General features: G+C 34.5%; 3 protein-coding genes and 1 non-coding gene across 5 annotated transcripts; all 4 read right to left on the reverse strand.

The window, feature by feature from the left end:
• Nucleotides 1-2,738: 2,738 nt before the first annotated feature.
• Nucleotides 2,739-2,845, reverse strand: LOC141723006 (small nucleolar RNA R71). The gene has a single exon (XR_012576001.1). It is a non-coding gene; the product is annotated as a small nucleolar RNA R71 (small nucleolar RNA).
• A 9,519-nt stretch (nt 2,846-12,364) lies between these two features.
• LOC141719401 (uncharacterized) lies at nt 12,365-13,339 on the reverse strand. Its single transcript, XM_074521780.1, has 2 exons — nt 12,590-13,339; nt 12,365-12,508 (listed from the first exon to the last, which is right to left on the reverse strand). Exons 1-2 carry the CDS (start codon nt 13,337-13,339, stop codon nt 12,365-12,367), a joined length of 894 nt encoding a protein of 297 aa, XP_074377881.1.
• Nucleotides 13,340-32,791: 19,452 nt separating this feature from the next.
• Nucleotides 32,792-35,447, reverse strand: LOC141720670 (heptahelical transmembrane protein 1-like). Of its 2 annotated transcripts, XM_074523213.1 has the most exons (4): nt 35,099-35,447; nt 34,595-34,687; nt 34,124-34,145; nt 32,792-33,815 (listed from the first exon to the last, which is right to left on the reverse strand). In XM_074523213.1, the coding sequence occupies exons 1-4, from the start codon at nt 35,404-35,406 to the stop codon at nt 33,201-33,203; spliced, it is 1,038 nt and encodes a 345-aa protein (XP_074379314.1). In that variant the 5' UTR covers nt 35,407-35,447; the 3' UTR covers nt 32,792-33,200. The 2 variants fall into 2 exon arrangements, with proteins under 2 accessions (XP_074379314.1, XP_074379315.1); XM_074523214.1 differs by lacking the exon at nt 34,595-34,687.
• A 2,000-nt stretch (nt 35,448-37,447) lies between these two features.
• Nucleotides 37,448-46,441, reverse strand: LOC141720671 (putative sucrose-phosphate synthase 1). Its single transcript, XM_074523215.1, has 13 exons — nt 46,057-46,441; nt 45,590-45,679; nt 44,855-45,084; nt 44,518-44,581; nt 43,709-44,407; nt 41,721-41,837; nt 40,996-41,127; nt 40,740-40,916; nt 40,282-40,335; nt 40,096-40,158; nt 39,054-39,992; nt 38,746-38,873; nt 37,448-38,315 (listed from the first exon to the last, which is right to left on the reverse strand). The coding sequence occupies exons 1-13, from the start codon at nt 46,234-46,236 to the stop codon at nt 38,036-38,038; spliced, it is 3,153 nt and encodes a 1,050-aa protein (XP_074379316.1). The 5' UTR covers nt 46,237-46,441; the 3' UTR covers nt 37,448-38,035.
• Nucleotides 46,442-71,466: the final 25,025 nt, after the last annotated feature.

A 71,466-nucleotide genomic window follows, 5' to 3' on the forward strand; every position in this document is an offset into this window, starting at 1 on the left:
GTCTTTGGCGATTCTTTTGATGAATGCTTGAAAAATCTTGGACATGTTCTCAAAAGGTGTGTTGAGACCAATCTGGTTCTCAATTGGGAGAAGTGTCACTTTATGGTGCGTCAGGGCATTATTCTCGGGTACAAGGTTTCTAGTAAAGGTCTAGAGGTGGTTAGTGTCGTTTTATTGTCCATTTAATCTCGAGATTCTATGTTGAGCTAGCGACGTAAAAGAAGCGCTTCTTGGGAGGCAACCCAAGTATTATGTAAATTAGTAGGTAGAAGAAGCAAGAAGAAAGGAGAAAAACATAAAAAAATCAGAAAAAGAAAAAAAAATTCAGGGCCAACTACAGAAGTTGGGTGCGCCCGCGCTGACCAAGTGCACAGCCGCGCCATTTTTCCAGTAATCAAGCGCGCATGCTCTATCCTAGCACACGGCCGCGCCGGTTTTCCAGAGAGTGAGCGCGCCCACGCTGTCCTAGCGCGTGGCCGCGCCGGGTCCTTGATCGAAAAAAAATGGAAGTTTTAATAGAAAATCGGGATTTTTAACCAAAAATCAATTCCAACCCGATTTTTACTCTTTCACATCCCATAATTCCCTCTCCTAATCAATTCCATTATTCCCACGATTCTCATAATCAATTCCCACTTCTATTCCTTATAGAAATCACACCTCTCCACCTATAAATACATACACTTACACACAACTTCTCCACCAATTCACCAATTCTTATGTGAGGCCCATGTTTTCTACTCCCTTTTGCAAATACTTGTATTGTTTTATTGTGAATAAAAGCATAAATCCATACAAAACTCTGATATAAGAATTGAAGTGTTATAAGTTATTTTGAGTTTAGCTTTTATTCTATTGATAAACTTGCGATTGTCTTGATGAGTAGTGAGTCATCATTGTCGATCTAGTTGTGATAGTACATCTGTAAGAAATTGCACACACGCACGTTTGTAGTTTGTAGGTTGATTTGTGAGATTTGGTTTATCTTTATGCGAATAATTGTATTTGCTGAGGTGTTGCTTGTTGATTGGTTTAGTTACTCTATGGGGATCATTGCATTCATATTAGTTGCATTCATGCATTTTTATTTCTTGTTCTTTGAGTCTGTTTATGCTTGAGGACAAGCATCGATTCAAGTTTGGGGGTATGTTTAGTGGCATTTATGACACTTTATAATGCTCTAATAAGCTTTGAACTGATGCCTTTGTACTCAAGTTATTAAGTGTTTCAACGTGTTTTCAAGTATTTTTGCATTTCTGGCATTATCTAGGTAAGCAGGTGCATTAACATTATTTTGGTGCTAATTTGGTGTCAATATAAAAACTCGTTAAAAGCTGTCTCGAAGCTTCAAGTAAAATAAAGAAGTCAGTTTTGGCAGAAGCCCAGCGCGCCCGTGCTGATCAAGCGCGCCCGCGCTTATCAAGCGCGCGCCCGCGCCGAAGTACAGAATGCCAGTGCGCCCACGCTGATCAAGCGCGCGGCCGCGCCGCGTTCGTGATGCAGAATTCTGATTCTATTCTAATTCGAATTGGGAGAATTTTATGCTGCATGCGGCTGCTATATAAACAACTCTAGGTCATTTTTAATAAGCAATCAAGCTAGAGACATATCAAGGGAGCGTAAGAAGACCGTTTTAGCACGATTCAACGAAGACGAAGAAGATCTTGTTTTTACTTGTGAACCTTTGTTTTAAGTTGTATTTGGATGCTAGTTTTCTTATTTGTGAACCTTAATCTTGTTTTGTACTTGGTTTTATTTATTCGTTATAAAGACTACGTTTTATATACCATGCTTTCATCGGAACCCACGTTGATGATGAGTCCGATTATGGGCTAATCGTTATCGTGGGGTTCTAGCGGATTTATTTATGGATTTTTTTAGTTAAATTGTTTGATGCCTTAGTATGTGGTGATTGTATGATATCCTAGTATTGGTTGTGCGTATTCATCTTATGAGCGTCGCGAACTTAGAAGATAGTGTGTTAATTCTTAATGAAGCGAAAGTGAATTTAAGGATTTAGAACTTTCCATGCTAGCATAGGTTCATGTATTCGATATGCATGATTCGTAGGTAATTTTTACCATCTTACTTGCCCTGTGTAATCAAGATAGATAACTTGTGCTTAAACCGTTATGTTGTCAAATTCTATAGACATATAGGGTCTCAATACAATTGGTGTCTATTCAGCTTCTATCTCTTTTGTGGATGTCTGGTAGTATGGTACTCGTGTAATGAAATTTGACGTTTATCAGTTTCGTGTTGTCTGATTAGTGTCATCACCATTGCATGCTAAGGTTAAGAACAATAAGGCTATTGAATGATGTATTTAATGAAGTTAGAATCTCATGTTTATCATATATATTAATTCAACTAATCTTATTCTCGTAGTTATAATCATTAGTTTAATTTTTAGTTTTAAACAACCTCAATTTGTTATCGTCTTAGCATTGGATAATAACCATACATTATTGCTTAAACGCATGAATTAATTAGTTAACCAATACAGTCTATGTGGGAACGAACTAGAAAAGATTCTATACTACTTGCGAACTCATATACTTGCGTGTATTATTAGCGCGTGTTTAGCGACTTACATTATCAAGTTGCGACTCTTCCCATTCTCGTTGAGGAATAAAGCAAAGTGTTGGTTACATTCTCTACCACCAGGGTCTATCACCAAATGGGAGGAATTTGCTCAAAAGTTTCTCACTAAATTCTTCCCTATGGCGAAGACTGCTGCAATCAGGAATGCTCTTACTTAGTTTGCACAACAAACTGGAGAATCTCTGTGTGAGGCTTGGGATCGATACAAGGAGATGCTAAGGAAGTGCCCACATCATGGCATACCTGATTGAATGATTATAAACTGTTTCTACAATGGTTTAGGCGCATAATCTAGACTTATGCTCAATGCAGCGTCTGGTGGAGCCTTATAGGCTAAAAGCTATAATTAAGCTTATGAGTTGATTGAGCTCATGGAAGCTAATGAATACTAGAATCCTACGCAAATAATGTTGCAAGGCAAGGTCACAGAAATTCTGGAAGTGGATACAGCTACTGTTATAGCTGCTCAACTTCATGCTTTGATGATGAAAGTGGACTCTTTGGCTATTTATGAAGTTAATCAAATCACTAGTGTTTATGAGCTTTGTGCGGGGGCACATGAAACTGAGCAGTGCGCTATTTCTAACGAATCAACTCAATTTGTGAGCAACTTTCAGATATCACCGCAACAAGCTCCAACCACTTATCATCCAAACAACCGCAATCATCCTAACTTCAGCTGGAGTAACAATCAGAATGCGGTGCAACAATCTTATCAGCCATACACAACAAAGCAGTATAACCCTCCTGGTTTTCAGCAACCGCAATATGCCCCTAGACTATAACTTCAACTTCAGCAGTTACCGCAAGCTAATGAAAAATCCAAATTGGAGGAGTCGAGGCTCATGTGCAAGAGCCAAGCTGTGTCTATCAAGACCTTGGAGAATCAGATTGGGCAAATTGCTAATGCATTACTGAATCGTCAACCTGACATGCTTTCGATCGATACTGAAGTGCCAGGCAAGAAGGAAGCTAAGGAGTATGTTAAGGCAATTACAATGAGGTCTGGTAAGGTTGCAAATCCTGAAAAAGCTAAGACTCCAGAATCTGAAGTTGAGACTGAAGAAGAAAAAATATAGAAGGAAATAGAAGTGGAACCACGGAAGACTACTGTTGAGCACACTCCTCCTGAGGGTAATACAGGGGAGAAACAGATCTATCCTCCACCTCTTTTTCCTAAGAGGCTGTAGAAGAAAAAGCTGGATAAGCAATTTGAGAAGTTTCTAGAGGTGTTCAAGAGATTTCACATCAACATGCCTTTCGCAGAAGCTCTTGAACAAATGCCTAGTTATGTGAAGTTTATGAAAGGTATTCTCTCTAGGAAGGTGAAGCTTGATGACTTAGAGACCGTTACTCTCACGAAGGAATGCAGTGTTATGCTGCAACAGAAATTGCCTCTGAAGCTTAAAGATCCTGGAAGCTTCACTATTCCTAGCACAATTGGAAAGCTGTCATTTAACAAGTGTTTATGTGACTTGGGAGCTAGCATCAATCTAATGCCTTTTCAATCTTCAAGAAGTTGGACTTGCCTGATCCAAAGCCCACTTATATGACTTTGAAGTTGGCCGACCTTTCTATTATATATCCGCGAGGTATTGTGGAGGATGTATTGGTCAAGGTGGATAAACTCATTTTCCCTGCTGATTTTGTAATTCTTAATTTCGAGGAGGATAAGAAGATTCCCATAATCTTGGGAAGACCTTTCTTGGCTACTGGTCGAACCTTGATAGATCTGCAGAAAGGTGAGCTCACCATGCGAGTGATGGATCAGGATGTAACTTTTAATGTGTTCAATGCCATGAAATTCCCTACAGAAAATGAGGAGTGCTTTAAGGTGGAGATGGTCGATTTCGTGGTTAATTCTGAACTCGATCGATTGCTAAGGTCTGATGCCTTAGAAAAGGCCATGTTGGGGAATTCTAATAGTGAAGATGATGAAGGTGAAGAGCAGTTACAATTTCTGAGTGCTTCTCCCTGGAAGAGGAAGATGTATATTTCTTTTGAATCTCTTGAAATAGAGGAGCTGAACAAAGCTCCTAAGTGCCTCAAGCCATCTATTGAGGAAGCTCCTACTTTTGAGCTTAAGCCTTTACCTTAACATTTGAGGTATGTGTTTTTAGGTGATGCATCTACTTTTCCTGTGATTATTGCATCTGACCTTACAGGAAGCGATGATGAAAAACTCTTAAGAATTCTGAGAGAATTCAAATTGGCAATTGGATGGACGATAGCAGATATCAAGGGAATCAGCCCTTCTTATTGTATGCATAAAATTCTGCTAGAGGAAGGTAGCAAGCCTACTGTTGAGAAACAAAGAAGGTTAAATCCGATCATGAAAGAGGTTGTGAAGAAGGAAATTATGAAGTGGCTGGATGCAGGGATCATCTATCCTATTTATGACGGTTCTTGGGTGAGTCCAGTTCAGTGTGTACCAAAGAAATGAGGTATCACAGTCATTGCTAATGAGAAGAAAGGAGGTATCACAGTCCATTTTAGACTCAATGTGCCATTTATTGATCAGATGCTTAATAGATTGGCTGGGCATGAGTACTACTGTCTTCTGGATAGCTACTCGGGCTATAATCAAATTTCCATTGCTCCAGAAGTTCAAGAAAAGACTACATTCACATGTCCTTTTTGTACTTTTCCATTTCGAAGAGTTTCTTTTGGGTTATGTGGAGCACCGACCACATTTCAGAGATGCATGATGGCTATCTTCTCTGATATGATTGGTCAGAATATGGAGGTGTTCATGGACGATTTCTCTGTGTTTGGTGATTCATTTGATGAGTGCTTGAAAAATCTAGGAGACATTCTCAAGAGGTGTATTGAGACAAATTTTGTTCTCAATTGGGAGAAATGTCACTTTATGGTGCGACAGGGCATTATTCTTGGGCACAAGGTCTCTATTAAGGGTCTTGAGATGGACAAAGCCAAAGTGGGGGTTATCGAAAATCTTCCCCCACCAATTTCTGTTAATGGAGTTCGTAATTTTCTTGGTCATGCGGGATTCTACAGGCGGTTCATCAAGGACTTCTCAAAATTTCTAAACCTTTGTGCAATCTTTTGGAGAAGGATGTCCCGTTTAAGTTTGATGACGAGTGTGTGGCTGCTTTTGAGTTCTTAAAGAAGAGTTTAATCACGACACCTGTCATAACTGCACCTTATTGGAGTGAACTGTTTGAGATGATGTGAGATGCAAGTGACTATGCAGTTGGAGCAGTTCTTGGGCAGAGAAAGAACAACATATTTCATGTGGTCTACTATGTTAGTAGGACCCTAAATGGTGCTCAGCTGAATTATAATACAACGGAGAAAGAACTTTTGGCTATTGTCTATGGTTTTGAGAAATTTAGATCTTATCTGCTAGGGACGAAGGTGACAGTTTTCACTGATCACACTGCAATTCGATATCTCATCTCAAAGAAGGACTCGAACTCTAGATAGATCAGATGGGATCTTTTGCTTCAAGAATTTGAGTTAGAGATCAAGGACAGGAAAGGTACCGAGAATCAAGTCGTTGATCATCTGTCTTGTTTAGAGGATCCAATTGTAACTTCACTGGATAAATCATTAATAAATGAGTCTTTTCCTGATGAGCAGCTGTTTGGAGTGCAAGATGAAGAACCGTGGTTTGCAGATATTATAAACTACCTTGTGAGTAATATCATGCCTCCCGACTTATCATACGCTCAACAAAAGAAGTTCCTGCATGAAGTGAACTGGTATATGTGGGATGAGCCATTTCTCTTTCGACAAGGAGCATACCAAATCATCAGGAGATGTATTCCTTACAGCGAAATGTGGGGGATCTTGCGAGATTGCCACTCAACGGCTTATAGAGGACATTATGGTGGAGAAAAGACAGCAGCTTGTATTCTTCAAGCATGTTTCTTTTGGCCAACCTTGTTTAAAGATGCTCATCAGTTCATTTTGAAATGTGATCGATGTCAACGTGTGGGTAATATGTCCAAGTGGGATGAGATACCTCTTAATGTGCTTATCGAGGTTGAAGTTTTCAATGTTTGGAGAATTGACTTCATGGGGCCATTTGTCTCATCTTGTAACAATCAGTATATCTTGTTGGCGGTTGATTATAGGTCAAAATGGGTTGAAGTTAAGGCGTTGCCAACGAACGATGCGAACGTAGTGCTTAATTTTCTTCACAAGCAGATATTCACAAGATTTGGAACTCCAAGAGTCATAATTAGTGATGAGGGGTCGCATTTCTATAATCGTAAGTTCACTGCTATGATGCAAAGATATAATGTGAATTATCGCATTGCTACGACTTATCATCCTCAGACGAATGGTCAAGATGAGGTATCTAACAGAGAGATCAAGCACATTTTAGAGAAAGTTGTGTATCCATCGAGAAAAGATTGGTCTTTGCAGCTTGATGAAGCTGTTTGGGCATATAGATTAGCATACAAGACTCCGCTAGGAATGTCACCATATCAGTTGGTTTATGGTAAGAGTTGTCATTTGTCGGTAGAGCTCGAACATAAAGCGTATTGGGCTTTGAAGAAGTTGAATTGGACTTGGATGCAGCTGGAAAGAAGAGGATGCTTCAATTGAATGAAATCGACGAGTTTCGACTTCAAGCATATGAAAACAACAAAATATATAAGGAGTAAGTCAAGAGGTGGCACGATAGGGGTCTAGTGCTCAAATCATTTGTGCAGGGGCAACAAGTTCTTTTGTTCAACTCTCGTCTCCGTCTTTTTCCTGGAAAGTTGAAGTTAAGGTGGTCAGGGCTGTTTGTTGTCAAAACTGTGTTTCCACATGGAGCTGTGGAGATTTTTGAGAATGATTCAGGCCAAGCATTCAAGGTAAATGGTCAGAGGTTGAAGCATTACTATGGTGACACGGCACACCGCGAGGTGGTTAGTGTCATTTTATTGTCTGTTTGATCTCGTATTTCTATGTCAAGCTAACGACGTAAAGCAAGCGCTTCTTGGGAGGTAACCAAAGTTTGTTGTACTTTAGTAGATAGAGGAAGAAGAAAGAAAGGAGAAAAACACAAAAAAATAAAAAAATTCGGGGCCAAGTACAGTGGCACGGTGCGCCCGCGCTGAGGAAGTGGGGTGGCCGCGCTGAAATTCCAGAGACACGGCGTGCCCGCGCTGCCTAGCGGAGCGGCCGCGCTGAAATAACAGAAGCACGGCGCCCCCGCACCGAGGTAGCGCGTGGCCGCGCTGCCCCCTGAATTCTGGAAAAAAAATAGCTAGGAATAAAGAGAAAATCGGGGACTTCTTTTAAAAATCAATTCCTACCCGAATTTTACTCTTCCACATCCTAAATTTCCCTCTCCAAATCAAACCCATTATTCCCAATATTCCCATAATCAATTCCCACTTCTATTCCATATCTAATTCTCTTCTTACCTCCTATGTATACATACACTTATACACCAACTTCTCCACCACTTCTCAAATTCTCAAACACAATTCTCTCTCAAACACTTATCTTTTATTCTCTCTTATTCAATCCCAATGGCACCCAAGAGACAAAAAACTCAAATTAGCAGCAGCACCACTGATTTTTCGAGTGCAGGTGGTGTCAGGCCAAGATTTTCGACTCTCGAGGATGAAGCGGAGTATACGAGGCTTCTCTCGAATCCTATAGCAAAGGAGCTAGGTTTTCTGCCATCGGAGAAGGATGATAAGTTGTTGGAGATGATCTTGGAGATGGGTTGGGTTGCTTTTTGCGAGGCACCCGATGTTGTGCCCATGAGTGTTGTTCATGAGTTTTATGTTAATGTCAAGGCGGAGAAGAATGGTTTCACTGTGGTTAGGGGATGACGGTTGAGTACAGTACGGATGCGATAAGGAGGGTGATTGAGCAGCCCGCGAGGAAGCCCGGTCATGACACCTGGAACGAGAAGACTCCGTAGAAGTTTGATTTGGATTTGATAATTGCTACTCTGTGTGAACCTGATACTCATTGGAAGTTCAAAAGGGGCACGACTGATTATTCCACGTTCCCTGCTTCGAGCATAAACAGGTTTGCTCGTGCATGGAATGCGTTTATTTGTCCTAACATCATGCTATCTTCTCATGTGCATGATATGACTGTGGAGCATGCACAGCTGTTGTGGGGGATTCTTCAGGGTGATTATGTAGACCTTGGGATGGTGATTTACCAGGGTATTCTGAGATTTTTACGAGGGAGTACTACGGGTTCTATACCATATGCGTCCGTTGTGACGAAGCTGTGTGTGGCAGTTGGTGTTTATTGGCCAGCACACGAGCAGCTCCAGATTCCGGGTGCTCCGATTGACAGTACCGCGTTGGCTACGATGCAAGAGTGGGATGGAGGCAAGCCTAATTTGAAGGGCTTGGGTATTTTTTTGACCATCTGCCTGGTGGGAGGCCAGCTGCTGGGGCAGCTCAGTCGAGCAGAACGACATGGAGATCTCAGTTGGGTGAAGAGACTGGTCCATCACAGCAAGAGCAGGAGGAAGCAGGAGCTAATGTTGGAGTTGTATGAGCATGACGCAGTATAGGCGTCTAGCGAGGAGGATGGATGCGATGCATGACATCCATAGTCGGTTTGCACGTGATCTCACACATGCATTAGGGACTGCTTTCAGAGCCACATGTGTTGACATCCAGTGGCCACTTTTTGGTGAGGACTCCGTGTATCCACCTCCAGACACGCCTGACACTCCACCCATTGGGGGTGAGGATCCTGATTCCGAGTAGGTATGACTGATTCCTTACTATTACCTTCACCGAGGACAGTAAAAAATTTAAGTTTGGGGTAGTAGTTGAAGGAATATGTTTTGTGTAAGTCGCATATAGTTTGCATATTCATGATAGTTTAGTACATATAGTTGCATATTTTGCCATGTAGTTTTATTTTTATTTTTATAGTTTTTATGATAGTTTGTTCATATTGTTCATGCATTTGCATAATAACATGATCCCTTAGATGATTTTTCCGATTGACTTGTGATATTGATGCTAGTGTAGTGATGTCGTATGTAGTGATGTTAAGTCTTGTCAAATTGATTTGCATGCTAGAGACAATTGTATTTTACTAAGTCTTATAGGTTGCTTGAGTGCTAGATCATGATCATGGTTTGTTTGTTTGTCGAGGTTTAATCGCTTGTTTATATTTAGAATTTAGGATATTCTCTTAATAATAAAATAGCATGGATTTTTAAAAATTGGAGAAAATTGGATTTCATTTCTAGTTGTTGTGGCTAGGTGTCAAATGGCTAGTAGTCGGCTCATATTTATATCTAGGGTTGAATGAGATGGAGCGAAATGCACTCGTTCAGAAATTTGTGAAAAAAAAACAAAAACAAAATAAGTGTTATGTATAATTGATCACGAATGGGCTCTTTAGTACTCGAGTTATTAAGTTCTTAGGGGACTTTGAGCCTAGTGACCTAAGTCTTTTATAGTCTGGGATCCGCTAACCTAATGCTCGTTACATGGGTACTATTGTATAAGTCTTTTGTGGACCTCACTCATTGCACGATCAAATAAGCATACTTGTGTTGTTTTGTTATGAATAAAAGCGTGAATCCATATAAAACTCCAATATAATAATTGAAGTGTTATAAGTTATTTTGAGTCTAACTTTTATTTTATTTATAACCTTGTGATTGCTTTGATGAGTAGTGAGTCATGATTATTGATCTAGTTGTGAAAGTATACTTGTAAGCAGTTGCACACACGCACATATTTGGTTTGTAGGTTGATTTGTGGGGTTTGATTGATCTTTATGTGAATAACTGTATTTGTTGAGGTGTTGCTTGTTAATTGGTTTAGTTATTCTATGGGGATTGTTCTATTCATTTAGTTGCATTCATGCATTTTTATTTCTTATTCTTTGAGTTTGTTTATGCTTGAGGACAAGCATCGATTCAAGTTTGGGGTATGTTGAGTAGTATTTATGACACTTTATGACGCTCCATTAAGCTTTGAATTGGTGTTTTTGTACTCAAGTTATTGGTGTTTTAATGTGTTTTCTAGTATTTTTACATTTCAGGCATTAATCCGGGATTCATGTGAATTAGCATTGATTTGATGCTAATATGGTGTTAGGATGGTGTCCAAGGAATAAAGCTCGCGAAGACCAACTCATTGCAACAAGAAAAGAAGGAAAATGGGATTTTCTCCAGGAGGCCAGCGAGCCCGCGCTGTCATAGCGCGCGCCCGCGCTGTCATAGCGCGCGCCCGCGCCCGAAGTGCAGAGACACAGCGCGCCCGCGCTAATCAAGCGCGCGCCCGCGCTAATCAAGCGCACGCCCGCGCTAATCAAGCGCGCGCCCGTGCTAATCAAGTACGCGCCGGGTCGGGATTTTAGAATCCCGATTCTTGTGGACTTTTGATTGGAGGACTTCTACTTTGCATGGGCTACTATATATACCTAAATAAATGTCATTTTTCATAAGGAAACGTATCAGGGCACAAGGAGAAGGCGTAAGAAGACCGTTTTTAGCACAATTCAATGAAGGCGAAGAAGATCTAGTTTTTATTTGTGATTATTTGTTCTAAGTTGTAACTTTGGATGCTAGTTTTCTTATTCGTGAACCTATACTCTTGTTTCATACTTTGTTTATTATTTGTTTATAAAGACTACGTTTATTATACCATGCTTTCATCGGTACCCACGTTGATGATGAGCCCGATTATGGGCTAATCGGTATTATGGGGTTCTAGCGGATTTATTTATGGATTTCTTTAGTTGATTTGTTTCGATGCCTTAGTGTGTGGTGATTGCATGATATCCTAGTATTGGTTGTGCTTATTCGTCTTATAAGCGTCGCACACTTATAAGATAGTGTGTTAATTTTTAATAAAACAAAAGTGAATTCAAGAGTTTAGAAATTGTCATGCTAGCATAGGTCCATGTGTTATTGTTATGCATGATTCATAGGTAATTTTAACCATCTTACTTGCCCTATGTAATCACGATAGATAACTTGTGCATTAAGCCGTTATGTTCTCAAATTCTATAGACATATAGGGTCTCAATATAATTGGTATCTATTCAGCTTCTATCTCTTTTGTGGATGTCTGATAGTATGGTATTCGTGCAATGAAAGTTGGCGTTTATCAGTTTTGTGTTATCTGATTAGTGTCATCACTATTACATGCTAAGGTTAAGAACGAAAAGGCTATTGAATGAAGTATTTAATGAAGTTAGAATCTCATGTTTGTGTCATATATTATTCAATTCTCTTTAATCTCTTAGTTTATGTTCTCTAGTATAATTCTCAATAGTTAATCATAGTATAATCAAAACTCAATTTGTTATTCGTCTTAGCATTGAATAATAGCCATATCATTGTTGCATAAGTGCATAAATCACAAAGTTAATTCAACCAGTCTCTGTGGGAACGAACTAGAAATAATTCTATATTACTTGCGATAGCGTATACTTGCATGAATTATTAGCGCGTGCTTAGCGACTAACACTATACGCCGGGAAATCATTAATCGTCCATAACAAAGTCGCCCTTAAAGTGAAAAAAGATTTTGTAGGCATCGTATACATTCGGTTCACCTTCTTCCTAAAGCTTTTTCAAATCATCAACTAACGGTTGTAAGAACACATCAAGGTTGTTACTTGGTTCATGGGGACTAGAGACCAATATAGTTAACATCATAAATTTCCTCTTCACACATAACCACAGAGGAAGATTACATGTTACCAATACTACCAGCCAACAGAAATACCGATTGGTCAGCCCATTGTTATGTGGGTTAATACCATCAGCCGACAAAGCTAGTTGAAGATTTCATGGCTCACTTTCGAAGGCAGGCCACCTGTAATCGATATTCCGCGAAGAAGGAGAGTCGGCAGGGTGGCCCATCTGGCGATCACGAATTCTTTGGTTGGAATTCCACGTCAACAACTCAGCTATCGCAGAAGATTTAAACATCTGTTTAAATATTAGAATAATCAGAAGGTACCACATAACTTTTTTCGGGATTTTATACCTTTCTCTACCATCCTTACCCACCTTCCAGTGAGATAGCTTGCACTTTGGACACTCCGAAGCAGTCTCATTTACACTCATGTATAGAACACATTCATTGGAACACACGTGGAATTTTGTATAATCGAGGCCTAAATTCGAAAGAGTTTTCTTTGCTTCATATGCGTTATGAGATAATGCATTATCCTGAGGTAGAAATGAGTCAACTGTAGAGAGAAGATCACTGAATGCGCTATCACTAACACCAAATCTCGCTTTCCAGTTATATAATTTCAACACCAAATCTAATTTTGTGCAGTCGCTTCCCTCGAATAAAGGTTGTTGAGCATCGGTCACAAACCTCTTAAAATCATGTGAGTCTTTATCGTAGTCATCACCCCCTGAATTACCCCCTGGATTACGAAATGTTGCTTCCCAAACCACAACAGCTTGTGAAGCACCAGCATCCATCGCTTCCGATGCAGGTTCTAAGGCTACTTTAAATGCATCTGCATTCTGCTCCTCTTCATGAGGGGGCAGTGTGCTACCAACAGATGACCTACCAGCCTTGGATCTGTGCCAAATCCAATCAATATACCCGAGACTGAAACTATTTTCGTACATATGACCCCTTATTACTTTGACCGGAAATTTCTTAAAATTAACACATTTACAGCATGGGAAAGGTATTTTTTTAGGATTTTTATAATTTTCTTCAGCGTAAATCAAAAACTTTGCAATCCTGACTTCATACTCCAATGAATCCCTCTCTTTTGGAATCCAATATTTCTCCATATTCGTAGGATAACCTATTTCCTACCTAATTTTCATATCAAATATTTAAAAAACTAGCAACGTACAATTACAAAAGCATGGTCATATACATAATGTAACTATATAATATATATTATGAAAAAATATAATCTATATTACAATATAAATGTACTAGTCATGTTATATTCTCTAATTGATTTATAAACTGTATATTATACTAAAAATAATGATTATATGTTAGTACTCATTAGTAATATATATGTATTACTATATATGATTATCGGCAAAACAATGATGCACTAAGACCATTCATGTGCATCTCAACATCTCTACCTAGAATCGCTGAATATATAGATTCTTAATAAGTAATTAAGAATCCATGAATATATAATCTTAACAAAATATTAATAGTCAATGCATAACATATAGTTTCTGACATATGACTCCAATAGTAAACTAATCTATATTAATTATTGACTTACAAACTTACTTATCCAATTAATCCCTATAAGGTACGCTCACCTATCCGATTAATCACTGTAAGGTACGCTCACCGCCTAGCATTTTTTAGAACAATGTTTGCAATAAGTAGATCAGTGGTAATGGGGGCATTAATATTATAATCAAGGAACCTAATAATGGTGAACTGGTGCTGCAAAGTTCAAAGTGGAAACTATAAAGTAGTAAAGTAGAACTAACATGAGAAGCAAGCTAGCACTGAAACATTAGATTAATTAACAAAACGTTAATCTTAAAATCATACAACTATTTTTTTCACTTTTATGAGTGCTAATACTAATTAGTAATGAACAACACTAACGACTGCAATTACATATCAAATTCCTCAGATTAACAATTAAAACCAATACTAATTACCCAATTATCCAATTAAAAATAATTAAAATATTGAAAAATTACCCAATGTAGAACACTACTGAAAAGATGGACAAACTGTATTTACCTGAACTTGTTTTTGATGAAGCAAGTCTTTTGTTGGTTAGAGGAACATCTATCTTGTATTCACTTGTAAATTTCGTTTGGAATCTGGAAAATGTTAAATATAATCCAGAACTTTTCTGCTATTTACTTTGCATTACTGTTTATATCTTTTTCTTATTTGTTAGTTGAGTTATCCTCTAGGTATTTGTTGTTATTGTCTAACAAACAAATAGGGGGAGTTTGAAAGGCATATGTCATAGCCTATTTGTTTATTCGAGGATTTAACTCAACTCAAATAAGGATGTAACAAGTAAATAGTGGTTCTATCGTCAGAGAGATCTCTTATAGTAACATATGTCAAAGGATTAAGTAACATTGTTCCTCTACAGACTTGATGACTTAATTCACTGGAAGAAGCTCAAGAAATTGATCAAGCCTCAGTGATATAAATCAAGATTGTGGATTTAATCAAGTGACAGAGATCTCGTCAGGGTATCAATTAATTACAAGGATTTAGTCTGAAGAAAATCAAGAGTATCAAGGTCAAGGCATGAAGAAATGTCACGGAAGTTAGTCACTCATGAACCAGACAGTACATCGAGTGTCAACATTGAAGTGGTGGAATTGATTCATAATTGACAGTGATTTTCAGAAGAATGGTTGATGTTCAAGAGTAGTATTAATTCTCTATTAATTAATTAAGTCGTTTAATTTAATTAAGAAAATAAATTATATCTGCAAAGATTAATTTATTGATTAATTGAATTAATTGATTAATTAATTCTGAATTAATATTATATATTTTCAGAATTGATTTTTAATTAATATTCTATATTAATTCAGCAAGACTTTCTTTTGTATTAGCCAGACAATCGGTATGACAATCAATAGTCATACCGAAAGTCATGCCAGTTCATTTGATTGTCTTGCCAGTTCATTTAGATTGTCTTGCCGAAAGTCCTATCAGTTCAATTGATAGTCCTACCGAAAGTCTTACCAGTTCAAAGGATTGTCATGCTGAGCTAAATGGATTGTCTTGCCAATTAAAATCACAGGATTCAATATAAAACACAGCAGCTGTTTTTTCAAGAGGAGCAGAGCATTGAATATATCATTCAGCAGAACACAGAACAAAAGAAACCTGCAGAGAAATTATTGCAAATTCACAGATCATTTATTTCTAGTATTTATTGTTAAATCCAATCCACTAGAAATACTTTTCTTGTTCTTGTGTAACTATCTAGCGGATCGAAATCCCTAAAACTTAATCTCAAATCGCTTTTAGCATTTGATCTTTTTATTGCAAAAATAGAAAAAGTTCATGTCGAATTTATTCTAGATTTGTGATAATTGATTTGAGATTAATCCCTTGTAAACGATACCATTATTGTAACACCTTTCAAGTTTAATAATAATTTTATTTAACTTGAATTTTGTTTCACCTTTTTTATTCCGCATTTTATTCGATTAAACGGTACTGTTTGTATTCAACCCCTCTTCTACAAACATATTGAGACCTAACAATTGGTATCAGAGCCTTCTGATTAACGAACAAATCAAGATCCTAGACTTTTGTGTTTCTTTCACTCCTTGAATTTTTATTTACTCAAAAAATCATAATGACTACACAAAAAGTTGGAACCGTTAAAATTCCACTATTCGATAAAGAAAATTATGTTATGTGGAAGAAGAAGATGCTATTGTTTTTACAAGTTGCAAATTCCAAATATCTGGAAGTGTTAAAGAAGGGTCCTAAAATTCCGATGGTTATTGAATCAGAGGTAATAGAAAATGATGTGGTGATTACCAAAGCAAGAACTTATGTGAAAGATCCTGAGGATTTTTCTCCTGCTGAAAAAGAAGAAGCCTCCCTGGATGCTAGCCTTCAATTAATTTTAGTAGATTCCCTTGATCCCTTGATGAATAGACATGTGATGAACTATAAAGATTCCAAACATATCTGGGAAACTATTGAGGTTATTAATGAAGGCACAGAGGAAGTTAGGGAGAACAAGTTAGAAATCCTAACATCTGAGTATGAATACTTTAAATCCAATCCAGGAGAAGGAATCACTGAAGTGTTTGAGAGGTACAATGCATTGATCAACAACCTGAATATTAATGGTAAATACTATTCCATCAGGGAGGTCAACAAAAAATTCCTTTTAACACTGCCAACTCATCTCGAACATAGAATCACTGCCATAAGAGAAGCAACAGATCTGAGTGAGATTTCTTTGGAAGGGCTCTATGGTGTGTTAAAGACTTATGAGTTGGAGCAGATTCAGCAGAAGGAAGTTTACGGGAAAGGAAGAGTGGTCAGCACGTCTACTGCTCTAGTAGCTGATGAACAACAACAACAACAACAATATCAACAACAATCTCAACAGTCAGAAAGAATGGTACAGTCTTCCAAGGTTGAATAAAATGTGATAGTAGCAGAATTTGATCCTCCTACTATAAATCAATCAGGAGATGATTTTTATTCCTTGGAAGAACTGGAGCAATTGGAGGATGAGTCAATGGCCCTGATTATCAAGAGATTCTCAAATGTCAGATTCAAAAGGAATCCCAAGTTCAAGTACAAGTCCAACTACAACAGATTCCAGAAAGGTGGATCTTCATCCTCTAACACCAGCAGTGGTGGGTACAAAACAGGGATGGTTGATCGAAGCACCATTCGATGCTTCAACTGCAATGAGTTGGGACACTTTGCCACAGAATGCAGGAAGCCAAAACAAGTTAGGAAGAACTCTTACGATTCTAATCAGAAGAGTAAATCTGAAAGGGCTTACCTGGCAAAGGGAAGAAGCTGGGATGATACTGACAATGAAGATGAAGAAGTTGGGAATCTTGCTCTCATGGCTAGTGATACAAACACCTCATCGTCAAGAAAAGAGGTAAAATTTACTGATGCTGAATTAGTTTATCATCTAGGAGGTTCCTTAGATTGTGCTCGTCGTGATAATGAATTATTAAATCAACAAATCAAAGACCTTGAGAAAGAGGTCAATGAATTAAGACTTGTGCACATTAATCAAGATAAATTAAAAGAACAAGTATCTTTTCTAGAGAATAGAGTTGACTGTTATAGACAACTCGAAACTATTATCAAAGACAAGATCACCGGTCTTGAGGCTAAGGTTAAAGCTTACTTTAATTCTTGTTCGAAGTCCAAAGAGTTTTACAATAAGCAAGCTGTTAATCAAACATCTGGAATAGGTTATGATTACAATGTTGCTATTGGAAAATTAGGCATAAACTCCCCTCCTCATGTATGTGCTAAAGGCAGGGAAGTACCACATGTGCTTAAGGGTGTTGATGAACCCCTCTATAAAGAATCAATTGCTGAACCATTTGATGAGACCTCATTAATTATTCAAGAAGAAATCCGTGCTGAAGATCATGCTAATGAGAAAGCTGTCTCCAAGTCAAGTGTGTCAAAGTTGTGAAAGCAACTGAGACTAACTCAGACACACATGAGTTGGATAACACAAATGCCATGTCTACCATGCATAAGTTGCCTATTGTTAATCCCTCTCATAAAGCATGTGGTGTTCCTGATTGTATGTCTTGTGATTTTAATTTGATGTATGTTTATTTTAATGGTAAGCATGTTTCTAATGATAAGACTACTCCTCGTCAGCATGTGAATAATAGGAAGCATGATAGGTCTAAGACTGCTAATCCTCCTAAAGCTAGAAAGGAGACATTTGTGCCTAAGCCTAAACAGAAATTTGTCAAGGCTGTTCACAAGGTCAAATGTCCAGTCATTGAGAAAGTTGAGAACATTAAAATTAAGAATATTGTTTTGCCTGATAAAGGCCAATTTTACAAGTATGCCGGACCCAGCCAAGCTTGGGTTCCGAAGAAGGTCTAATCCATTTGTATTGCAGGGCATTAAACAGGTACAACCGGTAGTGTGGATTCTTGACAGCGGATCGTCAAGACATATGACCGGAGATAGAGCCCTGCTATCAAATGTGGTTGAGAAAGCTGGCCCAGTGGTGCCCAGTGGTTACCTTTGGAGATAACAGCAAAGGTTTAACGGAGGGATGTGGCTGTTTGCTAGCTGGAAATATTATCATTGAAAATGTGTATGTTGTGCAAGGACTTGAACACAATCTGATTAGCATTAGTCAGTTCTGTGACAACGGCTATAATGTTTTATTCGACAAGCTGAAGTGTCAGATTCTGCACAAGAAAAATGAAAAACCCTCCTTGATGGGAATCCGGAAAGGAAATCTGTTTGTAGCTGACATGAACTCTGGAAGCAATCCTGAAGTCAATTGTTTCTATGCAAAGGCATCGTCAGATGAGAGTTGGCTATGGCACAAGAGACTTTCTCATCTCAATTTCAAAACAATGAATTCTCTTGTCAAAAGAGAATTGGTCAGAGGTCTGCCTCAGCTGGAATTCTCCTCAGAAGGACTATGTGAGGCTTGCCAGAAAGGAAAGTCAAAGAAATCAAGTCACAGAGGCACTGACACATCCTCCATAACTGGTGTTCTGCAATTATTGCACATGGATTTATTTGGACCAGTTAATATCCTTTCGATGTCAAAGAAGTGTTACTGTCTTGTGATAGTTGATGACTATTCCAAGTATACCTGGGTTTTATTCCTTCACTCTAAGGATGAAACACCACAAGTTGTGATTGATCATATCAAGTTGATCGAGTTAGATTCTAATGTCCCTGTTTGAGCAATAAGGTCAGATAATGGAACAGAATTCAAGAATTCACTTCTCAATGGATTCTGTACAGACAAAGGGATTACCAGAAAATTTTCAGCTCCTAGAACCCCTCAGCAAAATAGAGTGGTAGAAAGGAAGAATCGTACATTGATTGAAGCTGCAAGAACGATGTTAAGTGAATCAGGTCTTCCAATGTACTTTTGGGCTGAAGCTGTCAATACTGCATGTTATACTCAGAATCGAACTCTAATCAACAGAGACTTCATGAAAACTCCTTATGAGATTTTGAATGAACAGAAACCTTCTATCAAATACTTTCATGTATTTGGTGCCAGATGCTTCGTGCTCAAGGATGGAGATGATCGTCGTGGTAAATTCGAGGCAAAGGCATATGAGGGTATTTTTGTTGGATATGGAAGAAGATCATACAGAGTGTATATCATTGATCAACACAAAGTAACTGAAAGTGTCAATATTACATTTGATGACACTAAACTCCCTAGTATCCAAACTGAAGATCCGTCTAAGAAACTGAAGTTTGATGATATGTCAGATTCAGAATCAGAACATGGTCAAGAACCTGAGGTTGTTGCTGGTGAAGAACCTGTTAATCATGATGATACTCAAGGTAATGGTGATGGAAACTTTGGCAACAATGGAGATACCACTGCTACTAACGGAGAATCTTCAAGTCAACATGGCAACAACTCAGGGGGAGATGTTGAAGGATTAACTAGTAGGACACAACATCCCAATGAATTTCAAGGCGAATCATCAAGATCAAATCTTCCAAGACAGACTGTCTGGAATAAAGCTCATCCTTTTGAGTTGATTATTGGTGATCCAGATGTTGGAGTCAGAACTAGACGTGCTACTCAAAATGAGTGTTTGTTCTCGGGATTTCTTTCTGAGATGGAACCTAAGAAGATTGAGGAAGCACTGACTGATCCAGATTGGGTGATTTCTATGCAAGATGAACTCAATCAGTTTGAACATCAACAAGTCTGGAAACTGGTACCTAGACCTACTCACAAGAAAGCTGTTGGTACTCGATGGGTATTCAGGAATAAACTAGATGAAGATGGTGTGGTTACAAGAAACAAAGCAAGACTGGTAGCTAAAGGGTATTCTCAAGCTGAAGGCATTGATTATGATGAAACCTATGCTCCAGTGGCTAGACTAGAGGCCATCAGGATATTTCTGGCATTTGCAGTATTCTCTAACTTTAAAGTTTATCAAATGGATGTCAAGAGTGCCTTTCTGAATGGAAAGCTGGATGAAGAGGTATATGTAGAGCAACCTCCTGGTTTTGAAGATCCAGATCATTTGGATTTTGTCTACTTTCTGTTCAAGGCTATCTATGGACTCAAACAGTCTCCGAGAAAATGGTATGACACTCTCTCTGAATTTCTTATTGAAAATAGCTTTATTAGAGGTGTCATAGACAAAACTCTTTTTTCTAAAAAGCATAAGAATGATACAATATTAGTCCAAGTCTATGTGGATGATATAATATTTGGGTCTACTAATGATAATCTCTGTAAGAGATTTGCTAAGTTAATGCACAGCAAATTTGAAATGAGCATGATGGGAGAGCTGAAGTTCTTTCTTGGATTACAAGTAAATCAAAGGTTAGATGGAACTTTTATTTGTCAATCCAAGTATCTCAAGGAACTCCTCAAAAAGCACAATCTAGAGGATTCTGCATCAGCAAGGACTCCGTCAACTACAGCTGTCAAGCTTGGACCATGTATAACACCATTAAGATAGATGTCACAAGCTACGGAGGTATGATTGGCTCGTTACTCTATCTTACTGCAAGTAGACCAGATATTATGTATGTTACATGCTTATGTGCAAGGTTCCAAGCGGATCCTAGAGATATTCATCTCGTTGCTGTTAAACGAATCTTAAGATATCTTAAGGGAACACCAAATCTAGGTATTTGGTACCCTAAAGAATCTGGTTTTAACCTTATTGAATATACAGATTCAGATTACGCAGGAAGTGTTGTTGATAGGAAAAGCACCTCAGGGAGTTGTCAATTCCTAGGTAGCAGACTAGTCTCATGGTACAGCAAGAAACAACAAACAGTTTCAAATTCAACGGCCGAGGCTGAATATATTGTTGCTGCAAGCTGTTGTGCTCAGATCTTGTGGATTAGGAATCAGCTACGGGACTATGGCTCTGTATTGAACAAAATACCTATTCTATGTGACAATACAAGTGCAATAGCCATCACCAACAACCCTGTGCAGCATACAAGGACCAAGCACATTGACATCAGGTATCATTTTATTAGAGAGCACGTCATTAATGGTATCGTTGAACTATTTTTTGTTCCAACAGAAGAACAAATAGCAGATATTTTCACTAAACCTCTTGATGAATCCACATTTACCAAATTAGTTGGTAAATTGGGTATGTTGAATAGCTTTAGTGATTAAACGTGTGAATATCTGAAATCTGTTCTTGAGTGAATTTACAAATGAATTTTTCATAAATGAAAAATTCATTTGCAAATTTATTTTATCATTTTCCAAAATTTCTTGCTTATTTCTATATAATTTTTATTATCTTGTCTTATTTATTTACTCAACTTGTTAATTTTAATGTCTCAGAATATTTTATTTTCTCTAAAAATATTTTTCTATGAATTTTATTTGCTAAAATTCAAAAGAAATCTATTTTTGGACTGAAAATATAATTATCTCTGAAATATTTTAATTATGTAAATATTTTCTGCCATATTCATTTCAGTTTTCTGTAATTGTAATATTTTCTATATTCTGTGTTTTTATGTGTTTTTAACTGAAATGACAATCGGAAAGACTATTTCAATTATCTTGCTAAAAGTCATTCCAGTTTAACAGTTTTTATTTTAATTATTCAGTATATTTATATAAATACTTAATTTGTTTTATACTAGAATGACAATCGGCAAGATAATTGAAATTGTCTTGCTGAAAGTCATTCCAGTACAAATACATGTTTATTTTTAATTCAGTTTAATGTTATAACTGGCAAGACAATCGGTATGACTATTGATTGTCATGCCAGTAATAAAATGAATATCATATATTTTATGTATTATTTTATATTGGTATAACAATCGGTATGACTATCAGATTGTCATACCAGTTATATATATTATTACTATTTTTTGTTTTTGTTTTCTCAATTTGTCCAGTATGACTATCGGTATGACAATCGGTAAGACTATCCCGAATTGTCATACCAGTTGTCTATTCAGTGTCTCTTTGTCTTGTTAATTCATTCAGTTCTTGTTTTTTTTTCAAATTCCATAAGTTTTTTTTCTCTCATTTTTTTTCTCTCTCTCTCTCTATTCGAACAGATCAAAACTGCCTCATTTGTCTTCCTTGCTCGAGTTTTTACTCAGCATACAAAATCATCACTCCTGTGATATATACATACACGTATATACATACAGAAGTGCTGTCGATTTTTTGTTAAAAAAAAAAATTTAATTTGTGTTTGTTTGATTTTGGGTAATTCTATTGAATTTTGTTTGGTGTCTTGTGCGTTTTTTCAAATCTGCTTTTGTGAGTTAAGAACTTTAACGAGATACATTTCTTTCTAAATTTTTCGAATATAATTGATTTAATTCGAATTATTAAATTAATTTAATTAATTCGAATTTTCTTAATATTACTCTTAAAATTCTGAAAGTGTGTGTCTTATTATTATTTTTAAAATGGCTCTCAATTTCCAAATTGTTTCGCATAATCTTGTTGGTTATTTTAATCCAGATAAATGTGATGTAGAAAAATTTAAGCCGTGGATTAGATTTTTAAATGACCATTCGATTGGTAGCTCTGCTATTAAATCAAATGTGATTTTAAATGTTGATCTGCTCAGACTGATTTGCACAACCTCTACTGTGGCCGATGATTTTAAATCTTTTTCATTCACCGTGGAAAACACACAGTATGTAGTTGATGAAACAGTCGTCAATCGAGCGTTAAATTTTCCTATGGACAATTTCTGTAATTTGCCCTCTGAAAATGATATTTCAAACTTTTTCCATGCTATTCACTATCAGGGGGTGATTTATTTAACCAAGTTATCAAAATCCAATTTGGTTTCTGAATGGGACATTTTCTTCGATACTCTTTCTAAAGTGTTTGCCAACTGCACTAAATCCAACTTTCACAACATCACTTCCACTTTGCAGTATATTGGTCTTGCGGTTGTTTTCAATCAAAGGATCAATTTTGGCAAACTACTTTTACCCTTTCTTTTGAGACGTCTCACTACTGCTTTACGTGATCATTCTACAAATCGTAGGGTCTCGTGCTACTATGCTCGTTTTCTCATACTCATAGCAGAACATATTCTCTCACCTGAGCATAAAGCCCTTTTTGCTAACTCCTCAGTAACCGAACCCCCTCCTGTAAGCAAAAAGATTTACACCCGCCAAGACACAACTTTCAAATTCATGTAAGTTCCAGTACTTGTATCTGCTTTCACGGCCACTTATATTCCTTTACCTATCTTCAATCTTCCCGGTCATGAACAGCAAGCTCAACCTCCAGTGGTTCAAACCACCCAGGCTCAAATATTAGATGTTCTTCCTTTACAGGTAATAGTTCCTCAAACTCAACCTATTCCTACTTCTGTTGAAAGACCCCCAGTGGTTGATAGGACTGACCATGAAGTTGTAGAACCATAGCTTCAATCCCAGGTCATAGAGCCAAACACAGAGTCACAACCTATCTCAACCTCTCCCCCACTGTCTAAAATGTTTCCTAGAAGGTTAGTAGGAAGTAGTTTGTTAGTAGATGTGAATGAACCCTCAGCTCTGCCTCCACCCAAGAAAAGGAGAACATTTACTGAGGCATCTGAAAGCCCATCCTTGTCCTCCCAACAGGACATGGACTTTGAAATGGACACTGAACAGTTACTAGAAATATTCTCTCAACAGGATGAATCTATTGAAATTTGCCATAGGGCCATGGCATCCTGTACTGAGTCAAGCACAATTCCATTACTCACAATGGAAGCATACAGACCAGTAGATGATACTCAGGACACGGAGCGAGGAGTGCACATAGAGTCGGTTACAGTGCCTGCCATAGTTACGGCAGAAGAGCAGTCACATGCTTCTGAGGGAAAATCTGACTCTCAGCCACCTTTAATAGAGTCATTTTCTCCCCTCCCAGATCCAACACCTCTGGCTCCCTCACGGGATTCTCCACTCGCAGATTTATCTGGAGAAAGTGGAGGGCAACTCAGTCAATCTATCCCTGAAGCAATTCAGACATCTATTTCACATGAAATGATAGGTTTGACTGAGGATCGGGACTCGCGAATTCCCATTGCACCACCACTGACCTCTCTTGAAGAGGCTAGGGTGATTTTAAATGCAGGTACAGAAGATCAGCCTCAGGAAGACTCCTCACGAGCAATTATATTGAGAGATACACATGCACGTGAGTTGAGTGAATTAAACAGGAGAGATATTCAGGTGAGTGCACACACAGACACAAACACTGAAAATATATTAGCTCAAATTGCTGATCTCAAGGAACAACTTGCAAAAAGTCAGGCTGAAGCTAAATCATTCAAAGCACAAGTGGTTGAACGGTCTTCTTCTTCCACCTCTGTCAATAATCAGCTGGCTCTCATCAGGACTGAAATATCAGATTTGAAGACATCTGTTGTACCAAAGCTTAACTCAATCCAGGCATCTCCATCGTTATCAGCTGACGATATTTCAAACTTCTGCTCTCTACATACAAGAATGACTTCTCTTGAAGACTTGGTTGAAATGAATCATTCACTAGATTCTTCCAGATTTCTGAAGATAGAGACGGGCATGGAACATCTGAATGAAGGGATGAAGCACTTGTACTACATGATCAAAAATTCTCACTGCCCTAATGAAGAACAAAGGACTTTCTTCGAAGGGCCGTCTGGTGGAGGCTCAGGCTCTGGAGGTGATGGAGGTCATGGAGGATCTAAGGGAAAGTCTGTAGAGGATTCCTCAACTAAGGGGGAGAAGAAAGGGAGAAGTGAAAAGGGAAAAGAAAAAGATTCGTCTGCTGGAGGCACAGGGAAGCCTGATGATATCTACTATAGTGGAGAACAGGATGACTTTGATATTTGTGATGTTCCCACTGAACCAGTCTTGGAAGATAAATATGGTTTCTTTGAAGCTGAGGAGGAAAGTAATTTTGGAGAATGGGAAGAGGAAGCTCCGGTGGATCCTCTGTTTGAGAAAGAGTTTCAGCAGCAGCAGTCAGAGATGAAAAGAAAAGAAGCTGAACTCAAAAAGGCATCCCAGATCATTGACATGAGGAAAGACACACAAAGAACAGAAACTCTTCAAAAGCAACGTCTTCATGATATTAAAGCTCAAGAAAGGTGAAGAGATGTCAGACTGAAGATTGGTGAAAAATGGGATGAAGCTAGGAGAGTACTTGATATGCCTTAGCTGAGCACAAACAATGATAGGCAGTTTCTACATCTTCTGGACAAGCTGGAGATCTCTAATCCAAACAATGACATGTACATGAATGCTATAAAGACTGAAGTCTCAAGGATCACAGCTGCCTTTGACAGATCCCTAAATGAGATGAGCATATTTGTATATTGTCAGAGCGAAGGATCTTTCAAGGTGTCACTTCATCTGTTTGAGAATCGTTCTTTGTCAGAGACTTGGGTTCTTCTCAACAAAGTCAAAAGAAGCTCAGAATTGAATGAAGTTCTTCGAGAAAGGCTCAAAGAGTTTGCCAGCAGGGCTAGTCCTCAAGTGGTCAACAATCCTCATCAGGTAAGATTCTTTAAGTCTGACTGTCTTCAAATCTGCCAGCTCGAATCACAATCTCTTAAAGACTACTCAGCTAAGCATCTGGTCTGGATGGAACATCACTTAAGAACTGTTAGATATTCATCCATGTTGAAAACTCAAGCAGCTGATCTGATTCAAGCTTATTGTGAAAAGAATATTAAAAGGTACAATCAACTCAAGAATAAGCTATAGATAGTTGGAGTTCAACCAGTTAGACCAGACAGCTTCACTTCAGAAAAGGATCGTGTCTTTGACAAGGAGTTGCTTCAAGATTTGGAAGAAGGTGAAGTCGGAAGAGAAGACAACTGAATTCAATTAGCTCAAAACTCAATGTAATATGATTAGAGATTTATGAATCAAGATAGACTAATGTAGTTATATGTTCAGGCTAGAGGAACATCTATCTTGTATTCACTTGTAAATTTTGTTTGGAATCTGGAAAATGTTAAATATAATCTAGAACTTTTCTGCTATTTACTTTGCATTACTATTTATATCTTTTTCTTATTTGTTAGTTGAGTTATCCTCTAGGTATTTGTTGTTATTGTCTAACAAACAAATAGGGGGAGATTGAAAGGCATATGTCATAGCCTATTTGTTTATTCGAGGATTTAACTCAACTCAAATAAGGATGTAACAAGTAAATAGTGGTTCTATCATCAGAGAGATCTCTCATAGTAACATATGTCAAAGGATTAAGTAACATTGTTCGTCTACAGACTTAATGACTTAATTCACTGGAAGAAGCTCAAGAAATTGATCAAGCCTCAGTGATATAAATCAAGATTGTGGATTTAATCAAGTGACAGAGATCTCGTCAGGGTATCAATTAATTACAAGGATTTAGTCTGAAGAAAATCAAGAGTATCAAGGTCAAGGCATGAAGAAATGTCACGGAAGTTAGTCACTCATGAATCAGACAGTACATCGAGTGTCAACATTGAAGTGGTGGAATTGATTCATAATTGACAGTGATTTTCAGAAGAATGGTTGTTGCTCAGGAGTAGTATTAATTCTTTATTAATTAATTAAGTCGTATAATTTAATTAAGAAAATAAATTATATCTGCAAAGATTAATTTATTGATTAATTGAATTAATTGATTAATTAATTCTGAATTAATATTATGTATTTTCAGAATTGATTTTTAATTAATATTCTATATTAATTCAGCAAGACTTTCTTTTGTATTAGCAAGACAATCGGTATGACAATCAATAGTCATACCGAAAGTCATGCCAGTTCATTTGATTGTCTTGCCAGTTCATTTAGATTGTCTTGCCGAAAGTCCTATCAGTTCAATTGATAGTCCTACCGAAAGTCTTACCAGTTCAAAGGATTGTCATGCTGAGCTAAATGGATAGTCTTGCCAATTAAAATCACAGGATTCAATATAAAACACAGCAGCTGTTTTTTCAAGAGGAGCAGAGCATTGAATATATCATTCAGCAGAACACAGAACAAAAGAAACCTGCAGAGAAATTATTGCAAATTCACAGATCATTTATTTCTAGTATTTATTGTTAAATCCAATCCACTAGAAATACTTTTCTTGTTCTTGTGTAACTATCTAGCGGGTCGAAATCCCTAGAACTTAATCTCAAATCGCTTTTAGCATTTGATCTTTTTATTGCAAAAATTGAAAAAGTTCATGTCGAATTTATTCTAGATTTGTGATAATTGATTTGAGATTAATCCCTTGTAAACGATACCGTTGTTGTAACACCTTTCAAGTTTAATAATAATTTTATTTAACTTGAATTTTGTTTGACCTTTTTTATTCCGCATTTTATTCGATTAAACGATATTGTTTGTATTCAACCCCCCTTCTACAAACATATTGAGACCTGACAATATTCAATAATAGTGCCAACTTGCCAAGGAGGAGTAACCATGAAAGAGTATAAAGAAATTGCTATCTTACAATCTAATTTCACGGTAACATAATTAAACTTTTTACGAAGAGCAAGCTCACATGCATATAACTAATGCTTCTTTTTATAAAGAAAAAGCTGCATATGTAGAATTAGGTATCCCGTCAATGATTTGACCTTGAAAGTATCTAATAATTACTTGACGGTAAGAATAACCTTGTCACTTTTAATTTTTACTTTCAAAACATAAAGGGGAGCCCAATGTCATGAATTTGGTTGAGTATGAGATATTTCAACAATAGGCTGCAATTAGAGGTGGCCACCTGTGCGGGTCGTGCGGTCCGGGCCGGGTTGGTAACGGGTTGTAACCGGAGAGAACAAACACTGAACCGGCACTTGAATCGAGCGAATCGGGCCGGGCTGTGCTTGAACTTACAGAAGGTAACTCGGATTCGGCACGGAGCTCGTGTGCGTGCCAGGCGGTTCACAGGTTGGCGGGTTGAAGGCACGCGGGCTGGCGGGCTGTGGGGGTTGAATGTTTGTTCAACTCGTTTTCATTGTCCACCTTCAAGTCTTCAACAATCATTCAAATATTATATTAATAATTACTTCTCTCTCTGTCACATCACATCGTAGCTGAACATTAAATAATTTTCATATGTAAAATAATATTTTTGTTATACGTATTATATTGTTAAAATTGTTATCAATTAACTTTATTATTTTAAGTTTTTGGTTAAAAAGAGGACGGTACCTCTTATAAAATTAAAATTTACTTATAATAAACAATATAAAACTTGTACACTGAAATTTACAAAAATGAATTTATAAGATAAATTCCTTTAATTCAATTTACAAAAATGAATAAATAATATACAATAATAAACGAATAAACAATATACTATAATATTCAAAAATCAAAACACAAATTAAATTATCCCCCTTCTTACCCCTCTTTTAATAAACAAAAGTTCTGTCCAAGTCAATATTTGTGAACAAAAATAAGCTAACATGTTTAATTAAACTACGTCAATTTTTAATAAACCTTGTGGAACATGTATGCATATCAACATATATCAGTGCATATCAACGTGCGGGCTGTGCGTGTTGCATAGAACGTGCAGCTCGTGCGGGCTTGGTTCGTGCGGGCTCGTGCGGGCTCGTGCGGTCTCGGGTTCTTAAAATTGAATTCGTACTCGGTTCATCTAATTTAGCGAGTTGAGCGGGTTTGAACCGGCCCGTTTCGTGCCGAATATTTTCCGGGTTCCGTACGAGCCGGTCCCGAATGAGCGGTTCGAACCCGCACATTTGGCCGGCTCTAGCTGCAATAAGGTATAAACATCTATTTCTGACAATTAAAAGAATCAGCAATGACAGGGTTGAAGAAATTTGAATATCATAAAAAAATATAAGTGTTTCTGCTTTTTCAAATTTCCCATGCAATCTATACTATACTATAATAGCCGGAGTAGAGATAATTTGGTTCAACGGTTTGGTTCAACGATAATTCCCTAATTTTGATTATTACAAAAATAGATAAATAGTGTTAAATATCTGATAAACTATTAAATTATTAAACTACTACTAAATATAGTATACTTATCCTACTAAACTACGAATACAACTTATCCTATTATTAAAAAATATAAATAATAGTGTTATATATGTGTTAAACTACTAGAAATAGTTTATTTATTCTACTAAATTACGACCACATGTTATTCTATTATTTTTATTATAAATTTATAATCATTATTTATTTATATAAATATTTTAAAAATATAATATAACTGGATAAATAAAAATTTAAAATATACTATTGGAGATGGATTTTTTTTACATAATTTCTATTTTTTATTTATAATATATATTAATAATTTTTAGTTAAGGGTTATATATGATTGGAGATACTCTTAGCCAATATAAAATTGGTAAGTGATTGAGTGGAAGATCATGTGGCGTGTGCGTGTATTATTAATCGAAAAAAAAGTCTAGATTGTTACTCCCTATGTCCCAACCATTTCTTTACACTTTCCTTTTTTGGATGTCCCGTCCAATTCTTTACATTTCAAAACTTACCAAAAATAGTAAATGGGTCCCACCACTTTCCCATTTTTTTCCCTTTTCACATTACTTTATTTCCACTATCTCCTTTTTATACATTAAAAATCAATGGGTCTCACTATTTCACTCACTTTTCTTTCTCTTTTTCACTATTTTATACATATTTCTTAAATTACGTGCCCAAACCAAATTTAAACTATTGACCAGGACGGAGGGAGTAGTTAATTTGTTGGAAGCGGATTCCACAGATTATATATGAGAGGATCTCCACGATACCTCGGATCTTCGTATTTATATATGACCTCCAATTACATCGTTGCAGCTATACCATGTCCTTATTATGTGTTGTCAATATTATTTTTAAGTGTATACAATTTCTGAGAAAAAAATACTAATATTATTACACAGCAAAAATTTCTTGTACTATAATTTATTATATATATAATAGAGCAAATACGGGATTGGGTGAGACAATTTATTCCAAATTACTAATTTACCTCTCAATAATAAATACAAATAATTGTCAAATTTAATACCATGTATTAGTTATACTTAAATCATTATTACTCCTTATTAATAAATATAAATAATTGTCATATTTAATAACATATATTAATTACATGTAACGCATTAGTATTAATAATATTATATATGTTACCATTTATCATTGAATATTAACAATCTATAATTAGATATCTAAAATTTAATAATATTTGCATGTATATATACTAAATTCTTTTTTTTAAGACTTTATATAAAATAAATTTATTTTCAACAAATAAATTTAACATGTTAGCTAATATGAAAATGACAATGTTAGTGTATCAAATATTAAATTCAAGAAATATAATAGATATTCTCTTTGTATATGAATAAAAGAGTGGGTTATGAGGGGGTGTTTATAATAAAGTTGAGATTCTTATTATATCACCAAATTAAATATAAACTAACAAGCCACTGCACTAGATGCGCATGTAGATTGGTTTGAAGATTTTGAATATATATAATAAAATATTAAAATATCAAGTTCATTACAGTTACATTAATATTTTACAATAGTAAGGTGAATCATTTTTCTTACATTAACCAATTTAAAGTTTTTTCCGAGGTATAAGTAAAAGAGTTATTAGATTACTGCAATGGTATGGAAATCGAAAATTTCGCCGATAAATTGCTGCAAGACAACCAAACAATCTATTGAGCAAAATCGGAGCATACAACATTTTTGCCATTTTTGATCAAAATCGGCAATTTTCTGGTCAAAATTTGACGAATCAAACACACAATTTGAGGCTATGAAGAGAAGAAAGGGAAGAATAAATATACTCAGCACCGAGTTGGTGAAGAACGACGATTTTAAATAAAGAAATCAGACGGTTGTCGAATAGAAACTGAAAAGATAAGGGAAGAAGAAGAGAGATGCGTAAAGATGATTAAGACTCTTATTATTTTAATAAATAATACACACAAAATAATGTTATAACTTAATACGGATGTACAAATGCAATTTTACACATCTCAAATATAAATTCTCAATTTTTGATAAACTGTAAATCAGTAGTTCAACCAATTTAGTCCATTTTTTAATTTTCATTACCATTGATTACTAACCTATCTATTAGTATTATATTTAATATGTCGGCTTTCATATCTAATTATTACATTTTCTAATATGGAAAGTAAGACTACCTTATATTCATTGTATTTTGTATCGCTAATTGTACCATGTAAACAACTATAATAACTCTTTAAATAACTCCGCAATATTTCATTATTATGAATTGTAATTATTTTCATGAGATATGTGTGCTTTCATTTGTATTATATTTTGATCGTATATTACGATTTCATTTCCGCATATTCAATTTTTTTTTAGAAAAAACACGTTAAGTACGATATCGATCTCAAGTTCATAAAGAGAGATATTTAGTTAATCGATCCATCATGAAGCAACATGAATATATCGTCGATAATTACAATCAAAATAACATCAATTCACGCACTATAAAACATGCTCGTGCATTGCACGGGCTATAGAGCAAGTACTATATTATAATAGCCGGAATAGAGATAATTTGGTTCAACGGTTTGGTTCAACGATAATTTCTCAATTTTGATTATTACAAAAATAGATAAATAGTGTTATATATCTAATAAACTACTAAATTATTAAACTACTGCTATAATTAGTATACTTATCATATTAAACTACGAATACAACTTATCGTATTATTAAAAGATATAAATAATAGTGTTACATATCTGCTAAAGTACTAAATTGTTAAACTAATAGAAATAGTCTATTTATTCTACTAAATTACGACCACATATTATTCTATTATTTTTATTATAAATTTATAATCATTATATATTTATATAAATATTTTAAAAATATAATATAAATTAATAAATAAAAATTTAAAATATTAATGTATGCTAGTATAAATAAAGATTGAAAGATTATCAACAACTTGATATGTAGACGGAAGAGAGTTATAAGACTGTCGAGCCTTTAACATATGGTTTGATTATGCGGAATTATTGGGCGAAGCGAAAAAGGAGAATCCTACCAAACCGGCTTCATCCGTTCACAATAAAAATTCACATACTCAACGGATTTCACAAATCAGACATATAAAATAGCTTCCATGATTTCCGTTTGAAAAGGTTAAGCTAGGTAGGCAATGTGTCTGTGTAAATTCTCCATAAAAAATTTCTAAAGCTTAGGAGGACATTTAATTTTTCAGATAAGTTTCGAGACAAAATTTAAATTTTTATACGAAGAAGTTATAGCTAGAATATGATCAGAAATATGCTCAAGTTTCTGTGCTATATAGTGACCTGACTTGACGTTGTATGTGCCATTTACATGAGATGATAAGTTGTTGTAAGTACATTTAGATGAGAAATTGTTAAAATTGTAAGTAGTATCATGAGGCCGTTATAAGTCGTACCCGCTATAATTAGTTCTAAAAGTAAAAAACAAAACATATTATCATATACTACTCTCTTATCAAAATTATTTAATAGAGTAACACATATAGAAATTTTATAAAGTAATAAAGAAACTGTGCATTGCACACAATTTATAAACTTAATATATTAACCACAGCAAACCCTGCTGAAACTCTTGTTGAGATATAAGAATAATTATTATGTTAAAATCTCAAAATGTTACGGACGAACTAAACGTGTTTCATATATTATATTTCTGAAACACGCCCTTTTACTTTATAGCTATACTTGTTAGAGATCCTTGTAAGCTAGTCAAGTTGCTTTGCAGTGGTCAAGTTGCTTTGCCACAGCAGCTAGCAATATGTATGAGATCCGTGTTACTTGAAATCCTGTAAAAGATGCTTTGGACGCTGCAACTAAATTTATGTGTGAGATTCTTGTTTGGCTCGTAAAGATGTTTTGTCCATTGCAGCTAGCAACAATGCGTTCCGCTTTGTGTACACTTTATTTGTAATTTGTCACTTCCTGTCAAGTTGTAAAATCACACATTTCCACACCCAACACTGCTTCGATAATTCAAAAATACAAGTGCTGCAGCATAATGTGCCAATGCAGCTATGATCACCATAACATGAAAAATCTGATGACTCTGTCCAGCCAAATCAAACCACCCAGGCCTCCACCTCTCCGGAACCCGGGTAACATAAACCACAGTCCCAATTACATATGAAAATCCCATAGCCATCTCGTAAGCTAATGTCTCATTTCTAAAAGGCTCATTCCAACACACAGTCACAGCATGAACAGCAGGGACCAAGCCAAAACCCCCCATTGCCCCGAAAAGCAAGGCTCTAAATGGACGATATTTGTTTGTTGACATAGCTGGAGAGAGCACTGTCACGACGGTGAAAATGCCAATTACTGTGATGCTGCTAAGGTATATGAGTTGGTAGTGCGGAGAGCATACGAAGATGTAATAAATTGGAGGGAAAAAAGAAGTGATGATCATGACAACGATTCCTACGTAGTCGATTTGAAGTAACAGGGTGTTCAAAGGGTGGGAGTGGCAGCAGAAGAGGTGGCAAATGCTGCTGGAGAGGAGGCAGAACATGGAGCCGAACAGAAACACCAAAAATGGCCATAGTTTGGAAGCGTCCTGTAACAACTCTGTAGTTTTAGTGATCAAATATTTGCATTACAAGCAAAACATACAGAAAACCTAAAGAGGAAAAAGGGAACAAAATATCAATTTTTCTTCTTGTTTTTATGATTTATATCTAATGAATTATATCAAGCGTGTTTTTAGCAATAAATGCAACAAAAGGAGAAAAGTTAAAAAATTTGTCCACAAATATTCTACTGAAAATTTGAAAGTTTGGAGCGTTTATCTTTAGCATCCAGGATGATGCACAAGGGGTAAAGCAACAACAGGCAATAATTTTCTGAATTATGAGAGACATTTACATCTGAGCCTGATGGAGAAAACCTGCAAGATAAAGTTAAAAATTATAAATTGTAAATTTATGATAAGATGCTCAGCAGACATAAATCAATAAATTATTAGTAATCTAGCACCTTCTATGGACCAGTTCAATGAATTATGTGGGTGGTGAATAATTTTATCAATTTATTTATTATATATTATATGAGAGTTTGTTTGGCGTGATGGCAAGTTAGTAACTGTCTACTTGCTATCCGCTAAGCACAACGGTGCAAGTGGCTACTTGTGAGTATCAAATAGGTACCGAATCCTACTCATATAGACAATACAATCACGTGTCTAATTGTTATCGGGTAGGTAATTGGTTTCACAAATATAGGCATTATAGTCAAGTGTCTAGTTCTGATTACTAATACCAATTTGCAAAATAAAGCTGATGCCGAAGAATAGTTTAAACTTTTAAGACATCTGATGAAAAAAAACAAGTAAAATACCAAGAAAATATGGAGATCAAATCGACCACGGAAGACAGATTCATCAACTTTGTAAATGTCAATCCCAGAAACAGTACAAATCCAATCAAATGCCTGCACATGAAATCTCAATAATTTAATTGTATATTCATAGCACACCAACCACCAGCACTAGCGTAGTTACTATCTAAGTAGTATATTTTACAAAATTTTCATTATATATCTAGAGGTGTTCATTCAAGTACAAGCTATTCCAGCCTGCTGCTAGTACTACGAACTGGTGATTTGTATTCCTAAACACGATTATCGGCAGTAGTGTGATTTAGCAAATTGTAGGTATTATAACTGATAAACCTGGTGTGTTGGTTTGTTAAATGCTCTGTTTGCAAACACGGCAGTATTTTTTTCGAGATTCATAAAATTTAAATTTAAACGGACAGAAAACAGTGAAACAGAGACAAGACAAAGAATTGAATTGGTGAGGAATAGTAGTAAAAGAGGGGGGGGTAATTAATATAAACTTACGTCCAAATATTAAGTGTCTCGTTGTGCCACTGAAAAATGCTCAAGAGAGCTTGTTTGAGAGGCCAATTAGCTCTATAATAATTCAGTATAAACTCATTGTCCTTCATGTAATCCGGCAGCTCGTCAAATCTCACCAGTTTGTAGGGTTTCGAATCGGACTCGTGTCGGCTCTGAATCTTCCTCTTCTTCATCTTGATATTATTGATATTAGTGTTTGCAGTAATCAAGTGCATTCTTTGATCATCCATCTCATCGTCATGGGAACAAGTTGTTTTTCTCTGCCAAGAAATCGCCTCACTAGAACTCATAGCTAATGAAAAACACAAGTTGAACTAATTGATATACAGAGAATAGTGAAATGTGTAAATATTGTTAATGATCTGCAACCGTATCAATAATTTAGGAGTAATGCTACGTAACCCAAAACTCGTACCAAAATAATTACAAAATGACGTAACATGACACGTGTTTAAATATAATTTATGAATAAATATGAATGTACGCGGGTCCGTATTATTAGGAGGAAAGTCATCATTTATAAAATATTTAGGAACAATTTTTGTAACAATATTAATTTAGCTTTATAACCTTTTTACTACAAGGATAACAAACTGTAAGCATCCCAAAGAGTGGATCTTGCGGTTGTAAAGAGTTTATCTTAATTTTATGTATTTATTTATTATTTTATTTTTCAAAAAGTTGATCTTTAATTATGTATTAAAGTATTTGAGTAGTTTGGTACTCTATTGACAAATTTTGCAACGGTACGATTTATTCTTAAAAAAATTATAAAAAACATAAACACAATTGTTACTTTGTTAGGTTACCAACTCTGCAACGAATACTGAAATATAGGTGCTGGTGGTTATGAATTTTATTCAATTTATTTACTCCGCAAATTCCACCAATAATTGAAAACTAACGTAATAGTCGATGCGAGACATAACCTGTATATATATTAAAATATTATTTCAAACGAATTTTTTTTATCGGAGCTAAACCGTAACTGTTATCCTTCATTTGAAATATTATTTTAAACAAAATTGTATGTATACAAAAATATTTTTTGAATACGATAAATGATTATTTTAACTTTTCATTAAATTGTCTTACTTTCTTTTCCTTTAATCCTAAATGAATTTTTTTATCATCATCCCCGCCGGAACGGGGATTCTCGCGCGAATGCAGGAGATGCAGGGAATAATTAAAAAATAACTTTATATTTTTAGTATATTTTTAAAAAAACAGTCTACTAATTCGTTATATATAAAAACATTGATTATATCTCATATTTTTAATATCAAATCATATTAAAATTTATTTGTAATGTAAATGAATGACAAATTAAAAAAATATATTATATCATAATGTAAAAAAGTTGATCAATAAAGTTATCAATTGTTTTTAAATTATTATATTTTTTTAAATATTGTTTTTATAAAAAATTATTTAATAAAATATATATATAAATATATAAAATGTTATCGGGGTTGACTAAGAGAATTTTTAAATGTGAAGTGAGTGAAAAAATATGAAGCGGTGACATTTTTAAAATTTTACAATAAAACTACAAAAATTAAATAAAAAAGACACGTAAATAATATAAACTAATATTTTATTTACTCGAAAATTAAAGTAATAAAAAATTGTTAAAAAAAAGGATGTAGCTCATCTAATATAAAATTTAATGTAAGCTCAAGAATATATGTAGCATAGTGGTAGTGACATGAAGTTTTTGAGTAGGAGATTTGGATTTAGTATATACAACAATATACCTATTTTTAACAAAAATTATGTGAGAAATGACATTTTTATAATTTTTCAACATAAAAGGACAATATTGTAATTTTACCGTCATTAAAATGTCTCAATTTATCCCTAATCTTCTTTTAATATATAGAAGGAGATATAATAAAAGTTAAACTACAAAAATTAAAAAAATGGCGTTAAATAAATAATGTAAAATAACAATTTATTTACTCTAAAATTAAAATAATGAAAATCTAATAAGATTTTTAAAAAAGACATAATGAGAGACAAGTATCATAATGGTAGTGACATGTACCTTAAGAATAATAATAGTGACATGTACCTTGAGAAAGAATGTTGTTGGTTCGAATCTCCTTGTATACACAAGTTAAAAGGGTAAACTGGTAATTTTACGGTCATTAAAATGATTGACCTTTAATATATAGTGATGATATAAAAAATTCTTTAGTTTGGTTATTTAAAAATCGGAAGCACCAAAATCTAACTATCAAACTCAGCGCCATTTCGTATATAGACAGCCATCCGTGGATTTTATTCAATATTTCGCAGATAACATTTGCAAATTTTCTTTCATGTATGTATCGGAAGAATCGCCAAACAAAGCTCAATACTAATAAGCAGAAGTTCATCGAATTTAGAATACAATATTTATGGCATGACTGCTGTATGCATCGATGTCCTTTTGTACGCTTGTATGCGATGATTTATGCAAGAACACACAAGCAATACAGCCCCAGGCCCATCCTATGCTAATCAAGTTACAAATGTTGAAACTGAGTTTCAACAATAGCTCAGACAAGGAAACACACCAACACCCGGGTAAACATATTTTATGAACTTGTCCAAAATATCTTAGCAACAGGGAAGACATAATCCTATCAATTAAGGAAAGCATCGGGGCTCCTTTCAACTCCCAACCAGCAACTCCTTTTGCCAGCAACTCCTTTTGCTTCTAAAGGGCCTCGCATAGGTGAAGAGCATTACAACATGGAAATTGCATCAAGTGTAGTATATGAATGTATCCTGTAGGTTTAACATAAGGTAAAAACCTGCTTATTGAGAAAAAGTAAGCTGATTCAAACGTATTGCAAACTGGGGGCAACACTTGCATACAATGATACAACCCCGGGGGATTATTTAAAATTCATATATACAATGGTGTCAAATTCAGCCTTTGAAAACCCCCAGTTCCTCCAGTAAATTACGCATGTCAGTACTCCTGCAACCTTCATTTGCCTGCACAATGTTTGGGCTATCAACTGGTACAACATCTGCAAGGGGATAGCTCCTGTTGGCATGAAGTTGATTGCTAGTGCCACAGCTTACTCCCTTCAATATTACAGACTTGTTTATACCACCAATCAACCCCTCAATATCAGTATCGCCACTTTCTCCAACAAAGACGGCCATATTTGACAAGTCCATACCCCATCGAAGATATAAATACCTAAAAAGTTTCACCAATATATTTGAATGACATAAGAAAACTTAGGGGAATGGAACGGGCGGAGGAAAAGAACATTAGAGCTCATTGTAATTATTAACAAATTAACAAATGCTTATGTTGTAAACATATCTATTTTACAAACTAATTTCACAAGCATACAAATTGTATTTCCTTTTTGCTAATTGAATACAGTACTGGTTTAAACCTTCACATCAAACAAGCATGTGAATATTGCCCAAAAAGTTTGGTACATGGAAAGGACCTTATGTCATGGTTGGAAGGCTGATCAAATATTAAGATAATTAATTATGCACTAAAAAGTATCCAAAGGTTAACATGAAAGTGAAGCTATAGAAAGAGAGATGGTAAACATGGAATCCTGAAAATAAACAGATAATCATGCCAAAAGAGACAGCTCTAAGAATTATACCTGAGGGCCTGAGAGCGAGATCCAAGAACTGGAATAACATTTATTTTCCTCCCATTCTGACAATAAATAACATGACAACGGAGAGCATGTATTCTCATTAACTTCCTAATTTCCTTAACAGGAGGAACCTGCAAACATGTGTAACAACACAAAGAATAACATGCACAAGATATTAATTGTTGCAAAGTTGGATTAGATGCCAGAAATAAGATGTATAGAGTTTTAAAAAGATATAATTAATAACAAATAAACACAATGTTCCATTTGCTATAAAATTTAAAGGAAAAAAAAAGAAGATGTTTTCATACCAGTTCCGGCTTCCTAACTTTAAAGGCATAACAATAGTCCGTTGAAATCTTTTCATCTTCTGTAACCACTTGTTTTCCATCATCTCCCTTGTCAACAATAGAAGCAGCCCAACGAGCCAAAGTTTTTCTCAACCCTTCTCCACCCCAACGGTACTCGATGTGTGAATGATAATACAAATCAACAACAAATGGATTCTCTTCAGATTGAGGAGATGAATAATAGAGATCTGCACCACTATTGCAGATATAAGCATCGAAATCAGTTGGGCTTACACCCTCTGAGACCAGAAAAGAATGTACTTCTGACATTGTAAAAGATGTAGCCAAGATGAATCCTATTAAACCTTCAGTCCTCTCTTTTTCCACAGCTGCAAATATCATTCTAACACTCTCAAAAAGATCTGCAATAGCGTCAGAATCTACAGCAATCACAAAGATATACTTCCTCCTCCTCAAAGACGGGAACTTTCCAGACCCTGTATTCAGATCCCCTTTCTCTGTAGATCCTGGTTTTTGTGTCCCCTTCATGCCACCCTTTGACAATGTCATAACAGCAGTTTCCAATCTACTCTTTTGATCTTCTGGGTTGACAGAATACTCATCAGTTCCTCTACCATCATTCCTCTCACCGTCCAAAGAAAACTTCAAATTCAGAGATATATCCTGTATATCTCTTAAAGAATCACTTGGTGATTCCGACTCTGAATTTTCATCATCATCATCATCGTCAGTTTTTAGCCATCGTGGTTGTCTTGGTTTGCAAGCTGCTATTTTAGACAGATATGTTTTGCAATGTGCTGGCCACGAAAAGAGGTGAATATTTTTCAATCCATTATGTCGGCATTTTGCCCAAAGTTGCTTTTCAGACACCAGTTTCAAAAGGGCATCAGAAATAGATTGCTGATCATGGGGATCGATGAGAAGTCCATTATCAAGCACCTGAAACAATGATGGTTAGATTTCTTAATTTTAATCCTCATATACTTAGCAGGCAACAGTTATTGATCACTTCAGATTATAAATCAAGGAACCAAGCAGATACCCGGTTAATATCAACTGGACCTCCATTTTTTGTGGCCACCATGGGCAAACCATGAGCTGCCGCCTGCGAGAGAAACAAGTTACTGCAGCATATACTGAAATTGATTACCGGCGAGAGAAACAAGTTACTGCAGCATATACTGAAATTGATTACCGAAAGCAAGAGCTTGTAGGAAAGACATGTTACCTCAATAAGAGTGAGCCCAAACGGCTCAATGAATGCAGGATTTATAAAAACACCCTGTGCAAAAGAGAGGACAGAAATTAAGAATCCAACACAATGTATCAAACAAGGAAGGGCTTAAACACGCATCAAAAAACAAACAGCGAACTATTCTAAACCTAAGACTACAAACTGTGCTCAAAACATACAAGTCGAAGTTCAGAACTCTCAAATAAGGAAATGTCAGAAACAAAACTTTTTCTGCAGAAGGCAGTTTCCTGAATGCTATTTCGGCTTCTCTACTTAACATAATACACATTAATTTTTTTTAATTAATTAAATTGACATGGCCCTGAACTTTATCAGCAGAAGGTTATTTCCTGAATGCTACTTCTTCTCTACTTAACAGGACCCAAGTTACATTTTTTACAAACCCAGATGCCTTTCAATGTCAAACTCTGTATGGAATGCTTATTTGGTACCTTTGTTCTTGCTGCTAAACGATATATGTCTGGGACATCAGCCTGCTTGTGGTGCTTAGGATATGCTACTTGACCATAGAGATCATACTTATCAATCAGCTTTAATATTGAGAGTAGAACAGAAGCACTTGTGCTTGACATTTCATCAACATTATCCCGGTTACCCATTATCAGCGTCTGCACAATGGAGAAAATTATTGCATTATCAAAATCAGATTCTTAACTTTTCTATATGCAATAGGTCACTCGGACTTACAAGATTAGCAAGCTCCTGCAGTGGACGACACTCTCCAAATGCTTTAACCAAAGTTGTAAGATTCTTTTTAGGATCTGGTCTAGCAAGGGCTAGTATCATTGGCTTCCGTGGATTCGTAAAGAAGCGCATTATCTGGAAAGTTAAAATAGGGTCAAATATAGTGGAGCAAAAATTGATCAACTAGCAAGTGTTATAGCAAATTGTCTATTGGTCTAGAAGCCTTCAACACACAGGTTCCGCTGTGCGCAGGAAGGAGACCACATAAACTAGTTCACGGCTGGGACAAAATCCAAAAGGTAAGATTTTAACCATAAATCGGAAAATAGTTTTGTTTTCCTTTAAAAAACTACTCCCTCTGTCCCTCTCATTTGTTTACACTTTCCTTTTTGGGATGTCTCTTCCAATTATTTACATTTCAAAATTTTCCAAATATAGTAAAGTTTTTATAATTTTTAAAATAACTACATCCACTACTTCTATCCACTATATCCACTTTATACATATAATATAATCGGTCCCACTACTTTACTCACTTTTTAACTTTCCTCCACTAATTTATCATTTTTCTTAAACTCCGTGCCCAACCCAAATGTAAACATTTGGGAGGGACGGAGGGAGTATGTTTTCTCTCTGTAGTGCAGAATAAAACTTTGAGATTACAGAATAAGGAGAAATGGACAAAAATTAATTGAGATGAACAAAATGACTTGAAACAACAATACTACCTCAGTCCAAATAGGTGGGTCTGGGGAGGCTTGGTGATCTTCGCTTTCTTCTGTTTCACCATCAATATCACCATCATGAGGGACAATATGATGGAATTCCATCCCTGGAGGAATCACCTGCACAACATGAAGATCCTTAACAACGCTTACAGGTAATGGCAAGAAATTGGATAAACAGAAACCGTCTAGTTAATCATAATTCATAACCATATCCAAAAATGGAAAATTTAGTTTCAGATTGCAAACGAACAATTCAAAATCCTGCATAAGGATGCCCCCATGGTTGGAAGAAGGAAGTGACAGAGGAGCACAGGACCACCTCCCACCACTAAAATCTAGTACTAATGTCAGCTGTTATATGTTAGCCCAGCTGCTTTAGCCATTTACCCCTTATTTCTCCGGTCTTTGAAATATATAGTGCTATTTTATCGCCTATTAATTTGTATCTGGTTTTGCTTTCTTTACTTCCCCTATTTTCATTTATATTTCTTCGTTTCTTCTCTTTCTATATGTTTATTCTGATTTTCTTGCATACTTTAGTATTTAAATTTAAAAAGCTTAGGAATACCTTCTTTGTACTGCAACAGGCTGTGTCATTAAATTTCAGCATAAAATAAACAACATTCTACAATTTCTCCTATAATTTTGTACCCAAGTTCTACTTAAACATTGTTTAAGATATAATGTATTGATATCTTTTGTTTGAAATTAATTAAAATTCATTTATGTAGTCATATGAATATAACTTCAATCTTTATGGTAATTGTTTATAAACAAAAACAATCATTAAAACTAATATGATTAAGAAAACACTTCGATTTAGAGAATAAGGAACCTGAGATTCATTGGCAGCAAAACTTATTTTAATTGTCGTAAATATAAAACCCAGATAGCTGCTGAACACTGTATTTATATATAGGTAAATGTACATGCATACACATATCTTTTCATAAATAATAAATACATAATTGCACAGTCCGGCACAATCGAAAACATTCTCAGATATAATACATATACATAATTGTGGACTGCACAAACTATTGTTGAAGAACACGGTGTTTTTTTTTTGCTAAATAAAGAACACGGTGTTTTACATGTGCACAACTCTATGTTTAGCTGCAAAATACAGTAATTTGTATAAAGTTACATTCAATCGAAGACTCTTTGTTAAAAATCTTAGAGTGACTCAGCCAATCCAGTTGACTGAAATATCTCGTGTAATTTCAATACAAACTATAAAGCCTAGTTCAGAGAACTGCTATCACAGCTGTATTTCTACCACACAATGATGTGAGTTCAGCTACAGAACTTTCCAATCTCAAGGTAAATCTCATGTTCCTTGTTCTTCTAAATTTATTCATTAATTTATAGCATAAATACAACTTGTTTTCTAAAACCTCCACTAGTATATAGAACCCAACTTCAGCTTAGATTTCAATAAAGAGTTTATATTTGGTATAATTTTTTTTTATTTGTTCTGATTAATTGAGGTTTATTTATAACATTAGAGACAATTATTGTTATAATTAAAGGAGTTATTTATACAGATCATGAACAGTCACTATCATTAAATTATAATTTATTTTAATGCATTAAATTAATTAAATATAACAATATAAATTAGTATTTTGTTATATCTGGTAAGTAGAATATAAGATTCTTTTCATATATTACTTCGCCAAGTGGCCAGGATCCCTTCCCTTGTAATCTAGTTCCACATTTGGCAATATATAACTGACTACGCTTCAGATATGAATTAAGAACATAAATTATTTGGCTCTGTTCAAGATTTTTCTTCAGCAATGCAGTATGATTTAAACAGGCAGCAGATGAATCATAAATATGATAAGAATAGTGACCAGGACCTACTTTATGACAAGGTAAGGTAACAGATGATTCATATAGTCACAAGCACATAACTTTCGTTACCATTTTTACGAGGCAATTGAGTGTTAAGATAGATGCTAAAGTAATGTCACGGTACTTACAGACATACGGGGCATGAACCTGCCATAGCAGCTCACATTCCGCCTGATTCTTGCTCGTAGTTTACGCTCTAATATCGGATCAAAACCATCATACAAGCGCCATTGCTCCTCAATCTCCTGTCTGGTACTAGTTATAACTATTTCAGAGGCATCAAGGGCTAACTCCTCTGCCTCAATCCTCCGCATAATTTTATATGTTGAGTTAATCTCATCTCTTGATAATCGACCTTGTCTTAAAAGTTGTTCCATTTTATCTCGACCAAGGGAATGGCCAGTAAAAAGCATGGGAACATTTAGAGCCCCAGATAGTAGAGATGCAGAGTCACCTGCATCTGCATAATGCCCATGGATGGCTACAGGCCAGACTGGATTACCACCTCCGATTTGTTCGCCAAGAACTTTAGACATCTGCAATATGTGGTTAAGTGCACCATCAACAAATTCATGAACATGGGGCCACAGAAGTTCTTTCGCAATATATTTATCTTTTGGACCAAATGGAATGCGAACAATGTAAGCACCACTACTCTCCCCCATTTCACCCATAAAATCTTCCGAGTCTCTTGGGGGAAGCATCTCCGTAGGTTCAGCATAACTATAATCTAAATCTGGAGATGATACTTGCCTAGTCAACAAATCGACCCGATAAACACCTGGCATTGAGCCTAAAGCTCTGGCAAGTTCAACAACATACTTAACCTGGGACAGACAAGATACAATCAGCCAATATCCTCTAAAGGTATATGAATGAATCAAAAAATTCATGTACTCATCAATCTTTTAAGATCTTATACCAAAATAAAAATTACCTGTCCACCAGTATCCGAATCACGACCAAGTTCCATATTTTCACCTCGTATTAGACCATGCAGGCTGCAAAAATTAAAAAAAAAAATAGTAGACAAACTGCATGTCATATACTATGTAACAATTAGATTATATATCCAGAAAATAGTATATAATATATACCGTCTAATATGATATTCTGAACAAAACAAAATCAATAACACTGCAAGTTCAATTATTTGCATTCCTGTTAAATGATGGACCCTGCTTATATTTATCTGTTTTAAGGATCTAAGGAGAAATATTTTCATACGAAAGATTCTTCGAATCTTAATAGTACGGAAAAAGTTCATCATGTACCTTATTAACACGATGTACATCTTTTTCCCCTTTTGCTGATTAGCAAATGCCTCCATTGTATCGACAGAACTAATTCTAGGCAATCGACCTCTAGTGCTCTCACCATGTGCAGACACATCACCTTTCTCACCTTCCGACAAGTCTTCAGACATATCAGCAACTGCTTCTCTACGACCCTTTTCACGTTCCATGTGACGTTTGGACAGCCTCTGGGCTTCCTTTTCCTCAAGCTACACATAACCATGAATTATTATTATCCCTTGTATAAAACTTCCAAAAAGTGATAGCTAAGCAGAAAAAATCAGTATGTACTAATTAAAAACAGATTTCGGAGAACTAGTTACATGCTTAATATATTAAATCTTTCTCCAGCAGTACCACTATTACAATATTACAAATTTTCAGTGTACAAAGTAATCAAACAAATGTAAAACGCATAAAAGTACAACCACAACCGTTTATTCAATGGCATAGACCTAAGGTAATTTAGGGTTGCGATGCAATACACATATACTATACACTTGATCATCTGAGTAGTATTCATTTGTTGAAAACAAAGCCCTTAATACTCATTTTTCCATCAAATCATGATCCAAACGAATCTAAACATATTTGTAACCATCAAACTCACAACTTAGAGGTTTTTAGTCATAAAATTGCAACATACATTCATATTTAAATCGGAAGTACTGTAACAGATATATATATATATAGAGAGAGAGAGAGAGGAATCACCAATCTCTTCTGGCGAGCCAAATTCCAAATCCTCCAGCACATATTCTCCAATCTAGTGTTCCTCTCCTGAGGACTCCTCGTTGCTTGTGCCTATACATCATCACGAATATTCATCATCAAATCTGATAATCTTCAATACTCAACTATACAAATACAATTTTACATAAATGAATATTCCCTGGACAAGAGAGTTCAATATTTTATCCAGTTACAAAAAAATACTGTCTATACAGAAAAATAAGTTATCTAGATTGTCGATTATTATTTGATGTAAATTAGTAATTGCGATGCGTATACATAACACTAACTAGTGATTTACATCCAAATCACCGTTCTCAGTTCTCGTTTTAAGTTTGTTATCGCTGCATCGAAACAGAGAGAGAGGGGGGGAGAGAAAGAGAGTGAGAGAGAGAGAGGAGAGAGTGGGAGCGGGAGAGAGGGGGAGAGAGAGAGAGAGAGAGGCATACACGAATCCAGGAGCGATGAAGATCAGTTTCATCAAAACCAATGACATTATCAACAAAGTAACGAGTAGGACTGAATCTTCCCCTTTCTCTCAACAACAATGATGATTTGGCATCCTCTAATCCTGGCCCTGAATCTAATATCGCCTCCAGGTAACTGTTTATCCAGTCATTTCCCGCCATCACCACCGACTTCTTGTTCTTGGTCTGTAAATATCTGTGTATATCAACACAGGTAATTGATGATACAAAAAGTATCTGTATATTGTGTGTGTGTGGGAGATGATTGTGGCGAGAATTCTGCGAACCAGAAAATTTAGGGGACTAGTAATAAGTGAGAGAGAGTGTAGTAGAACCGATATATGAATTAATTTCTTATTTCTTAATTTTATCTTCTCATTTACATAATTACATTGCACAGGCAGCACGCTATTTGTTGATTTATTTGTACAGTTATAGTAGATAATAACAAAAAAATTGCTGAATTTTCGATAAGTGAAAATAGGTGATTGGCGATTTTTTTTTAAGCCACGCGGTCGAAGGGATTGTTGGTTTTGTACTCGCTTTGTGTTTGCAGCACGTGTCCCGTGAGGAGGTGATGCGCCAGTTAACTGATTTCACTTTCACATGGTAAAATGACAGTGAACTAGTGTAAGCAGCCTGCGAGTGTGTATTTTATTACTAGTTGTTTGTTGTTACCCCCATTTTGTACTGTTATGATTAATACAGTGAATGAAAGAATATACAGGTTTATTCTTGTAATATGCTCTGTTATGTCGATCGATAATATTGCACCTTGCTTTCTCTCTCCCTGTGGGTACTTGATTTAGGTAAGGTTAGAATGGTCCAAGATCATTTTTTTTTCTATTTTTTTTTCTTGACTAATTAAGTTAATATGTTTTGTTATTAGGAGAGATGTCCTATACCCTAAACTATAATTTTACATTTATGTTTTCTGTACAAACAAGGTAATATATATCATGACAGAAGAAAAAGGTAATATATCATTAGTGTTAGAAATATATTATGATAACTATATAATGGATATGTGAGAAAGAGAGAGATTAAGAAGAGAATATTGTATTCATTCAAGTGTATTCTCAAGCTTAATTTTGGCACCTATTTATAGGTGAATAGATGGATATTACAAGATATATGAAAGGCCAAAGAGTATGATTTATATGAACTAGAAAGTTAAGAGTTCTATTCTAGAAAATTCTAAGAACATCCATATTATAACACCCCCCTTGGATGTCCAATTTTCAATAATCGTGCATCGTTACAACCTTTCTAGGAAAAAACCCTTTTGGGAAAAAAATCTTAGTAAAGGAAAAAGAGTACATCGATTTTGAAAACTTATTTAAGGGCTCTGATACGACGTATCCCTATCTTGTGTACCAATCTTTCATAACGCATCCCTATCTTGTGTACCAATCTTGCATAAATTGTTGGCGGTAATGACTTGGTAAATAGATCTACAAGATTGTCACTTGAGCGAATCTGTTGAACTTTAATTTCTCCATTTTCTTGAAGCTCATGTGTGAAGAAAAACTTCGGTGATATGTGTTTAGTTTTATCTCCCCCTTAGATGACTCATAAGAACAACATGCCTCGTTAAAACCTCATTTTGACATGATTATGAATATCAACATAGATCTCGAAGTCTGCACATCCTGATCATGTGTACTAGTTTCTCGAATGAAGTGGTAGGAAATGCCTTTGTGAAGAAATTTGCTGGATTCCTTTAATCATCATTCTTTTTATGTGATGTTGCCTCGTTAAAAATTGCCTGCAACAATTAAATTCATAGCAAAAGAAAATCTCCACTATAATTTATTCAATTTTTGATTCCCTATCACTTTTCGCCTGCAAAATTAGTTAGAACTTTATAGAATAGGTTAGTGGAGATTGAATAAAATTATCATTTTGTAACTTTAAGATTAACACGCCCTTAGAGCGAGCGATCCCTTAACAATAAACACTAACCGAAAGCAGAGTCTTGTTTTATATAATAAATTTATAATTATGTCAAAACATGTATAAAACATGTTTTAGTTTACTTAGATACGATACATCAGGACCGAGAATTTCTTTCAAGTGTTCACAAAAGTTAGTGTACTATTGTGTATATATAATACATCATTCATCCAAGAGAAATTCCTTTTAATATATACACCAAGAAACACTTTATCACATAATATAGCATGGAGTATTTTTATTATGAAGTGCAACTCAATTCAATGTTAACTAGAAACACATTCTAGTTTCCATCTGCTCTGGCCAGAGACTTTAAGAGTTGTCCTTAATATTTTGTGAAATAATTTTATATCGGATTGTTGGTCCAAATCCCCTTTTCTCATTTGAGGAGGGTATGTTCTCGAGAATTTATTGTACTGCTTCCGACAATTAAGATCCTTCCGGGATAATCATTGCCAAGTGGGTCATATATAGAACTTAAATTACATCACTAACATATGGTGAGATTAATCAAATAATCGTATCCACCACAAGATACTATTTCTCTTCATAACATATACAAGGTCAACTACGATTATCTGAGCTTTACATTCATAAATTTTATTTTGTTTCACACAAATAATCATCTATATTCCACTGACTTGACACCTTTAGGTGTGTAAACTGCAGTTTCAAAAAGAAAATTTCTCTATATTTAAGAGAAAATGATTCGTAGGGTACACTATTTGCACAACTTCAGGTGTGGAAGGACTATCAGTCCAAATAAATTTTCTTTATAATTGCCTCAATTATATCTTTTATTCTTTGACCAATTTTGTCAATATTTTCTAACAAATTCTGCTTCATGATCCTCATTATTACCGATAACCTTAAGTCCTATAAATATTATCGACGTCGATTCGATTAATGGTTCCACTTTATTCTAGACAAGACATAATATATCGAGATCTCAATATTTTTCATTACTTTTGTTCTCTTTAGTTTGTCATGTCTATAATCTCTTCCTGAGATTCTTCAAAAGCCATCATCAATTATTTCTTCTTTTCACTTTTTTTTCTTGTATAAGATATGGAACCAACTTGCCTATCACGCTTCAGGCATTCTTTAGACATAGTAGTATCTTGAGGTTGTCATTCTGTGACATTAATATTATTGGAGCATATGTAGTCGGTGTATGTGACACAATCACTATTTCTGGTCATCAAATATATAAATGAATTATCTTATGAACTTCTGGTTCATATTAACATCCTTTTTAGGATCAAGATGAGATAACGATAATTCATTCTCATAAAAATATTCACCGACTATTTATTTTCTCCCCGTGATTTCAATCAAGTCATAAAGAAATATACTTATGAGTTCAATAATATATATCCAATGGTGGAATCGATCTTACTATCGTGGTGGAAAATCTATGATGACCAAATTTGTTTATGACGAGGAGGAAATATGAAAACTTGTTTATATGATGCGAATTATTATATAATTGATACAAAATACTCAACAATTTTCACGTAAAAGATAATACTTATTGTGAGATTCACCAGCATTATATAATCACATATTCTAAACAATAAATTTCGCATACTTCAGGCTGCGAGTTGATAAAACTTGGTATATAAAAATATCTCGTTGTACTATATCTTTGTTGGTGATTAATTATGCCTTTCAAACAAATAACATATTTATCACTGAGAAGAATTTGCAGGTTCTTCAACAAAAGTTCATATAAATTTCAATTATTATTCGCATCTTTATTAAATTGATGGTTTGGCTGGTAATGTCCAGCTATAAAGTTATCAGTAAACTTTTGGTTTACTTCAAAATCAATTACAGTAATTTTATAAAAAAAATATTCTTCAATTTTCCGGGTGAGTACGATTACATCAATAATATACATACCCTTTTGGGTAAAATATATTTAAGAATAATATGATAAAATGTACATATTCTTCAGGAGTCTTATACATGCTCTTCAGGAGCCTTATATTTAGAAAAATTTATAATGAGTCATTATATATAATACTCCCCCTTTGAATGACTTATATTAGATATTAAGTATTGATATTAGTCATCTTTATCTCATTTAAGAGAAATATTTCTTATACACATGGTAAGAATACGATTAAAAGTGTTTGTAGTATCATGACTATTGCTATAGGCATGATCGATATCCTTTGATTTTCTAATTTTGTCATATATACTCTAAGGAATGGAAGGGTGTAACTTGTTGCAATACATAATCTTTCTATCAATAATTCAAATTTAATAAATTACAATTAGTCACAATATCAACTTATGATTGTAACAAACCAATTTCATAACACCGTATTTGCAGGATACTATTTAATATATATATATATATATATATATATATATTCTACTAAATTCTATTATATCCAAATATCACATTATTCTTTATATAGATCCATCCTCCAGGGAGATTATATCATTTAGGATAAAAACATAATTTGACTAATATATCATTCTTTTGGAATGTAAACAAGTGTTTAAACAAATAAAAAATGTGTGATTAAAAATAAAAGAATTTTATATATAGAGACAACTTCTTGTTGTTATTAGATGCAACTTTTGGTTGCAATCATATATAGTCAATCTATTAAAAAACAACGTAAAATAAGTGTTGTCGATAATACCAACATCGTTTAACTTAAGAGGGATAAAAATCACTTTTACAAATGCTAAGATTAAATCACAGAGGTACATAGTGATTTTATCATTTACCAAGATATCATATAAAGATTTCGAAATATTACTTATTTGAAGCATGCATAATATGTAATACACTCTAATATGTGAGCAATACAACTTAATACAAGTGACATAGTGTGTGCGCATAAGGCTTCTCTTTCAAACCATAATATATAAAGTTTTGACTATCTCAAAAATTTCATAGCAAATATAAACATAAACCAACCACTTACGTGACATGGCCATGAGTGACAATTCATGCCAATGAATCGTTGGAAGAGAGCTATTTTAAAAAAAAAATAGAAAAAAATTCATGGCCATGAATTTATATTCATGCCCATTAATTTCTGCTGTATTTAAAGTTGGATGACTATACTTGTATGTGTATCACTCCCGAAATTATCATAAAAAAAATCACACAGGTGGAGTAAAAATAATACATACCTTTGATAATCTACCACGAGCATATCTACGAGCACGTCCTCATCCACGTCCAAATTGCTGACTTGGCTCAAGATCATTACTAGTCACAACATTCACTTCAGGGAATGGTGTTGAACCAGTTGGACGGGCTTGATGATTTTTCATCAAAAGTTCATTAGTTTGCTCAGCAAGAAGTAAGACTGATATAAGCTCATAATATTTCTGAAACTCTTTTTCACAATACTGCTGCTGCAGGAACATATTATTGACGTGGAATGTGGAGTAAATTTTCTCCAACATAACCAAATATTCGGTTTTCAATAGCTTTTGCTTTTTCTTGCTTAGAGGAATTGTTCCCTTTTTTAATTTTGTCACAAAGACCTATAGCGCTAAGATGGATTTCCGCATCCAAATTCCATGTCAAGTAATTTTTTCGGTGACATCAAGTGCGTAGAACTCAAGTTTTGTAAGATTCAACATTTCTTATATTACTATAATAAACATAGTATAAAATCAGAAAAAATTCATGGCCATGAATTTATATCCATGCCCATAAATTTCTGCTGTATCTCAAGTTGGTTCCCTTTCATGTGCATGCTTCGTTAACACTTTTGTAATAAGCACATTCGGTCAATATTTAAAATATGCAAGGAAAACACATATGCATTAATATTTAAAAGCGCATGACAATATAACATGATGATAGTATATTGAATTCAATCTACTGGTACATTAAATGCAATCTACTGTATATGCAGCATCTTAGCACATTGCACCCATTTTCACCTTTATAATTTATCTCACCCCACTCCAAAAAAAATATAGTTTCCTAGTATATTAAAGCAAGGAATGTGGGAACTATTAAAGCAAACAAGGATGAAACATATTGATCCAATATCTCAAATCGAATATCGTACAAAATGGCTAATTATGATAAAGTCAAATCTGATCAGTTTCAAAGAAGACCAATTTACTCTATGAAGATGATTTTATCTGAACAAGTATAAAACACGAAAAATGTAGAAAATTTCGGGATCTTTCCAGAATGGTAAGGCTCGTTGAAAACGAACAAGTAACGAATTCAGAAAATAGATATTTGCGGACTGTAAAATCAGAATCAGCTTTTGATTACGATAGTATTTTGATATTTAAGACATCGAAATCACATTATCTGGTAATGGAATGTAAAGACAAAATGTAGATATCGAAAAGAGATTTCCAGAATGGTATGGCTCTTAATATTTGAACAAATATTTAATTTACTATGAATTTTAGAAGTTACTGCATATCACCTTGAATCATATAATCAGATTACATAAAATGCAGATTTCGATATACTTATAAGCAGATTTTGGAAAAATACAAAAAAGAAAGATTGTAGATAATCAAAAAACCTTTACAACGAGTATAAGCTCAACAAAATCCGATGGATAATGAATTAGATACAAAAATATACAAGAATCAGACACATAATAAACATATAAAGATCATCTTATTGCAAGCGAAATAAAGTAAACTAAAAATAGTGTACTTACCTCATGGACAAACTGAAATTATAAAATTCTTGTAGAATCCTTCTTCTTCTTGGATTTCCAACACCTATTTACACTTTGATGATCTTCTTTCAACACTTAAGTAAAACTGATCTCCTTATTTTATAAGCAAATCGTGCTCATAACGTGTTAGAAATATATTATGATAACTATATAATAGATATGTGAGAAAGATAGCGATTAAGAAGATAATATTGTATTCATTCAAGTGTGTTCTCAAGCTTAACTTTGGCACCTATTTATAGGTGATAGATGGATGTTACAAGATATATGAAAGGCCAAAGGGCATGAGTTATATGAACTAGAATGCCAAGAGTTCTATTCTAGAAAGCCCTAAGGACATCCATATTATAACAATGAGTATATAATGAGCAATACATATACATTTGAGTTAATTAGTTATATATTATAATTTATAGGGATATTTTCTATGATATCATTAAAGAAATGGTTTTTCTGCCGGTGTCATCAATTTATTGGCTTCTACAGAGGTAACATTATAGATTTGCTTTTTCACTTCAGATACCCTTTGTTAGGTAAAATTTAATAGAATTAATTTCGGTTTGAAAATAAATTGTATATTTGAATTCTTTATGAAAAAATACATATAATAGATTCTCATGTAAAATGGAGTGAGTGAAATAATAATGGTCAAGTTTGGTTATGAAGTTTAAATATATTTCACTCATTTTAATTCCGTTTTACATTATTTAAAGGTATGTTTCATGTATTTTTTACAAATATTTCTAATATACATTTTTTTAAGTCCAAAATCAATTATATTATATTTTGCTTAACACCGGGTATCCGAAATGAAAAATCAAATGTACATGGTTCGCACGGGTAGAAGTCAGTAAATTAATGGTACCAACGGAAAAAGCCATTTATACGGTGGTACAATAGAGAATATCCATAATTTATATTTAAGACTCCATTTGTTTCCTAATTTCTCGGTATGTGCTTAACTTTGAGTTATTATTTTTTTGTGCTTTTATTTAACTTTTTGAGAAATATTTTTTAATTTCTTTATACTATAAAATAAAATATTTTGGTAAAATGATAAAAAAATATTTAAGAAAACAGTTGAATTTTTGAAAAATATCTTCACCTTTTCATAATAGAAAAACATCTAAAAATTATCATTTTTACGTTATTTATTTCATAATAGCAAAAAACAGATTTTTTTTATGACATTACTTTTCTCGTGAATTTTTTTTGTGATTTTTTATTTTACACAGGAAATGTTTGGTGAAATATTTCCATCACAAGTATTTTTGGAAAAACAATTTGAAAAAATTTATTTCTAAATATTTTGAAAATCATGTTACCGGTAAGCTTTTTAGGTATTCACACGAGGGTGAACAACCAAAATATCCACCATTAGGGAGTTTAATGCCCAAAATACCCACCGTTTGGGGGTTTAATGCCCAAAATACCATTTGGCGGGACGGAGTGCCCAAATTACCTATTGAATACGCATGTTCAATGAACATGCGAATTTCATTTTTTAAAAATTTATAAAGAATACCCATGTATAACATGCGTATTCAGTTTTTTATTTTTAGCGGACATGCGTAATCCTTGTTTTTTAAAAATTGAAAACGCATAGCACAAATGTGTATTCTTTACAAAAAAAACTAAAAGTTGTATACGCACTGCTATAATGCGTAATTCGTCGGTATTTTGGTCAATCCGCGTGTAACTGGATATTTTGGGCAGTTTGAGACTGACAAATGGGGTTTTCTGGGCATTCTTTCTTCACATGAGTGGGCATATTTTGTTATGTTAATATATACAAAATTGTTTAAAATGTTTTATTTTATGTGAATGAGACTAAGATAATAATAATTTGATTTGTTTTCTAAGCGGCAAATAATTAGCATGTAATAATCCGATAAATTTGAGTTTCTACGACACAAAACCGAGTCTCCCTTCTACACTCTTCTGCATTATAAATGTAATTAACTTATAAATGCCCGTTTGAAAATTTTTAAAATAAATAACTTATCACTTAAAATACATAAGTGACTTATAAGTGATAAATAGATGAAAATTTATAAGTTGTATAAGTGTTTGGATAATTTACTTATATTTCAGATTTTTTTTACTTAAATGAACTAAAATAAATAATTTTTAAATATAACTATGTTAATTCGCGAATTATAAATTTAAATAACATTTATAAATATATATTTTAAAATTAAAATTAACAAAAAAGCAAAAAATCCAAATAAGTTGGAAAAAGTACGAAAATGAATAAGTAATTTATAAGTGATAAGTAGATATATACTTATAAGTTATATAAGTGTTTGGATAATTTCATTTATAAGTGAGAATTTTTTATTTAAATAAATCAAAATAAATAATTTTTAAATATAATCATATTATTTCATGAATTTTAGATTAGATTAATATTTAAAAATATATTTCTTAAAATTAAAGTTAATAAAAACGCAAAAAATTAAAATAAGTTAGAGAAAAAAATATGTCGTTATTAACATTCAACTTATCAGTTTATAAGTTGAAAATCTGACTTATAAGTTAGATATACAAACACTCCTCGATAAATACTTACGAGCTTATAAGTAAATAAGTATTGACTTATAAGCTGCGGCCAAACGGGTCCTAACATTCAACTTATCAGTTTATAAGTTGTAAATCCAACTTATAACTTGGGTTGATAAACACTAATCGAAAAATATTTACGAACTTATAAGTAAATAAGCGACTTATTTAGTAATACCCAAACAGGCCGTAAAATTACATTATTCGATTACTTATTAAATTGAGGTTGGCATCCCAACCCCCAAGTAGTACGTACACATGGAGTGTTCTGGAGGCACCTAGTTCTTTCATATATTTTAATCATCATGATCAATTATTCCCTGGAAAAAGATTTCGCTGGTGTTCGTCTGTTTCAACCCATGTCGAATCGAACTTTTGTTATAATGTCTTAAAAAAAATAGGAGAACTCCTCTGTTATTATATGGAAATTGAAAAGTAGAATATTCAAAGTTACACGTACCGACCTTTTCTATTATAGTTTTAGAGTTTGTTTATGTCACCTCCTACCTTTAATAATACAACTTCCACACAAAACAAGGCAAAAGCATAGACCAAACTACATTTAAAATTATCAAAAGTCATGCATCCGAGGAATGTGACATATTTTTTCTCCTATGTAACATGTCTTTCTTTTTTCCACAGTGTAACATGTATACTTCATGTTTTTTTTCAGATCTATATACTTTTAAAAGATACTCTAATATTATAACAGTATAACATTATATACCTAATAATATTTTTTAAAAGATACTCTAATATTTTTTAAACCTGATTGGGTATTTCATATTTCGTTTGTATTATTAACATTTAAAATAGAGAAATTAACACTTATTTTAAAAATTTATCCGTAAACTTTTTATTTCTAAAAAAATATAATGTTAGAATTTTTATTTAAAAAAATAAAAAAATAAATTATAAAATTATACTAAATAAAATTATGAGCTGAATCATTTATTTATTTGATCGGCGACTTGCCCCGCTCCTCTGTCCTAGTCTTAGTAAACAAACGAAGTGTTGGGTTCAAGACTGCCAATGTTTACTTTCTTTTTAAAAAAAAAATGTAAATTAAGTTTAAATCAATATATGTTCTTCAAAAAAATGCTAAAAATTCTCTTGTTCTTCCTGATCGGAGCTTGGATGAGCAACATGTTCCAGCTGAACTCAAAGCCCTGTTGTATTCAGAATTCAGATTGCTTGATAAGTTAAAGTTTGCTTCATTTCAAATAAAAAAAACTTATTCAGGGTGAGGTGTTGATTATATATATGCATGACTTGCATGCGATAAAGACGTTGGACTAATTGTTAGCTAGGGTTCACCTAACTTAATCTATAGGTATCAATTTAGTGGTGTATAAATTTAACGTCAGTCTGGAGCCCGGATTTTACACAAAAGTAGAACAAAAACAACCTTTCACCCATATTTACGTGTTGGGCTGACGAGAGCTAATATAGCAGGGAGGATAAGACTTGGGGATTATATTAGGAACACATATATGTTTGTATAGTGGTCCATGTATCATATGCATGCAGCAGAGATATATGGTTGCTGCCCCTAGGATAAGATGTCTCATGCCTGTTTAATCTCAAAGTCTCGATTTGATAGTCTCATGTCTTATCTTCATCAAATTTAATATTTATCCTACTACATATGGTTTATTGGTGTAAATGTGAAGCCTGTTCTGGAATCTGATTCTCCTCCGTGAAATAGCTAGCTAAGCGAAAAAGAATCTGCAACATGTTAGATCGAGAATATATGACAACAAGAAACTAAAAGATGATACTCCATAACTATTCACTAATTTGTTACTATTATCTGATGAATTTATCATTTTTAAGTGTTTGACGATAATATTCTTGACACAGGAGTGTAAATACCAGACATTTTCATATTTGCTTGGGTTAATGTATGGTTTCATAATTTTAATTTACATGTTTTCTTTTTCACAACTCAGTTGAGCAAATGTGATATTCGTGGATTCATATAAAATTTTATAACTTTGAATATGAATTTGAAACTTAAGGTTCAGTCGATATATTCAATTAGCTGACTGTTATTATGAATGGGACACGAGACAGATTCAATTACTATGCAGAATATAAATTACTTATAAATTACTGATAAATGAAATGCAGTAATGAAGATGCAGGATATCAAGAAGTTTTCACTTGATTAGGCTCATACTCCTTATATATAGCCTACGTCCAAGTTAGCATATAGAATGTATTATATCAAATTCAATAAAAAACTTACAATCTTTCTTGATTACAAATAGAATAGCCACCAAAAGAAATCTTTCCACTAGCACACTGCTACCACTTATCCAACTGGCTACATTTGGCTGATCCTTTATAATCAAATCCTTGGCACAAACCGACACAAGATGATAAATATAAACGATGTAAAATGTGATAAAGAATTACAACTCAACTATAACTTCTTATTTGACTGAATATTCAAGAAGAGAAATAATTTTTTTTTCAGAGAATAGATGTGAGCATTAGTTCTAAAACTAAAATGCGAGTTGTGTATTTATACACAAGTTTAACGGAATTTGATTTTTCAAAACAAAGAACATATAAGATTTGTTAATCTATTTATTTGAAAATATTTGAATAAGTATTTGTAAAGCAACCCGTTAGTTATATCTTAGAAGATAAAACTTAATAAAGATAAGTTTTGAATAATTCAAATGATTAATCAAGATAGAGTTTATTTTAGAGAAAACTTGTGTATCTAGTCAACAAAGTAATAATATCAAACTTTATCCCTAAGAAAACTATATTAACTAAGCATTTACTCGTACATCTTGAAATGATCATCATCAGAAATCTGTAGATCAACATTCTCCCCCTTCTAAGATGATGATAGAGAGTTCCAAAACTCCCCCTATCAAAAACACTTTAAGCCATGTTCAAGATGTTAGTAACAAAATAATAACAAATGCAGACTATTGGTGATATTGCGAAACTGTATGAACAATAAACGTGATAACTCAACACTAGAACATGACAGGTAAATAATACCACGTCTACACAGAAATTGGGAAGAAATGAAGATAAGGCAAATACAAAAAATCAAAACATTAGAAGAAGTTTTGAAGTTTGATTACAGTTCACTAAAAGAAGTTCATTAACATGTTTATGCCTCAGTGAATAATAAGGTTTGAAGACTTTTAGGATTTCAGAAGTGTTGAAGATTTCATTGTGACAGTGCCACAAGAAGATTTCAGTGTCTTGGCATTGATTGAAGATAGACAGTGTTTGAAGCATAGAAATCTGAAAAATTGAAGACATGGTATAGACAAAGTTTAAAGAAGACAACTACAGTCTTGAATTTATACTCACTTACAGGAGTTCATTTATATGTTCGAGCATTAGTGAAGAACATGAAATGAAGTATTCAAGATTGTAGTAACAATGAAGACGTTGTCTAAGTACCAACAAAGATTCAGTAAAAGTACAATATTTATTGATAGTCAATTTTTGAAGCAATAAAGTTGCTGCAAACTTAACAATGAAATCAAGGTTATAATACGAAGGTCAAAGAGCGAAATTTGATCAATAATATACAATCAAAAGTTAAGGAAATAACATAAATCAATTTATGTTAGTGATTACTAGAGAAAAGATGCGCTAAAAAATTTGGCGCGTCCTACCAAACAATGTCCATTATACATGATTGTGAGAATAAAGCAATGTGATAAATTAAGTCGATGTGTTTGCTGCGACTCTAAGGAGGACGTGTCCTCCTTTAGAATAAAACTCTAGAAGTTATCTCATGCATGTTAAGCAAAAAAGAAAAGGGCGCGCCTTAAGCTGAAGACGCGTCCAACCTATGATATACTTTGTAGAATCACAATACTTTTATGGCATATATTGATGCAAGAATATAATAAAACCCATACATAAAGTAACCCAAGGTACAAGACCTTGAAGAAATTATCATCCAAAACATCAATGTAAATGAAATCACAAGTTTACAAGGTGCAATGCTTAAAGAGACCTGCACCCATAATCGTTTAAAATACTCAAGAAAAAGGATGATGACGCGTCTTAAGATGGGGGCGCAAACTGATGCTTGTCTTCAGTATCTTGAAGGCCATCTTTGGGAGGAGATTGGTGAGGCTGTCTTTGAAGTGGTGAAGATTGGGGAGGCGCGTCCTCTTCTTCTTCTTCCAAGCCAGGGGCAATCCTCTTGCTCTTGATAGAGTCAGTTGCTCTCACCCTAAAGTCACTAACCCATTTCTGGGTTTCTTCATTAAATTTGGAGAAAGTATATTCTGGATCATTTGCAATGAAACCAAAACACCAGTGTCAGCTAATTTACTGAAAAATATTTTAGAGTTCTATTTGACAAAGAAGATTGCTCAATCATAAGCAAGAAAATCGGTGAAGTTTCTCTAAAAGGAGTAAGGAAGGGAAGCTTGTTTGTTGCGGATTTAAATTCAGCAAACAAGAATAGAATATGTTGCTTCTACACCAAGGCATCTATTGAGCAAAGCAAACTCTGGCACAAGAAGCTCTCGCATTTGAACTACAAAGCAATCAATACTCTGATGAAAAGAGAAATGGTGAAAGATATGCTAGCTTTATAATTTTCTTAAAATGAAGTTTGTGAAGCTTGTCAAAAATGCAAAATGAAGAGGTCCAGTCAGAAGAGCAAAGCTGTGAATTTTATTAATGATCTACTACAACTTATCCACATGGATTTTTTTGGACCTGTAAATGTCATGTCTATATCCAGAAAGAAGTATGCTTTGGTGATGGTGGATGGCTACTCAAGATAAACTTGGGCGAAGTTTATGCATTCAAAATATGAAACTCCACACATCATCATTGAACACATAAAGAGAATTGAGAAGCAGTATGAAGATCAATAATGTGTCAAAAGATTGAGGAGTGATAATGGCACAAAATTCAGGAATGTAGTTCTAAGTGAATTTTGCAAGGACAAAGGCATTGTTCAAGAGTTTTCAGATGCAATAACATCTCAACAAAACCATGTATTTGAAAGGAAAAATAGAACTATAATTAAAGCTGCTAGAACAATGTTGCAAGATGTCAACCTGTCAATAAGTTTTTGGGATGAATTTTATACCTCAGTCCCACATCGAGGAGATTTGGGGCTTCTGTTGACTTGTATCTATATAGGATACAATGACTCTAATTCTTGTCAATGTGGGATATTACAAACACCCCCTTTTATAGGATCGACGTCCTCGTCGATCTCACAAACACACGCATACGAAACTCGGGCAGTGCCTCTGCACTTCCGGTCGGGCAGAGCTCTGAAACTATTTATAACATTCAAGCTCGCAACTGAATGCGAACCGAGACCCAACAACCCACCACAGGTTAGTTCAAAAAAGCTAGCAATTTGGTACACATTAGTTATTGACTTATATCTATAAAGGATCCGAACACTCTTATTCTAACCGATATGGAATGTTATAAAAAAGCTGTTATATATGTTAGATATATTTGAGATGTCATTTCTAATATGATTCATGTTTAGTTTTCAGATCTTAACAAACAGGACATATCAGGACTTACTGGAAGTCAGAACTTAATATCAGAACTTAAGGTCATATCAGAACTTAAGTGCGGGACTTTCATATAAGGAAGGAAGCTGATTTACAGTAGAAGATCGAGACTAAGATAAAAGAAGATATGCATGAAAAGAGTTAGAAGACTGGAAGACTTGTAGAAGATATCTGATTGATATATTTTAGGAGATAAAACTATATTCCATATCAATTAGAAGTTATCTTGTAACCGTGTACTATATAAACACAGACTTATGGTTTACACTATATATGTTATCATTATCGAGAAGATTATACATTATAACCTAGCAGCTCTTAGTGATATTTGTTCATCACCGAGAGAGAACAACAGTTCTTATTGTAACAGAGTTTATTCAATATACTTGATCTTTGTTACATACTTATATTAAATCGATTTGATTATATAAACACTGTATTAAACCCCCTTCTACAGGGTTGTGTGACCTAAAAATTGGTATAAGAGCTTATCTGTTAACACACATACAGTAAAGATCCAAACAATAATGTCTGAAGAAGCACAAACTCCAAATAAGCCCACCAAATCTGAAGAAACTCAAAAGACTCAAACCCACAGTCGATATGAGATTATTAGGGTTCCCATACTGAGACCTTCTGAGTATCCCATATGGAAAGTAAAGATGGCTATGTTTCTGGAAGCTACAGATCCAGAATACCTTGATAAAATTAATGAAGGACCACATAAGCCTACCAAGCTCTCTGTTGTAGTTGCTGATCAACCAGCAAATACCATACCAAAGGAGAAAGGTGAGTACACAGCTGAATACATCTCATCTATTGCCAAGGATGCAAGGGTAAGGCATTTGCTGCATAGTGCCCTTGATAATGTCATGTCAAACAGGGTAATTAATTGCAAAACTGCAAAGGAGATATGGGATGCTTTGGAGACAAGATGCCAGGGAACTGATGTAATCAAGAAGAATAGGAGGACAATATGTTAGATATATTTGAGATGTCATGTCTAATATGTTTCATGTTTAGTTTTCAGATCTTAACAAACAGGAAATATCAGTACTTACTGGAATCAGTACTTACTGGAAGTCAGAACTTAAGGATATCAGAACTTAGATTATCAGAAGATAAATATCAAAAGATGGATATCAGAACTTAAGTATGAGAGGACTAACAGTTAAGGAAGGAAGTTGATTTACAGGAAAGAAGATCAAGACTAATACAAAAAGAAGATATGCATGGAAAGAGTTAGAGGACTTAAAGAATTGTATAAGATATCTGATTGATATATTTTAGGAGACAAAATTATATTCCATATCAATTAGAAGTTATCTTGTAACTGTGTACTATATAAACACTGACATAGGTTTACACTATATATGTTATCATTATCGAGAAGATCATACATTGTAACATAGCAGCTCTCGTGATATTTGTTCATCACTGAGAGATAACAGTTCCATTGTAACAGAGTTTATTATATCGAATATATCTGTTTACTATTACTTGTGTTTGAAATTGATTTGATTGTATTCACACTGTATTCAACCCCCTTCTACAGTGTTGTGTGACCTAACAATTGGTATCAGAGCTTATTTGTTAACACACATACAGTAAAGATCCAAACAATCATGTCCGAAGAAGCAGAAAATCCAACCAAGCCCACCAAAACTAAAGAAACTAAAAACACTCAAATCCATAGTCGATATGAGACTATTAGGGTTCCCATACTGAGACCTTCTGAGTATCCCATATGGAAAGTGAATATGGCTATGTTTCTGGAAGCTACTGATCCAGAATACCTTGACAGAATTAATGAAGGACCGCATAAGCCAACCAAGCTCTCTGTTGTAGTTGCAGATTAGCCATCAAAGACCATACCAAAGGAGAAAAGTGAGTATACAGCTGAAGATATCTCATCTATTGCCAAGGATGCAAAGGTAAGGTATTTGTTGCATAGTGCCATTGATAATGTCATGTCAAACAGGGTAATTCATTGCAAGACTGCAAAGGAGATATGGGATGTTTTGGAGACAAGATGCCAGGGAACTGATGCAATCAAGAAGAACATGAGGACTATACTCACTCAAGAGTATGAACATTTTGACTCAAAAGCTGATGAGTCATTAACTGACTTATATGTCAGGTTTGTCAATCTCTTGAATGATCTGTCACTGGTGGACAAGGAATATGATCTTAAAGATTCAAATTTAAAATTCCTTTTAGCTCTTCCTGAAAGTTGGGATTTGAAGTCTACTACTATAAGAGACAACTATGCTCTTGATGAAACTACTCTTGATGAAATTTATGGTATGCTCAAGACTTATGAACTTGAGATGGATCAAAGAAGCAAGAGATATGGGAGAAAGTCAAGGACAATTGCTCTTAAGGATGAGGAGGAATTCCCCAAAGTGGCTGTCTCAAAAAAAGGCAAAGGAAAAGCTCTCATCACAAAGTCTGATTCAGAATCATCAAGTTCTAATGATGATGATTCAGAAACTGAAAGTTTACCTAAAATAGATGCTGATGAAGATATGATGAAATTGTGTGCTCTTATGGTGAAGGGTATCAGAAAGATAGCCTACAGGAAATTCAGAAAGGGAAAGAAGTTTTTCAAGAAAGGTGGAAGTACTGATAAGAAAGGTTTCAGAAAATCTGAAGGCAAAGGTGCAAAGTCTGACAGAGGAGATAACTCAAATGTCAAATGCTACAACTGTGGTGAAAGAGGCCACATATCTCCTGACAGCAAGAAAGGAAAAAGTGACAAAGGCAAGGCACTTGTCACAAAGAAGAAAAGCTGGACAGACACTTCAGATTCTGAAGATGAGGTGAACTATGCCTTGATAGCAAATGCTGATGGCAGCCCTAAAACTGCTGAATTAAAGGTACCTCAAACAACTTATGCCTTTCATACTGATGATATTACTGAGTTGAGATTATATCTTAAAACCATGTTTATTAGCTACAAAGATCAAACTTTAACATGTGAAAGATTAACTTCTGAAATCTTGCTTTTAAGAAAAGGAATGATTATTTAGAAAATGAGTTAGTTATGTTCCATCAAACTCAGAAAGAGAGAGATGATGCTTTTTATGTTGAGATGAATTGCTAAAATTGAATAAATCTCTCAAAACTAAGTTAAAAAAAGAAAAAGAGATTCTCAGGACTTGGACTAACTCTGGCAGAACAACTCAGAATTTATTAAGTAGTGGAAATTAGAAAGAGGGCTTAGGTTATGGAGATGATAAAAGTGAAAAAGGAACTGAACAAATTGAGCCAATTGTTGTTAAACAAACTGTTAAGCCAAAGGTAAATCCTGTTAAGTTTGTAGCTAAAACTGTAAATTCTGATTCTGAAAAGATGAAAGAGTCTATGACAGAAGTTAAGGAGAAGTCAACTTCTGACAAATTAGAACATGATAAACCAGCTGAAGTCAACATAGGCTTAATGACAAAGAAGCAGCTTAAGCATAAGCTTTTAGAAATAAGGAATGTCAACAAGGTTAAGGCAGCTAGGAAAAATAGGAATGGAAAGGAAGGTGTGAATAAAAGAAATAATTATATGTCTGTTCCTAATGATCCTAGAAAGAAATGTTATAACTATGGAAACTCTAACCATCTTGCTTCTTTTTGCAGGAAGAATAAGAATATAAACTCTTTACCTCATAAGTCAGGAGTTAAGAGTCAGTCTGTTAGGTTTAAGCCACAAAATCCTTGTTTTCATTGTGGAACTTTTTGGCATTCCATTTATACTTGTAAGGAATATCATAGTTTATACTATGATTATTATCAAATAAAACCTTCTTTGAAGAAAGTTGCTTTAATTCCTTCTAGTGTAAAATCTGATGCAAAGTCTGATATATAAGTTCTGATAAACAGCATGTTAGCATAAACTCTGATATTCAATCCGCTGCAAATGCTAACAAACTTAAAAAGGCCAAAGGATCCAAGCAAGTCTGGGTCCTTAAAACTAACCATTAGTGGTCTTTGTGATTGCAGGGCAATAGGAGAAACATCATAGTACTGGATAATGGATGTTCCGGACATGTGACTGGAAATAAAGCCATGCTCTCAGACTTTGTGGAGAAAGCTGGCCCATAAGTTTCTTATAGAGATGGCAACATGGGAAAAACTCTGGGATATGGCAATATTAATGTTGAGAATGTCATCATTGAAACAGTAGCTCTTGTCTCAGGACTAAACACAATCTGCTGAGTGTGAGTCAAATATGTGACAGAGGTTATCATGTGGATTTCTTTGAAGAATACTGTGAAGTTGTAAGCAATTCTACAGGAAAAGTGGTTCTGAAAGGTTACAGGCATGGTAATATTTATGAAGCCAGACTTTCAACAAGTTCTGATGGTTCTACAATCTGTCTGCTGAGTAGAGCATCAATTGAAGAAAACTGGAATTGGCACAAAAGACTCTCTCATTTAAACTTCAACAACATAAATGAGCTTTTAAAGAAAGATCTTGTGAGAGTACTGCCAAAATCAGTATTTGCTCCTGATGTCCTTTGTGATTCATGTCAAAAGGCAAAACAAAGAAAATATTCTTTCAAGAGCAAAAACTAAGTCATCAATTCTTGAGCCTTATCACCTACTACATGTTGATCTATTTTTTCCAGTCAATGTCATGTCTATTGCAAAGAAGAAATATGATATGGTTATAGTGGATGAGTTCACAAGGTACACTTGGGTGTATTTCTTGCACAAGAAGAATAAAATTACATTTATTCTAACGGATTATGTCAGACAGCTAAATAAGTTGGTCAAAGATTCTGTTAAAATTATAAGAAATGATAATGGCACTGAGTTCAAGAATTCAATAATGGAAGACTTCCAAAGAGTATGGAATCAAACAGGAATTTTCTGCACCTGGAACTCCACAACAAAATGGAGTTGTAGAAAGAAAGAAAAGGACTCTCATTGAAGCTACATGAACTATGCTTGATGAAGCAAAGCTGCCAACCTACTTTTGGGCTGAAGCTGCGCAGACTGCTTGTTTTACATAAAATGCAACACTCATAAACAAGCAAGGAAAAATACCATATGAGATGGTGAAGAAAAAGAAGCCAAATCTGAAATACTTTCATGTATTTGTTTGCAAGTGTTTTTTTTAAGACTCATCCTGAGCAGCTGTCAAAATTTGATCTAAAAGCTGATGAAGGAATCTTTGTTGGATATCCACTTTCCACAAAAGCCTTCAGAGTCTACAATTTAAGAACAAGGGTTGTCATGGAATCTATCAATGTATCTTTTGATGATAAGAAGATTACTGGACTTGAAGATTTCAATGATCATGATCAGCTGAGATTTGAAAATCAAGACTTAAATTTTGATTCTGTAAATTCTGATGACTTAAACTCTGATCTCGTAAGTACTGATGTCATTGAATCTGTGGTAACAACTCCAAAGGAAAATGCACCTGTCCAGGGGAGCAAGCTGAAGATCCTACCACACCTCAAGACTCTCAAGAAGCATCAGAACCTGACACTGGCTCTTCAAGTTCTGATTCATCTAGTTCTGATGAGCTGAATTCTGATAATTCTGGAAGCTCTGATACTTCAAATCCTGAAGGATTCAAGTCAAATTCTGAAATCTCAGAGAGCATAACTACAGGGGGAGCATCAGAAAATGCTGATGGAGACATCATGGATCATGGGGGGAGGATCCAGTTCTAGAAGTCAACTTCAATCTGCAAGGAAGTGGACCTAATCACATACACCTGACTTAATTATTTGAGATCCTGAAGCAGGTGTCAGAATTAGAACTGCAACATCAAATGAATGTCACTATCATTCTTTTCTATCTCAGACTGAACCAAAGAAAGTGGAAGAAGCTCTTCAAGATGCTGAATGGTTGCAAGCAATGCAGGAAGAGTTAAATGAATTTGAAAGAAATAAAGTCTGGACCCTAGTGCCAAGACCAAAGAACAGATCAGTTGTTGGAACAAAATGGGTGTTCAGAAATAAAACTGACAGTGATGACATAATTACAAGGAATAAAGCAAGTGCCAGTTACTAAAGGCTACTCTCAACAAGAGGGTATTGATTATGATGAAACATTTGCACCAGTTGCTAGATTAGAAGCCATAAGAATCTTTTTGGCTTATGCTGCTCACAAAAAGTTTAAAGTCTTTCAAATGGATGTGAAAAGTGCTTTTCTTAATGGAGAATTGGAAGAAGAGGTTTATGTTGAACAACCTCCAGGCTTTGTAGATTAAAAATTTCCTAATCATGTCTACAGGCTTGACAAAGCACTTTATGGCCTTAAGCAAGCTCCCAGAGCATGGTATGAGACTTTAGCTCAATTCCTTCTGGAAAGTGAATTTCACAGAGGCACAATTGATAAAACACTGTTCTACCGCAACCATGGAAAGGACTTACTTTTGGTATATATATATGTTGATGATATCATATTTGGTTCTACAAATGCCAAACTCTGTGAGAGGTTTACAAAGCTAATGCAGTCAAGATATCAAATGAGTATGATGGGAGAACTTAGTTAGTTTCCGGGCCTTCAAGTCTAGCAAAGTGAAGAAGATACTTTTATCTGTCAATCCATGTACACCAGAAATTTACTAAAGAAATTTGGAATGCAAGATTGTTCAACTGCATCCACTCCCATGGCCACTGCAACCAAGTTAGATAAAGATACTGGCTCACCAATAGATATTACTAACTACAGAGGTATGATTGGCTCTTTACTCTATTTAACTGCAAGTAGACCTGATATCATGTATGCTACCTGTCTTTGTGCAAGATTTCAGGCTGATCCAAGAGAACCTCATTTAATAACTGTGAAGAGAATTTTCAAGTACCTTAAGGGTACAACTGATGTGAGATTATGGTATCCTAGGGAATCAGATTTTAAGCTAATAGGTTATTCAGATACATATTTTACAGGATGCAAAATAGACAGGAAAAGCACTAGTGGAAGCTGCCAATTTCTTGGCGGCAGATTGGTTTCTTGGTTTAGCAAGAAACAAAAATCAATTTCCACATCAACTGCAGAAGCAGAATATATTGCTGCAGGAAGCTGTTGTGCACAGATTCTTTGGATGAAGAATCAGTTACTAGATTATGGGTTATAATTTTATAAAATCCCTATTTACTGTGATAATCAAAGTGCTATTGCTATGACAGGTAATCCAGTTCAACACTCAATGACAAAGCACATCAGCATTAAGTACCATTTCATAAGGGAACATGTGATGGAAGGTACAGTGGAATTGCATTTTGTTCCAACAGATCAACAACTAGCAGATATGTTCACAAAACCACTATGTGAAGCTACTTTTACAAGACTGGTAAATGAACTTGGAATGGTTTCAGGTTTTTTCTCTAAATGTGCTTAGTTTTTGTTCTCATGCATCGGACTTTATGATCAGTGTTTACAGATTGTCTTATCTTCATGAAATCTATTCTTTAATTGAAATTCATTAAATACTGATTGTTATATGATGTGGATCTTTAAACTCTGATAGTGTTTTGAATGCTCTGTGACTATTCAATCCAATGAGGATGACTGTGCTAGATGCTGACCTAGTAGTCTTTAACATACTAGAAATCCCATGTTTGAATTAGTTGTTTATGTGGAAACTCATTAACACAAGCAAATTTTGATTTTGAGCTTAGTCAAGTTTACTTTGTGTATCTTATTACTAAGTCACAAACTAGATTCTTCCTTCTTATCTGTCAGATTCTGATGTCAGTAAATCTTAAGAATGAACTAAATGTTGATAAGTCTCACTTATCAAAAGAAAAGAAAAGAAAAGAAAAGTCAGGTACTCCTTTGAGATCTAGAGTAAATATGTGGAAGGGAAGACCCAAGTGCATTGCTGGTATTAAGTAATATGTATTAAAAAAGCAAATAAATTTTCTTGGTGACTTTTCACATTCTCTGATTACTGGAGAAATACTCTAACAACAACATAAATTCTGATAAGCCTTCGTGACTCACTTACACTGAGAAGCCACTGTAAAAAGGAATTTCAAAAGATGCATAAAATAAGCACAAACAGTTGAGGTGGACTCTTGCATAAATTTGTTCTATAGTAGACTTCATGATTGATGACATATTTTAAGAACTTTTCTTAGTTATGCCTTATTTCTAAGATGTACTGAAGTTTATCAGACTTTAATCTTTATATGATATTTTGCTGAATGCACACACTTTCACTCCATATGAATGATGAAAATTACTGTGGTGATTAAGTTGTTTTTGACAAACAGCTAAGTGTCATTTACATAAATTCTGAGGACAAGTTCTGATGGAAGTTCTGATGATTAAACTCTGAAGAAAACAAGTCAGTATTTGTTAGGAATATGTGTATTAGTTTGATGATAATTTAAGCAAAACACTTAAGTAGAAATCTAGTGTTTGTAGCCTCAACGGATAAGACCATCTTGGCTATCCGTTGAAGGAGTAACTTTACTTAGCAATAAGTTTGGTATTGTAGCACATTTCACTCTCTGGTTTCAAGCTGTAATTCTTAGATGTTGTTAGGAAATAATCAGTCATGTTGACTACTAATGGATGTACAAATAGGAGGGCTAATTGTAAATATTTCATGCCTTGTAATTTTGTATAAGTGAAGAAGTGTCAACGGATATTGAAGACCTTCAACGGATAAGAAACAAAGCTTCAACGGATGTCTCTAATGCTTCAACGGATAATATCCATCAACGGATAAGTGCTTTAACGGATAAAGCTTCAACTGCTAGAGCATCAACGGATAAAGCCATCAACGGATGAAAGCTTCAACGGATGCTCAGTCTCATAGCAGTTGATAGTGACAGTTAACAAAGCTGACAGAGGCACATGGATTGACAGAGATGTGGTAGCCTATTTCAGGAACAACAGAAAAAGCAGCCGTTTTTAGTCTGGTTCAAAATGGAAAGTCAACAGATAATTCCATATTACACTGGATAAAAATGGAATAGAAACAAGTGGAGAACTATTTTCTTATTATACTTTATCTTTGTCTTCACTTGTAAACTTGGTGATATATAAACCAAGTAGTAGCTAGTAATTAGATGTGAATTTTCCCTGAGCTATTTAGAAATATCAAGAGAGAAAATCATCTGGTTTGTACTAGGAAGCAGCTGTGATTTAATTTTGAATCACAGATTTTCTGAAATAACACATCTCTGGTGGAACAACAAATCCACCAAAAAAGTTTTTAAGTTCTTTGTGTTCATTACATTTGTGTTTGAATATATATCTGTCTGCATCAGCTCCAAGCAATTCACACACATTTGATCACTCAAACACTTAGCCTTACAAATTGCTCAAAACTTGAAAAAGTTTTGAGATTTACATTCAACCCCCTTCTGTAAATCTCATTGTTAGTCCACTGGGAATAACAATTGGTATCAGAGCAAGCTCTTAACATATAAAGAGTTTAAAGATCTATTCTGCTAACATCATGAGTGCACAGAAGAACTCTCCTGTTACCATCATGAATAGGAAGGATATTGGTGTAAAGATTCCAGTCCTGGAAAAGGATAATTATCATCACTGGAAAGTGAAGATGCATTTACATCTTCTTTCTCAAGATAAAAGCTACATCAACTGTATTGAAAATGGTCCTCACATCCCTTACAAGGTAGCCACAGCTGCTACTGCAACAGTTGCTGTTGGACAGTCTATTCCCAAGCCAAGAGCAGAATGGACTATTGAAGACATGGAAGAAATCCGCAAGGATAAGAGAGCCATAAACATTTTGTTTAATGGCTTAGATCAAAATATGTTTGACAATGTCATCAATTGCCAAACTGCAAAGGAAGTTTAGGACACTGTACAAATCATCTGTGAAGGTACTGAGCAGGTCAGAGAGAACAAAATGCAGCTTCTTATTCAACAGTATGAATATTTTCACTTTGAAGAAGGTGAATCATTAAATGATACCTTTAACAGGTTTCAGAAACTGTTGAATGGATTGAAGCTGTATGGTAGAGTGTACCAAGTCAAGGATTCCAACTTAAAATTTCTTAGGTCTCTGCCAAAGGAATGGAAGCCCATGACTGTCTCTTTGAGAAACTCTCAAGATTATAAGAACTTCACACTTGAAAGATTATATGGAATTTTGAAGACTTATGAACTTGAAATGGAGCAGGATGAGCTGTTGGAAAAGGGAAAGAGAAAAGGAGGAACAGTTGCTCTTGTAGCTGACTGTGAGAAGATGGAAGCCAAGAATGAGGAGAAGACAATGCCAAGTCTCAAAGTTGGCACAAGCAAATCAGAATCAAGCAAGGGTAAAGAGCAAGTTGCTGAGGATGAAGACAATTCCAGTCAGGATGAATTTGATGATATTGAAGAACATTTGGCCTTTCTGTCCAGGAGGTTTGCAAAGATGAAGTTCAGGAAAAACACAAAGTTCACTAAGCCAAACAAAAACATGGTGGACAAATAAAAGTTCAAATGTTACAACTGTGGCATTAGTGGACACTTTGCAAGTGAGTGTAGGAAGCCAAATTCTGAGAAAAAGAAATTTGAGCAAGTTGATTACAAAAAGAAGTATTTTGATTTGCTCAAACAAAAGGAAAGAGCATTTCTCACTCAAGATGATTAGGCAGCAGATGGGGCAAACGAAGATGATGATGTGGAATATGTCAACCTAGCACTGATGGCTAATTCT

Source organism: Apium graveolens, chromosome 4 (assembly GCF_009905375.1).
Source record: "Apium graveolens cultivar Ventura chromosome 4, ASM990537v1, whole genome shotgun sequence".
NCBI classification, from domain to species: Eukaryota; Viridiplantae; Streptophyta; class Magnoliopsida; order Apiales; family Apiaceae; genus Apium; species Apium graveolens.

Excerpts from the sequence above, each read along its gene's own strand:
- LOC141719401 (XM_074521780.1), bottom strand. The coding sequence starts at position 13,339 with ATGGAGAAATATTGGATTCCAAAAGAGAGGGATTCATTGGAGTATGAA. Across the intron at positions 12,509-12,589 it reads GCAAGCTATCTCACTGGAAG|ATGTTTAAATCTTCTGCGAT; the intron begins GTGGGTAAGGAT and ends ATATTTAAACAG.
- LOC141720670 (XM_074523213.1), bottom strand. The coding sequence starts at position 35,406 with ATGAGTTCTAGTGAGGCGATTTCTTGGCAGAGAAAAACAACTTGTTCC. Across the intron at positions 34,688-35,098 it reads GAGACACTTAATATTTGGAC|GCATTTGATTGGATTTGTAC; the intron begins GTAAGTTTATAT and ends TTTCATGTGCAG. Across the intron at positions 34,146-34,594 it reads TTGATCTCCATATTTTCTTG|GTTTTCTCCATCAGGCTCAG; the intron begins GTATTTTACTTG and ends TTTATCTTGCAG.
- LOC141720671 (XM_074523215.1), bottom strand. The coding sequence starts at position 46,236 with ATGGCGGGAAATGACTGGATAAACAGTTACCTGGAGGCGATATTAGAT. Across the intron at positions 45,085-45,589 it reads TGGCTCGCCAGAAGAGATTG|CTTGAGGAAAAGGAAGCCCA; the intron begins GTGATTCCTCTC and ends GGTTATGTGTAG. Across the intron at positions 41,128-41,720 it reads ACCCACCTATTTGGACTGAG|ATAATGCGCTTCTTTACGAA; the intron begins GTAGTATTGTTG and ends TTAACTTTCCAG.